Source organism: Gobio gobio (genome assembly GCF_949357685.1).
Source record: "Gobio gobio genome assembly, chromosome: 18".
Taxonomy (NCBI): Eukaryota; Metazoa; Chordata; class Actinopteri; order Cypriniformes; family Gobionidae; genus Gobio; species Gobio gobio.
In genome coordinates, this window is record NC_137111.1 from 1,595,963 (window position 1) to 1,668,051 (window position 72,089).

At 44.4% G+C, this 72,089-nt stretch overlaps 4 protein-coding genes across 4 annotated transcripts; all 4 read left to right on the plus strand.

Moving 5' to 3' along the window:
• Positions 1-10,327: 10,327 nt before the first annotated feature.
• On the plus strand, positions 10,328-11,281 carry LOC307142550 (trace amine-associated receptor 6-like; the record flags this gene model as incomplete). Its single annotated transcript, XM_079843519.1, has 1 exon — positions 10,328-11,281. One exon carries the CDS (start codon positions 10,328-10,330, stop codon positions 11,279-11,281), a length of 954 nt encoding a protein of 317 aa, XP_079699645.1.
• A 23,533-nt stretch (positions 11,282-34,814) lies between these two features.
• On the plus strand, positions 34,815-35,807 carry LOC307142551 (trace amine-associated receptor 13c-like; the record flags this gene model as incomplete). Its single annotated transcript, XM_079843520.1, has 1 exon — positions 34,815-35,807. One exon carries the CDS (start codon positions 34,815-34,817, stop codon positions 35,805-35,807), a length of 993 nt encoding a protein of 330 aa, XP_079699646.1.
• Positions 35,808-40,645: 4,838 nt separating this feature from the next.
• Positions 40,646-41,635, plus strand: LOC307142552 (trace amine-associated receptor 13c-like; the record flags this gene model as incomplete). Its single annotated transcript, XM_079843521.1, has 1 exon — positions 40,646-41,635. One exon carries the CDS (start codon positions 40,646-40,648, stop codon positions 41,633-41,635), a length of 990 nt encoding a protein of 329 aa, XP_079699647.1.
• A 13,091-nt stretch (positions 41,636-54,726) lies between these two features.
• Positions 54,727-59,202, plus strand: LOC307142553 (trace amine-associated receptor 13c-like; the record flags this gene model as incomplete). Its single annotated transcript, XM_079843522.1, has 3 exons — positions 54,727-54,937; positions 55,004-55,070; positions 58,212-59,202. 3 exons carry the CDS (start codon positions 54,727-54,729, stop codon positions 59,200-59,202), a joined length of 1,269 nt encoding a protein of 422 aa, XP_079699648.1.
• Between the last annotated feature and the right edge of the window lie 12,887 nt (positions 59,203-72,089).

The window sequence follows — 72,089 nt, forward strand, 5'->3', positions numbered from 1 at the left end:
AACATGTCATGTCAAACAATCCCAAATGTGTTTAGGCTAACAGCTCTCAGTGATGTGTCGGGTCTTTGCAATAGAAGCTCGACTGATACATTGTGCAGGAATGAGTGGGAACCCAGTGTGCCTGTAGCTTTCTTTATTTCTGTTTTGGTGAGTGACAGAAAAACTCTGGCCTATTTAGCATGTATGGCATATCTAATCTGCTCCATATTAGACAGCAAACCAAGCTGTGATATGAGGTCAAACATATATTTTAAATGTGGAGCGCCTCACGCAGAGAAAAACAACACAAGAAACCCACCAAAATGGCTAAACAAAAACAGGGCCCACTAAGACAGGAGTGCCGAATACTGCTCCTGGAGGATCACTGTCCTTGGAATCTGCTCTTCAGGATTGCTAGAAACTTCCAGGCAGTTTTGTTAGAGCAGGTTGGAGCTGAATTCTGTGGGATGTATTACTGCATGAGGGACCTTTTACCTCACTCTTGGCAAAAGGCATCAACTATTGAAACAAATACTTTAGCTAAAGTAATGAGTTTTGTATAATAAAATCTACATTAATGCAAAACAACCATTCCAGAATAAATAAATAAAATATATATATATATGAAATATGCATAATATTATGACCACTTTCCTAATATTGTGTTGGTCCCCCTTTTGCTGACCCGTCGAGGCACGGACTCCACTAGACCCCTGAAGGTGTGCTGTGGTATCTGGCACCAAGTTGTTAGCAGCAGATCTTTTAAGTCCTGTAAGTTGTGAGGTGGAGCCTACATGGATCAGACTTGTTTGTTCAGCACATCCCACAGATGCTCGATTAAATTGAGATCTGGGGAATTTGGACGCCAAGTCAATGCCTCAAACTCGTTTTTTGTGCTCCTCAAACCATTCCTGAACCATTTGTGCTTTGTGGCGGCGCATTATCTGCTGAAAGAGTCACAGTCACCAGGGAATACCGTTTCCATGAAAGGCTGTACATGGTCTCAACAATGCTTAGGTAGGTGTCCAAGTAACATCCACACTGATGGCAGGACAAAAGGATTCCCAGCAAAACATTGCCCATGGCCTCCACCGGCTTGCCTTCTTCCCATAGTGCACCTGGTGCCATGTGTTCCCCAGGTAAGCCACACACCCGGCCATCCACGTGATGTAAAAGAAAACATGATTCATCAGACCAGGCCACCTTCTTTCATTGCTCCGTGGTCCAGTTCTGATGCTCACGTGCCACTGTTGGTGCTTTGGGTGGGGGTCAGGGGTCAGAATGGGCACCCTGACTGGTCAGCGACTGTGCCGCCCCATACGCAACAAACTGAGATGCTCTGTGTATTCTGACACCTTTCTATCAGAACCAGCATTAACTTCTTGAACAATTTGAGCTCCAGTAGCTCGTCTGTTTGATCGGAACACACGGGCCAGCCTTCGCTCCCCACGGGCATCAATGAGCCTTGGCCGCCCATGACCCTGTGGCCGGGTCAACACTGTTCTTTCCTTGGAGCACTTTTGATAGAGACTGACCACTGCAGACCGGGAACACCCCACAAGAGCTGCAGATTTGGAGATGCTCTGACCCAGTCATCGTGCCATCACAATTTGGCCCTTGTGAAATTCGCTAAAATCCTTACGCTTGCCCATTTTTCCTGCTTCTAACACATCAACTCTGAGGACAAAATGTTCACCTGCTGCCTAATATATACCACCCACTAACAGGAGATGAAGAGATCATCAGTTTTATTCACTTCACCTTTCACTGCTCATAATGTTATGCCTGATTGGTGTATATATATATATATATATATATATATATATATATATATATATATATATATATATATATATATATATATATATATATACACACCAAGGGGTGTGGGTTGAAAGTTTATACACATATATACAGGTATATATATATATATATCCCCCAGACACATGAGGCAGAGCTAGTGGCTGTCAGACCGGGACAGGAAACGACTGCATCCAGAAACACATGGGTGTAGTGACATCTTTAAAAAGACGGTCACTCCTGTGTTTACTCTTTCAGGGAAATTTTGCTCTTTAATGTTGAAGCTATCAGGGGAGCAGCCGCTGCACTTGACCATGCACACACTCAGCAATGCGACCTCCGCTGAAACACTAACACACAAACAGCTTTTCATCTTGTTTTATAGACAGTAAATGATGGTTAAGACAACCGTGATGAAAACAAATGTCCGCTCGCCTCCGAAGCAAAAGCTTAATGCGAGCATGCTGCCTTGTATACCCAGAAGCAGGGGAGAGGCTTGTGATGCAATTCTTGCTTTCCAAAATGCATTGGCTTGTTCTGTTACCACTTGAAGGTGATTGGGCTATCAGGGGAGATCCCAATTCATCAATCACTGACGTTAATGTCGAACGTGACTGACTGATAGGAAACAAATAATTTCTGTTTCCTGTACAGAACCTATAGGATGTTGCACATGCGCAGTCAACACAAAATGAACAAATCACTCCCTGAGACAAAATTCATATGAACAAATCACTCATGCTAGACCTATCACTATCACATATTTGGCGAAGCTCCCTCTAGGAGCATCCATGGGCAGGCATGCCTTCAAACGTTCATTGAGGCTGGTATTGTAGAAAACACATAGCGAGCAGTCAGGGTAGTTGGTGAGGCAAGATAGATAAAGAAAATCCCTTGTGTGATCCTCGAAGGAGCGATCCCCCTGCAAGATTCTTGCAATCTTGTGTTCTGAGGTTACTTGTATTAAAATCCAATGAATGATTGACGCAGAATAAAATGAGAATTACACTTTAATTAACAGAGAACTCAAGAACTATTTACAAACCAAAATAATGTTAACACAAGGCCATGAACTGAGGAAGACTGAATGCTTAAATACACAGAGGGATGATCATTAACAGACCAAGGAACAGGTGAGACACTCATCAGGACCATGGCAACTAATGAAAAAAATAGAATTCAGTCAAATATAGACAAAGAAAACTAAGACCGAACACTAAACAAAAACATATCTGTGACAGTAATAACCTGTGATGTTAGGAGAAATTTTGTATGGCATACATCACACTAGGGGTCAGGAAATATTCTAAGCACTCTGAATATAATAATATTCTAAATGTGTTTTAAAAAGGAAATTAAGGTTTGTGGTAAGGTAAGGCATTTACAGAGGGATCCATCTCCATAGTATTGACCATGGCCATGCAAACTACATTTCCCATAATGCTGCTCTCCTGGACTGATCACACACCTGCTCTTCATTGATTACACTCACACCTGCACTTAATTTCCACATGTATAAGAATCACTCTCTCACACCCATTCAGTGCAAAGTCTTGTCCTGCCCTGGCATACATACTGAGCAATTGTCTACTCATTTTGTTTATTCTGGTTTAGATCTTGGACTGTTTTTGGAACTCTTCGACCACTCTCTGGCTACCTCGACCTTGGACTGTTTCCTGGCTAACTGAACATACTCTGGCTCCCACGACCCTGTACATACTCTGGCTCCCACGACCCTGTACTGTTACCCATGTTTGAAACCTCGCTGCCTGCCCCAATCATCAGCGCTAGCTTACCTGAGTATTCTTTGCCTTGCCCATACCATTCCTGTCTACCGATCTATACCCTGTCTGTCTGACTTTGTCACCACTTAAAGCTGCAAATGGATCTCTATGACTCTGTGGATTCATTACAGAAGACTTCGCCACCTCAAGGTCCAGCAGCCGTCTCACAGCTCACCACTGACATCTCTGCACATGCTGCCCAGCTAGCTCAACACCAGCTACAGTTGAATCGCCTCATGTCACTCACAGAGGAGCTCGTAACAGCCCTGCAAGGGCTTCAAGCCTCAGCGATCAGTGCCCCCGTCGATCAGGCCTCAGGGGTTTCACCGCCCTCGGCGAGCACCTCAGTCAATCCTCGTCTCGCTCTTCCATAGAAGTATGGCGGCGCTTCGGCTAAATGCAAGGGCTTTCTGCTCCAATGCCACCTCTACTTTGATCAACAGCCAGCACTCCATCCCACAGATTCAGGGAAAATTGCTTTCGTGTGTTCGCTCCTCACCGGAAAGGCGCTGGAATGGGTAACTGCCATCTGGAGGCCGGATGGATCTCCTTTCTCCACATTTGCATCATTTACCCAGCAGTTGCGCAGCGTCTTTGAGCACTCCACTGAGCTCGGTGATGCCGGTGAACGCCTTCTCAGTCATACTCAGGGGAGAAGAACCGCCGCCGATTATGCCCTCACGTTTCGCACCCTTGCTGCACAGGCCAATTGGGTTGAGGACACCTTGAAAACCCTGTTCAGAAAAGGTCTCACTAATGAACTTCAGTCTGAGTTAACTTGCCGCGATGAGGGGAGAACGCTGAACGAATACATCAACCTGGCCATTCAGATCGACAACCTTATTCGTTCTCGGCGCACACCTCAAGCTTCCTATCGTGCTCGTCCCGACGACACTGATGCACCAGAGCCCATGCAGCTGGGTTTTACTCCTCTCACTCCTGAGGAACGCGAGCATCGCCTGCAGCAGCACTTCTGTCTCTACTGCGCACAGTCTGGTCATCGCAGACTCTCCAGCCCAGTTCGTCCATCTCTTCAGGCTCAACCGGTGAGTACCCTGGCGGACTCCAACAATCGGTGGTCTGGGTTCACGCTACCTGTTCGTCTCTCTCTACCCGGCAGAATGATTGACACTTCCGCTTTGCTAGACTCAGGAGCCGCGGGAAATTTTATGTCTCATGAATTCACTGTACAGCATAAACTCCAAACTAATCCCTGTGACTTCTCTCTGACAGTCGAGATGCTAGATGGTCGGCCCTTGGGAGAGGGAAGGATTCATCACCTCACCGAATAGGTAATTCTGCACGTCGGAACACTTCATTCTGAATCAATCAGGTTTTATGTTATTCATGCCCCCAAACACTCCATAATCCTGGGTCTGCCATGGCTGTGCACTCACAACCCACAAATCTCCTGGCGGGAGAACCAAATCGTCCAGTGGGATTCTTCGTGCCATAGAAGATGCCTGGCTAAAATCAATCGTACTCCCCGCAACATTCTCCAGATATCCATGTCTGAGTTCAGTGATTCAAGACTGCCTGCTGAGTACTCTGACCTCGCTGACGTCTTCAGCAAAGTCAAGGCTGCCCAACTCCCAGAGCACCGTTCCAGGGATTGTGCCATCGAACTATTACCCGGCACCACACCGCCCAAGGGCAGAATTTTTCCCCTGTCTCAACCAGAGTCCGAAGCTATGAAGAAGTACATGGAGGAAGAACTAGCCAAGGGGTTCATCCGGCCCTCTACCTCACCCGCCGCTGCGGGCTTCTTCTTCGTTAAGAAAAAGGATGGCACACTGCGCCCCTGCATCGACTATCGTGGCCTAAACGAAAATACAGTCAAGTTCAGGTACCCACTGCCCCTGGTGCCAGCCGCTCTCGAACAGCTTCGTCAAGCCAAATATTATACCAAGTTGGATCTCCGTAATGCCTACAACTTGATTCGTATACGCAAAGGAGACGAGTGGAAGACGGCCTTCTCTACCACTAATGGGCACTATGAGTATCTCATTATGCCATTCGGGTTGTCCAATAGTCCTTCTGTCTTCCAGGCGTTCATGAATGACGTCTTTCAGGACATGCTGGAGAGGTGGGTAATCGTCTACATCGACGATATACTGATTTACTGTTCAACCATGGAGGAACACGTCAAGCATGTCAGATCTGTTCTCAGACGACTCATTCAATATCAGCTCTATGCCAAATTCGAGAAATGTGAATTCCATCGCACAAGAACGTCTTTCCTGGGATACGTCATCAGTCCAGAGGGTGTGGCGATGGATGAGAAAAAGGTTCAGGAGGTCCTAAAGTGGCCAGTTCCCCACCCTGTCAAACAGTTTCAACGGTTCCTGGGGTTTGCGAATTTCTATCGTCGGTTCATCAGAAACTACAGTACAGTGGCTGCCCCGCTGACCACCATGACCAAACGTCACCACCATCGCTTGAGCTGGACACCCGAGTCCACAAAAGCCTTTGATGAGCTCCGAACACGCTTCACCTCTGCTCCCATCCTACGGCACCCAGACCCCACACGTCAGTTCATCATCGAGGTGGACGCTTCAAACACTGGAGTAGGTGCAGTTCTGTCCCAGCGTCAAGGCATGCCTGAAAAAATGTATCCTTGTGCCTTCTTTTCTCATAAATTAACCTCCGCTGAGCGCAACTATGACGTGGGCAACCGTGAATTACTGGCCATGAAACTGGCTTTAGAGGAGTGGCGGCACTGGCTAGAAGGAGCACAGGAACCCTTCATCATCCTCACCGACCACAAGAATCTCGAGTTCCTCTGGGCGGCCAAATGCTTGAATCCCCGTCAGGCACGATGGGCTCTATTCTTTACAAGATTCCAGTTCACTATCACGTATCGTCCTGGTTCCAAGAATATTAAGGCTGACGCTCTCTCCCGCCAGACCGATGAGACACTCCAACCCCCGATCACCGAGAATGTTCTTCCTGAGAACCTACTCGTCGCTCCTGTGCAATGGGACATCATCACTGAGATTGAACATTTCAATCGCCAGGAGCCACCTACCTTGAATGGTCCACCTAATCGCATGTATGTACCTGCTCCTTTACGCATCCGCCTCATTGATCAGGTACACGCAACGCCCAGTTCCGGTCATCCCGGTATCATCGCCACTGTTCACCTTCTCCGCAACCGGTTCTGGTGGCCCTCTCTACTCGCCGACACAACCCACCACACCCAAAATTGCGCCAGTTGCAATTACCTCGTCAATTACCTGCCGGACTCCTAACTCTGTTGCCCATTCCGCAGTGTCCATGGTCCCACATCGCTATAGATTTCATTACAGATCTCCCAGAATCCCAGGGAAATACCACCATATTGACAATAGTTGATCGCTTCTCCAAGGCATGTAGACTGGTGGCTTTACCCAAACTGCCCACAGCACTCGCCACGGCTGAAATCCTCTGCAATTAGGTGTTCCGATTCTACGGCCTGCCTGATGACATTGTGTCAGACCGAGGGCCACAGTTCACCTCCAGAGTCTGGAGGGCGTTCTTCAAACACCTCAATCTGAACATCAGTCTGACCTCCGGATATCACCCCCAATCCAACGGGCAGACAGAACGTCTAAACCAAGACATCATTCGGTTCCTGCGCACATACTGTCAGCAGCAGCAAACGGAGTGGAGCCGTTACCTGTTCTGGGCTGAATACGCCTAGTACTCTCTGGTCAAACCCGCTACTGGTCTAACTCCGTTCCGGTGCATACTAGGTTTCCAACCTCCACTATTCCCTTGGTCCGGGGAACCCACAGAACTTCTCTCTGTCACCGAATGGCTCCAAAGGAGGGAAGAAGTCTGGAATCAAGCGCACACCCACCTGTTACATGCAGTCCGGCGCCAGGAACACCACGCCAACCAGCATCGTCGTCCTGCTCCACAGTACCGTCCAGGTCAATTGGTATGGTTGTCCACAAAGGATCTCAAGCTTCGACTCCCCTGCCGTAAGCTCAGTCCCAGATATGTCGGTCCATTCGAAGTCCTAAAACAAATCACTCCAGTGTCATTTCGTCTCAAACTTCCTACTAACTACCGTATTGCCTCCACGTTCCATGTGTCCCTGCCGAAACACGCTAACAGTCCCGAGAGTGTCAGAGGAGAGAGCCACACCGCAGACCCCTCCACCTGTCCTGGTAGACGGCGAGGAGGCATATCGGGTAAAAGAACTAGTAGACTCCAGATGTAGGGGTAACATTCTGCAGTACCTAGTCGATTGGGAGGGGTTCGGCCCGGAGGAACGGTGCTGGATCAGGGCCAAGGATATCCTGGACCCCACACTCACAGAGGAATTCCACCGATCACACCCAAATAAACCTGCTCCTCGACAACGTGGAAGACCCCGTCGCCGTTTGCCTCCTCGCGCCAGGAGTCGCTTGCAGGGAGGGGGCTCTGTTACGCAGTAGTTTCCTGCGTCACCTCCGCATTCACAGAGGGATCCATCTCCAGAGTATTGACCATGGCCATGCAAACTACATTTCCCATAATGCTGCTCTCCTGGACTGATCACACACCTGCTCTTCATTGATTACACTCACACCTGCACTTCATTTCCACATGTATAAGAATCACTCTCTCATACCCATTCAGTGCTAAGTCTTGTCTTGCCCTGGCAAACATACTGAGCAATTGTCTACTCATTCTGTTTATTCTGGTTTTAGATCTTGGACTGTTTTTGGAACTCTTCGACCACTCTCTGGCTACCTCGACCTTGGACTGTTTCCTGGCTAACCGAACATACTCTGGCTCCCACGACCCTGTACTGTTACCCGTGTTTGAAGCCTTGCTGCCTGCCCCTATCATCAGCGCTAGCTTACCTGAGTACTCTTTGCCTTGCCCATACCATTCCGGTCTACCGATCTATACCCTGTCTGTCTGACTTTGTCACCAATTAAAGCTGCAAATGGATCTCTATGACTCTGTGGATTCATTACAGCCACTCTGGAGAAAACCATGATGTTATCAGCTCATTTCAATTATCATATAGTGACAATGCGGGCAGATCAGTAATTTAGTTAAAAATATATTTGAATATTTAGTTGAAAATTTAGTGTCCTCAACTGAGCAAGCCAAGGAACCAAAATCATGTCGGAGATGGGTTTATGAGGCAATTATTAGATAGGAATATTCAAAAGATCGGAGTCATCACACCGGAGACGGGTTTATTGAGGATGCCGTGTTGTTGAGGAAATTATTAGATAGGAATATTCGAAAGATTGGAGTCATAATAACGCCGGAGGCAGGTTTACTGAGTATGCTGTGTCGATGAGGCAATTATTAGATAGGAATATTCGAAAGATTGGAGTCATCACGCTGGAGACGGGTTTATTGAGGATGCTGTGTTGATGAGACAATTATTAGATTGGAATATTCAAAAGATCGGAGTCATCACACCGGAGACAGGTTTATTGAGGATGCTGTGTCGATTAGGCAATTATTAGATAGGAATATTCAAAAGATCAGAGTCATCATACCACAGACAGGTTTATTGAGGATGCCGTGTCGATGAGGCAATTATTAGATTGGAATATTCGAAATATCGGTGTGAGGATGCCATGTCGATGAGGCAATTATTAGATAGGAATATTCGAAAGATCAGAGTCATCACACCAGAGACGGGTTTATTGGGGATGCCGTGTCGATGAGGCAATTATTAGATAGGAATATTCGAAAGATCGGAGTCATCACACCGGAGACGGGTTTAATGAGGATGCCGTGTCGATGAGGCAATTATTAAATAGGAATATTCGAAAGATCGGAGTCATCACACCGGAGACGGGTTTAATGAGGATGCCGTGTCGATGAGGCAATTATTAGATAGGAATATTCGAAAGATCGGAGTTATCACGCCGGAGACGGGTTTATTGAGGATGTCGTGACGATGAGGCAATTATTAGATAGGAATATTCGAAAGATCGGAGTTATCACGCCAGAGATGGGTTTACTGAGGATGCCTTGTCGATGAGGCAATTATTAGATAGGAATATTCGAAAGATCGGAGTTATCACGCCAGAGATGGGTTTACTGAGGATGCCTTGTCGATGAGGCAATTATTAGATGGGAATATTCAAAAGATTGGAGTCATCACACCGGAGATGGGTTTATTGAGAATGCTGAGTCGGTGAGGCACTTTCAGGGGGCCTACTTAATCACTAAGTAATGTAATTAATTACTTTTTAGGGCGAAACACAACATTACTTTTAAGAGTAACCCTCCCCAAAACTGGTTATATTTACCTTCCTGTCTCTTCAACAACAAAAAACGACCGTCAGCTCAGATTCTAGATTTACAAAGATAGAATTGTCATTGATAGAGCTGACAGTAAATCATCTGTTGCACAATGTTTCTCAGAGTTACATCACTCTACATCATACCGGCTGTGACTTTGTGGATTAGATACAGTGCTTCCAATGTGTCAGTATACTAATATAGTCTTATACTGGGATAATATTTTTAAAAAAATCCTACATAATAAATAATTAAAAAAAATCTATATAACCATATAAAAGCTTTTATAAAATATAATTTAAAATGAAATTTTATGCTATGAAAGGTTTATTAGAATGTAGATCAGATCAGATCTGATAGGTCTATGAATATTGAACTAGTGGGTAGGCTGATAGCTGAATATTCAAACATCATGGGAAAATGAGGTGGGCGCTGAGCTTCTGTAAGTATAAAACTCATATTAGTAGCATAAGCATTCTCACAGAGAGTCTACTCTCCAAGATAGATCTATCATGGAAATGTCTAACTGGGGAGTGACAAACATGGACAATCAAACAATCCAGTACTGCTTTCCAAACAACAATTTGTCTTGTAGCAGAAGTTTCCATCCTGAAGTGGAGTACATCATTGTGTACATTTTTGTTGGTGTCACATCAGTGTTCACCGTGTTTCTGAACCTGTTGGTGATCATCTCCATCTCACACTTCAAGCAGCTCCACACTCCCACCAATGTGCTGATTCTCATGCCCGTGCAGGGAATGAAACTGATTGAGTCATGCTGGTACTTTGGAGAAATATTTTGCTCAATATTTCTTCTTATTCTTTATGTGGTTGTCACAGCATCTCTTGGTAATATGATTATTATATCTGTGGATCGATACATTGCTGTGAATGACCCTTTGCGATATCCAATGAAAGTCAATAATAACAGAGCTATTTTTTCTATTTTTGTAAACTGGGTATTATCCTTCATTTATATTGTTTATCTGTTGTATGATATCATACTGTATCCAGAGAGGAACCACACATGTGTTGGAGAATGCATACTTTTAAATTTTTATTTGGAAAATATGATACTAGATTCCATAATTTGTTTAGTTGCACCTTGTTGTATAATTATTCCTTTAAATGTGAAAATCTGCTTTGTAGCAAACTATCAAGCTAAGCGTTTAAATTCAGTCACAGACAAAAAGGCCAAATCAGAAAGAAAGGCTGCAAGAACCTTAGGGATTGTAGTACTGGTTTATCTTCTTTGCTGGATGCCATACTATTTAATTTCTCTTTCTGTTTGGGATATTGAAATGGATTATCTTATAGTTAATGTAATGGATTGGATTGTATGCATGAACTCCTGTATGAATCCACTTATATATGTAATGTTTTATCGATGGTTCAGACTGTCAGCAAAATACATTTTGACACTGAAAATATTTGAACCTTCATCAGCAAACATAAATCTAATGCAAATGTAAACTGTAAATAGTAAAAACGTTCTTGTTTAAGCACCACCAGAACATTAGATGGCATATAACAGCTGTTTTGTTTTTTGTTTTTAAATATGGTGTCTAACATGTATACTGTGAGCATATTTGTGAGTGACACTATCTGCTCTATTTGCTGAATGAAGGCACAACAACACTGTAGTGATGCTGCTTGGAAGACAAATGTTAAAAGAAAATGTAACATTTGCAATACTTAAGTAGTTTTTACAAAGATAATATTTAATTTAAATGAAAGAAATCTACTTTATTAGAAGCAAACAAGGTACAAAATATTTTAATACATGACCATGGTAACTGCAGTAAAACAACTGAGACAAATTTCACAACATGAGCTTAAATGACTGATGATGGGTAAGAGTGAAGTTTAATCATTATAATGACAATTATTAAGCTCTTCATATCTCCTGTTTTCTGACTGTTTTTGCCCTATAAAAAGAATTAACCAATTAACCAGTATGACATCTAATTAGTTATGCTCTCATTTTGTATTTCTACATTGTGTTAAGCCTGAACATTTTAAAAATGCATTTAATTCACCAAAGTTTACAATATGCATGGCATTAACATGAAGTATATTTAATTTTGATTTTTAAATTTGAACTTGCAGAAATGTTTCATAAATAGTTTCCTTTGAAATGTAGTGCATTCAGTTCCTGAATAATACAAAAATATAAATTTATGAGGGGAAAGATGTTATGATTCATTAACATGTCCTGTCAAACAATCCCAAATGTGTTTAGGCTCACAGCTCTCAGTTATTTGTGTCAGGTCCTCGCAATAGAAGCTCGACTGATACATTTTGCAGGAATGAGTGGCAACCCAGTCTGCCTGTAGCTTTCTTTATTTCTGTTTTGGCGAGTGACAGAAAAACTCAGGCCTATTTAGCATGTATGGCCTATCTAATCTGCTCCATATTAGACACCAAACCAAGCTGTAATATGAAGTCAAACATATATATTGTAAATGTGGAGGGCACTTTCACAGGTCGCAACAGCACTCAAACTCCTACTTACCTCATTCCATATTCCCCTTTATTGTGTTATAGATTCAGTGTGAGTAGTTTTCTTGTCTGGAGCAGTGCTTCTCAAACCTGTCCTGGAGACTGTGAAACATTGAACACACCAAAAAAAAAAAAAAAGACAGGGCCCACTAAGACAGGAGTGTCCAATACTGCTCCTGGAGGGCCACTGTCCTGTAGACCGTCAAACACACATGAACCTGCTCTTTAGGGGGATGTATAACTGCATGAGGGGCCTTTTACTTCACTCTTGGCAAAGGGCATCTACTATTGAAACAAATACTTTAGCTAAAGTAATGAGTTTTGTATAATACAATCTACATTAATGCAAAACCATTAGAAAAAATAAATTAATAATAATAATAATAATATTAATAATATATATATATATATATATATATATATATATATATATATATATATATATATATATATATATATATATATATATATATATATATACCTCTGATGGGAGCAGCTCACAGCATCGGGCGGACGGGGCCCTACTGGCCAATGGACTGGGAGCAACCTTGATTTGGAACGACCGATCGGGAAGGTTTTTTTTTGTTGCAATGTCTGAGGGGGGCCAGGCTCACTGCAACAGATGGAAAAAACCCTACCTGCCGATAAAGAGGAGCAGTTTTAATTTACGACTGACTGAGGGGGCCCACCCGGCCTCCACCAGGAGCAGTATCCTGGCATCAGGTGAGTGGGTCCTATCGGCCAACGGTACGGTAAAAGATGTGAAACACCCGTCAGGAGAGCTCTCACCGCATCCAACGGGAGATCAAGACTCAGACAATCGGACGGGTAAGCCTCGCTGCAGATGGGTGGAAGGTAAAGCATGGATGTTTGTCCAGGAGAGCTCTAGCAGCATCCAAAAGGAGAACAAACTCACAGTATCAGACAAGTAAGCCTCGCTGGACAGAAAAAAGAAAAAGATGGATAATGATCAGGAGGGCCCTCGCGGCATCCGACGGGATATCAATGCTCACTGCAATCGGAAAGGGAAACCTCCACGGACAGAGAAAGAAAAAGATGGATAGTGACCAGGATGGGTAAGCCTCACCAGATGGAAGAAAGGGGGAAAGATAGCTGTTGAAAGGGAGGGCTGGTGCAGCATCTGACAGAAGATGAAGGCTCACTGCATCGGATGAGTAAGCCTCGCCAGATGGGAAGAGAGAAAGGAAGGATGTTTTTTTTTTTTAAATATAAAATAAGGGTTTGATGAGCTTTCCTGATGTGGAACTTCCAAGAGCTTGGATCTGCTGCTGGGAGAGGCCTTTTTTCGCTGCTGCTGTTGTTGCTGCCCCTATGCGAAAGGAGTGACTTGAAAAATTTAGCGCTGGGGTGCCTGATTGCTGAAGAACAGATTTGAGATGTTTTTGGAACCGTGTAAGCGTGTAATGGGTTTGTTAGAGGCGTTAATGAAAAGGGGTTCAGAAGAAGATTTAGCCTGAGATTTCCTAATTTGGAGGTACGCAAAAACAGTTTGGTTATAGATCAAATTCTTATTCTTATTCTTATTCTTATTCTTTATTTAATGACCACACAGCCAGGCTGGTAGAATTTGTTTTCAGTACAGCTCTATGTACAGGTTCCAACATTACATTAAACAGTAACAAATAGGGTGGTCATGCCTACTCCACAGTACTCAGTGTTCAGAGTTCAGTATGCTTATTGCTCTGGGGATGAAACTGTTTTTAAAGCGAGTTGTTCTGGCGGCGATTGTCCTGTAACGCCTTCTAGAGGGCAGTAACTGGAAGGCGTAGTGTGCTGGGTGGTTGATGTCTGAAATTATCTTGTGGGCTCTGCGTAGTGTCCGTTTGTGGTAGAGTGATTCAAGTGATGGTAGAGGTGAACCAATAACTTTGGATGCTCTGTTGATGATGCGCTGTAATTTTTTCTGGGAAAGTGTGTCTAGACTGCCAAACCAAACTGTGATGGATGTGGTGAGGATGCTCTCAACGATGGCCGTGTAGAAGCGGAGCAGGAGATGAAACCTTACTCTAAACCTCTTAAGCTGTCGGAGATGGAAAAGTCTTTGCTGGGCTTTTTTGTAGATATGATCTGAATTGATTTTCCATTTGAGGTTATTGCTGATATGGATTCCAAGGAATTTGAATGTGTCAGTGATGGAGATAGGTTCACCGTCAATGAGCACAGGAGTTTTGGGGGATGGCCGATGTCTTAGGTCGATGATGAGTTCTTTTGTTTTTGATGTGTTGAGTAAGAGATCGTGGTCTAAGCACCAGGTCACTAATTGATTGATCTGTGCGCGGTATTCGGTTTCTTGGTTGTTGGTAATGAATCCTACGATAGTTGTATCGTCCGCATATTTGTATAGGCTGACAGAATTGTGGTGTGATGTAAGGTGGTTTGTGTAGAGAGAAAATAGCCAGGGTGAGAGAACACAGCCTTGTGGTGCGCCTGTGCTGAGGAACAGAGGGGAGGATGTATTATTTTTAATCTTTACCTTCTGTTGCCTATTACAGAGAAAACTGTGAATCCAGTGACAGATGCATGGGTCGATATTCATGTCCAGTAATATATTAAACAGTTTGGCAGGGTTTATTGTATTGAATGCAGAACCGAAATCCATAAACAGGATGCGGGCATATGTGTTTGCGGACTCAAGGTGGTTCAGTATGTGATGTATTGCCAAGTTGACGGTATCCTCAGCTGACCTGTTGGCTCTGTATGCAAATTGGAAGGGGTCCATTAGGGGGGTGGTGACGCTTTTTAGGTGTTTGAGTATGATGCGCTCAAATGATTTCATGACTGCTGATGTCAAGGCAATAGGTCTGTAATCATTGAGGCAAGAGATGGTCTTGGTCTTGGGAACCGGGATGATAATGGATTCTTTAAAGCACTTGGGTACTGAGTTTTCACAGAGGGAGTTATTGAAAATGCTGGTGAAGACTCCAGCCAGTTCTGCAGCACAGTGGTAAAGAACGGTGGGGCTGATGTTGTCGGGGCCGGGGGCTTTATTCCTCTTAAGTCCCCTAAAGGTGCTCCTCACCTCCTCCTCATAAATGATATAAGGGGGGTGGTGGAGGGGGTCGGTGGTTGATGGTGGTGTAGCCGGTGCCTGCTCAAACCTCCCATAAAAGGAATTAAGTGTTTCAGAAAGCTGATTATCGTCATCAGGTATGGGAGCTGGTTTTTTTTTGTAATTAGTCATATTTTGGAGTTTTTTCCAGATGAGATGTCTATCATTAGTGGCGATTTGTTCTTCTAGTTTAGTTGCATCGTTGGATTTGGCTCTTCTTATTGCAGATCTCAGTTTGTATTTGGCAGCCATATATTGTTCTTTGTTTCCTGATAGATGAGCTGCATTTTTCTCCTTTCTTAGCTGTTTAATGTCCTTGTTGAACCACGGTTTGTTGTTTTTGTAGTGTTTGATTTTCTTGAGTGGTATGCACAGGTCCACGCAGTAGTTGACGTATGACGTTGTTACTTCGGTGACGTCATGGAGATCACCTGCAGCATGGAAAACTTCCCAGTCTGTGCACGCGAAGCAGCCACGAAGTTTCTCAATGGCCTCAGGGGACCAGCACCGGACAAATTTCGTTGGTGACTTGGAGGATTTAACTTTTTTTCTGTATTGTGGAATTAGCAGCAGCATTGCGTGATCGGACCTGCCCAGCGGAGCCCTCGGGAAAGCACGGTAAGCGTCTTTGATGGTAATGTAGCAGTGGTCCAGCGTGTTGGTCCCTCTGCTAGGGCAAGTTACCTGCTGATGGTAGTCGGGGAGCTCAGATGACAGATTAGTCTGGTTAAAGTCCCCGAGGACAATGACTGCCGCGTCCGAGTGTACATTTTCCACTGAGGAGACGTAGTTGGCTAAGGTGCTAATAGCGTTAGCCTCAGGTGGAATATACACACAGATCATGATTACTGACGTGAACTCCCGTGGGAGAAATGATGGTCTGCATTTGACAGTGAGGTATTCTAGGTGAGGTGAGCATACATGGGTGAGTTCTGTAGAATTTGTACACCAGCGTTCATTGATCATAATGCAAATACCACCACCTTTAGACTTGCGCGATAATTTGGGTGATCTATCGGCACGGAATAATGTGAAACCTGGAAGTGTTACCGCTTGGTCCGGTACAGATTGATCCAGCCAGGTCTCTGTCAGGCAGATGGCAGAGCAGTCACTGTAGTCTTTGTTGTTTTGTAACATAAGTTGGAGTTCGTCCATTTTATGCCGTAAGGATCTGACGTTTGACAGCAAAAGGGCTGGGAGTGGTGGCCGATAAGGGCGTCTCCTGAACCTGGCAAAGGTTCCTGAGCGGCGTCTTTTTTTGATCGGCAGCCATGATGTTGAAAGGCTTGATATGTTTAATTCCCGTAATTTCTCCAGCAAGGACGTAGATAAACCCAGATCACTGTGAGAAGTGTATCTGAGGTTTAAGAGCTCTGATCGAGTATACTGTATTAAGCACGACACTTCGCAAACAAATAACGCAGATATTAAAAAGACAGACAGGAACACTGCATGTACTGTGGCAAGCCTCACGGCCGCCATCTTGGAAATATAGATCAAATTACCTTTTTTAGCTTGGTCTGTCTTGCTACGTTTGATTAAGTAAGATAGGGTTTCGCCGTCGAGTACTGATAGGTCTTAGATGGTGGGGAGGATTTTTGGGTCGAATTTGGAAGTGATCGGGATTTCTGAGCATCTGAGGAAACAGAAAAAGGCTAAAATAAACATGGTGTAGAGTGTGCGGGCTGTATCGAGGGGCTGGTAACTAGTACGAAGTGTATGGATACATTTTGTGAGAATTTCTAGTGTTATGGGTTGTCTGCTGTTGGGGCGGGTGGGCTGTGATCGCTGAATCCCTTTGATCAGGAGGGAGGTTTGTGTCACAGACACGTCAGGTTCCACCCTCCACCAATCACAGCGCACTCCTTCCCCAGAGTACTGATCACCATCACCTGCACCTCATCACGACACTCATCACCAGCACTATAAGACTCACAACCACACAGCACTCCACGTCCGGTCTCGTTCGCATATACGAAAGGCTATGCTTACCTCAAGGGCTCCTCTACACTTACTTACCTGTCTCCAGCGTGTCTCCTTCCTTCCGTGTTCCTTGTCTGCTGTGTGGGTGTGTTCCAGTCCGTCCCTCAGTTCTCCAGCGATCTCCAGGCTCCATCGTTCATCCATCTGCAAAACAAAGAACAGTAACTCTCTCTCTCGTATCACCTCCAAATCTACCAACAACCTGTTAACTCACCTGTGTCACAACACCTGCTCTACTGTGGTCTAATAAACTACCCTTACCTGTTAACATCTGTGTCTGCCTCCTGTGTACTTGTAACAGAAGACCGGACCATACCGAAGACCCAGTATGAGCCAACCGGATCCGTTCCAGGAATTGGTAGATGCGCTTCGGCGCACATTTCCTCCACCACCCACTCCAGTTACTGTTCATTCACCTGCACCAGCGAACACCAGCCATTCTGTCAACAACCCTCCTTCACTACCTCCGTATGCAAGTCCCATGGCCAAACCGGCGCCCTACTCAGGATCGGCGGAGAATTGCAGCGCCTTCCTGCTGCAATGCACACTGGTCCTGGAGATGCAGCCGCACCTGTACCCGAGCGACACTTCAAAGATTGCCTTCATCATCTCTGAGCTCAGCGACAAAGCATTAATGTGGGCCGATTCCATCTGGTCACAACAGGGTGCGGTAACACAATCATACGCAGCGTTTATTTCCCACTTCCGGGAGGTGTTTGGAAAACTGATCACAGATTCTTCAGCTGGTGAGAAACTTTTTAATTTAAAACAGGGATCCATGTCTATTTACGATTATGCTTTGCAATTCAGAACGCTTGCAGCAGTCAGCGGATGGAATGAACAGGCGCTGATAACAACATATCGGCAAGGATTAGAACCTCGGGTACGGCTGCATCTCGCTGCATGCGAGGACTCCATCGGCCTTGAGAAGTTCATCCAGCATTCCATTCGCTGTGCCACTCGCATGCATGCGTGCATCCAAGAGCACCAGGACCAGTATCCCTTCAGCGTGCCCTTCCGCCGATCCGAACCCGTCAGCACTCCAGAACCAGCCCACGAACCCATGGAATTAGAAAATTCCCGCCTAACCTCTGAAGAACGCCGCCGTCGGCTGACCCTTCGTCTCTGTCTGTATTGTGGTGAACCTGGGCATGTCATTGCTGCATGCCCCACATGACCCCCACGACCCATGGTGAGTGCCATTATTCCTGCTGATCACAAAATTAAACCACTCACCACTGTCGTCATCCTTACTGCCGCTAATGTCTCCCTTTCAGTGGTCGCGCTCCTCGACTCGGGGTCAGCCGGCAACTTCCTCTCCAGTGCCATCTGCCGTCAGTTACGCCTCAAGACCACTCCGTCTCCGACCACTTACAGGATCAGCTCCATAACCAACAGACCCCTCAGTCGCAAGCACGTCCGCACCGTGGCTGGACCAGTCACTCTCCAAGTAGGTCTATTACACCGGGAAGAGGCTCACATGCTGGTTCTGGAGGATTCGACTGCTGACGTGGTTCTGGGGCGCCCCTGGTTGGAGCAGCACAACCCTACCATCTCGTGGAAGACGGACGAGATCCTGAAGTGGGGCGACACTTGCTTCTCTCGATGTTTGTCCGAACTTCCTCTTCCATCATCGTCTCCGCCTGATTTGACTCTCTGTGCCACATCCATCGAAAGTCCAGTTGAACAACGCTCTGTTGATGTCCCCAAGTGTTACGTCTCCTTCAGCGATGTCTTCTGCCCGCAAAGGGCTTCCAAGCTGCCTCCACACCGGCCATGGGACTGTGCCATCGACCTGCTTCCGGGTGAACCCGTACCAAGGGGTAAGATATACCCACTATCCATCCCGGAGGAGAAGGCCATGGAGGATTACATCAAGGAAGCCCTCGCCCAAGGTTACATCAGGCCGTCTACTTCCCCTGCTGCATCCAGCTTTTTCTTCGTGGCGAAAAAGGACGGAGGCTTGCGGCCATGCATCGATTATCGTTCACTCAACAAGATCACTGTTAAAGGTCCCATGGCATGAAATTTTCATTTTATGAGGTTTTTCAACATTAATATGAGTTCCCCTAGCCTGAATATTGTCCCCAAGTGGATAGAAATGTTGATCGGTGTAAACCCGAGTTCTGGCTGTCTCTCTCTGCCTTTGAGAAAATGACAGGCCAGACGAGCCAATCCTGAAGTCTCCTGGTTTGACGTCCAAGCAGGAACGGTTACCTCCCTTTCCTCCGCCCAGAGAATCTGGCACGCCCATGCAAACGCTCGAGAGATCATGGGTTGTGAACGAGTGAATGCTGGCAGTTTCTCAGTGTTTGGATGTACAAATGAAAACAGAAGTCTTTTTTCAGTTCCTTCTGATCTGTGATCAGTAATTTCTGATGTGTAGCTAATTATTTATTATTCGTGCACACAATGCGGCTTCTCTCTCTCCAGACAGAACGGTGTTTTCGTGTTTTCTATCTTGTGAGTCAGTGTTTTTGTACGTCCTCGTCGCGTCTATCGGTTCTAAAATGTGCATACAGTCATGAGTTTCTGCTCAACATCGGCCTCACACACGCCGAAGCTCGGGCTGCACTGGCCGTTGGCCTTCAACATCCCCGACCCCCAGTACTGCATCTGGCCCACAGCGGAGGCACCAAACGCGGCGTGAGATTAAGCAGAAGGGAGGTAAGCGTGAGCATATTCGGGCTAGCCAGCCTAGCCCCACAATAAACTGGATTACATTCGATTACTGCTGTTGTGTCTTTGTTTGCGCTGTGTACTCAACGCGCGTCACTGACGCTTTTATTTTATTTTAAAAATAATGCTATTATCAACACTTACTTTTAACTCGTTCATCTCGACAGCTGTAATGGTACTTTGCATGTGTTACAAAGTTGGTAATAATGATGAAGACGGACTCGGTGTGACTGGGACTCGTGTTTATTCAGAACTCTCAGATACAAACACAATAAACTCGCGCTGACTGACAGCGCTCTCACAACTCAGTAGTTACTTTAAATAACTTTGTTAGCAATCGCTGATCTCCGTCTCTGGTACGTTAGTGATGTCCGGTTCGCGAACGATCTTTCGTTTGAACCGGTTCTTTTTAGTGAACCGAATCAGTTCACCAAGTCGGACTGAATCGTTCTAAACGGTTCGCGTCTCCAGTCAGCGCTGATCCATAATTTACTAAAGTTACTAACTTTCTGACATGAGTGACAGTCCCTCCGACTAGAAATAGACTAATAACCTGAAGTATATGCTGTAACTACAACAGTTCAGACATGCTGAGAACTGATGTGAAGTGAACTCAGGTCCATCCATCTCTCTGGCAGCAGCTCGTGCCTGCTCGTGCCTCATAGACCAAGTTAAACCACGCCCCCTCCGCTCATTTAAAATACAAAGATGTCAGCCAATCACAACAGTGGGCGTTGTTTTCTGAAGTCTCACAGCAGACACGCCTCTTGAAGCAGGGCATTCAGCCACAGGGCAAACAGTAATATTGAAAAAATGCCTTTTATTTCTAAATTATGACATTTTATGATGTAAAAGTCATACTAACAACATAAGTACACCTCAGGAAACATTATAAAATAATAGAAAAATGCCATGCCATGGGACCTTTAAGTTCCGATATCCCCTTCCTCTCGTCCCAGCAGCCCTAGAACATCTCCGTGGTGCCACTGTGTTCACCAAGCTGGACCTCCGCAGCGCCTACAATCTCATCCGGATACGTGAGGGGGACGAGTGGAAGACTGCCTTTATTACCCCTACTGGACACTATGAATATCTTGTCATGCCGTATGGATTAGTAAACGCCCCCTCCGTATTCCAGGATTTCATCCATGAGGTGCTCCGGGAGTTCCTCCATCGATTCATCCTAGTCTACATCGACGACATCCTCATATACTCCCAGAGCCAGGCCGAACATCGCCAACACGTTGCGGAGGTCCTCAACCGTCTACGTCAATTCCACCTGTTCCTCAAGGCCGAAAAGTGTTCTTTCCACCAAGCATCAGTTTCCTTCCTGGGATATCACATAGATCACAGTGGCAACCGGATGGACGAGAGGAAGGTGGAATCCATCACTAACTGGCCAGAACCCACTACCATAAAAGAACTCCAACGTTTCCTCGGTTTCTCCAATTTCTACAGACGTTTCATCAAAGGTTACAGTTCTATCACTCATCCACTCACCAGTATGTTACGCAATAAGCCCAAGTCTCTGTCCTGGAGCCCGGCAGCCACCAACGCCTTCAGCCAACTCAAGAAAGCCTTCACCACCGCTCCCTTACTAGTCCATCCAGACCCGGAAAGGTCCTTCATCGTGGAGGTGGATGCTTCCACAACCGGAGTGGGAGCGGTGTTGTCACAGCAGCAAGGGACGCCCAGTAGACTCCATCCATGCGCCTTCTTCTCCCGCAAGCTCAGCCCGGCGGAAGTCAACTACTCCATCGGTGACAGGGAACTTCTTGCAGTCAAGCTTGCCTTGGAAGAGTGGAGGCATTGGTTGGAGGGAGCCAAACATGTGTTCCTGGTGCTAACGGATCACAAGAACCTAGAATATCTTCGATCAGCCAAAAGACTAAACCCCAGACAAGCCCGTTGGGCTATGTTCTTCTCCCGTTTCAATTACACCATCTCCTATCGTCCAGGTACCAAGAATATTAAAGCTGATGCTCTATCCCGTCTTCATGCTCCTGAAGAACAAACCGAAGAACCAGAACCTATTATTCCTAGTTCCCTCATCGTAAGTCCTATTACCTGGTCCGAAGAAACTATCCCCTCCTCCAATGCCTCCACGAACCCTCCGCCGGGCCGTCCACCTGGCTTGCTGTATCTACCTCGGACACGACGCACTCCCACCATTCACTCGGCTCACACGTCACTTGGTACTGGTCACCCGGGGGTCAATGAAACCCTCTCGTTGCTGAAGGAACGCTTCTGGTGGCCAGGGATGGCTAAGGATATCAGAAGGTACGTGCAGGGCTGTAGGGAGTGTGCCATTTCCAAATCTACGCGTCATCTTCCAGCTGGAAAACTCCTTCCTCTGCCCGTTCCAGAACGCCCATGGTCACACCTAGGAGTAGATTTCATCACTGACCTGCCGGTCTCAGACGGTAAGACCACCATTCTAGTAGTGGTAGATCGTTTTTCTAAATCCTGTCATCTGATCCCACTTCCAGGTCTGCCTACTGCCATGGAAACAGCCGAAACACTCTTCAACCAAGTTTTTAGATACTTCGGAGTACCGGAAGACATTGTATCAGACCGAGGTCCCCAGTTCATATCCAGAGTATGGAGATCGTTCTTCTCACTCCTAGGTGTGGCCGTTAGCCTGATGTCGGGGTATCATCCACAGTCGAATGGGCAGACGGAAAGGAAGGTACAGGAAATTGGCCGCTTCCTACGTACCTTCTGTCATGACCACCAGGACTCTTGGAACCAGTTCCTGGGTTGGGCCGAGTACGCCCAAAACTCACTCAAACTGTCAACCACAGGACTCACCCCGTTCCAGTGCGTACTCGGCTTTCAACCTCCACTATTCCCCTGGGATGGGGAACCCTCCGACGTTCCTGCAGTGGACTACTGGTTCCGAGAGAGCGAGAGGGTCTGGGACTCAGCCCACCATCAGTTGCAACGGGCCCTGCGCAGACGCAGGATGGTAGCAAATCTCCGACGGTCTGACACCCCTGTCTTCCAGCCTGGTCAGCTGGTGTGGCTATCAACCAGAGACATCAGAATGCGTCTGCCTTGCAAAAAGCTGAGTCCCAGGTTCATTGGCCCATTCCCCATCATCAAGCAGGTCAACCCAGTCACCTATCAACTCCGTCTGCCACAAGGGTATCGTATACATCCCACTTTCCATGTTTCACTGCTGAAAGCTCACCATCCCTCTGTTTCTCCCACAGGACCTGACGTAGTTCCCGCCGAACCCCCCCTTCCACTCATCCTGGAGGACGGTACTGCCTACAAGGTTCATGAAATCTTGAACTCCCGACGTCGTGGTGGGCAGCTGGAATATTTAGTGGATTGGGAAGGATATGGTCCCGAGGAACGCTCCTGGTTCCCAAGGAACGACATTTTAGATCCCAGTTTACTCCAGACCTTTCACGACAGTCATCCTGAGAAACCAGCTCCGCGGGGTAGAGGACGTCCACCACGCCGTCGGGGTTCTCGGCCCTCTGGAGCGGGCCGTGGAAGGGGGGGGTACTGTCACAGACACGTCAGGTTCCACCCTCCACCAATCACAGCGCACTCCATCCCCAGAGTACTGATCACCATCACCTGCACCTCATCACGACACTCATCACCAGCACTATAAGACTCACAACCACACAGCACTCCACGTCCGGTCTCGTTTGCATATACGAAAGGCTATGCTTACCTCAAGGACTCCTCTACACTTACTTACCTGTCTCCAGCGTGTCTCCTTCCTTCCGTGTTCCCTGTCTGCTGTGTGGGTGTGTTCCAGTCCGTCCCTCAGTTCTCCAGCGATCTCCAGGCTCCATCGTTCATCCATCTGCAAAACAAAGAACAGTAACTCTCTCTCTCGTATCACCTCCAAATCTACCAACAACCCGTTAACTCACCTGTGTCACAACACCTGCTCTACTGTGGTCTAATAAACTACCCTTACCTGTTAACATCTGTGTCTGCCTCCTGTGTACTTGTAACAGTTTGAGAATTGTTTATCTCTGGGGTGGGGAGGGAGCGCCGTAAATCTATTTGTGGAAAAATTGGATGCCGCTCAGGTAGCCTTTAATGGACCCGACTTGGAAGCCCTTAATGTTGTTGAGATAGGAGATAAAAGAGGTAATTGAAAGAAGATAAAAATCAGGGAACTGCAATCTATATGAAAGGTGAAAAGACTTGAAACATCTCCACGCTGTCACGTAGGATTGTACGGTTCTGGGTGAAACTGCTTGGAGGATGCTGTATAGCGATGCGTCAAGGAGGGGTTTTAACGGGTGGTTTATGGGAATATCAGTTCTGAATAATGAGTTACTGGAATTGGGAAATGATCCGCCTGTGGAGCCAATGTCCTGAATTTCTGAAACAGAAAACGAGACAGAGAGTCAGCAATTAGATTTTCGGACCCTGGGATGTGTTTTGCAATAATAATAAATTGATCACAAGCTGAGATTAGGATGAGACGTCTTAGAAGGGGCATCAGGGCGATTGAATGAGAGCGGCCTTTATTAATGCATTGGATTGTCGCTTCGTTGTCGCAGTGCACTAATATGCTGCTAGCTGTCCATTCTTTCCCCCACAGAAAAGCCGCAACTACGAGAGGGTAAAGCTCGAATAGCGCTGAGGACTGTGGCATGTCCTGAAGCTGTGGTGGCCATGGAGATGTGAACCAGCATCCTTGATAAAGGATCAAGAAATCCCCCGAAGCCAATTGAAGGGGCTGCATCTGTAAAAAGTTGGATGTCGACGGGGGAAGAAACAAGATTGCTATAGACAAAAAGACAGGTCGTTCCACTGATTTAGGAAAATTATCCATAACCTAAGTTCGTTGCGGCATGACTTAGTTAACGAAATGAGGTCCTCTAGCGCGTGAACCGAAGATGCGAGTGAGAGGAGATGCGAGATGAAAGGGCGGCCTTGCGGAATGATGCGCATTGCGAAGTTTAAACGACCTAGCATTGATAGAAGTTTGCGTTTGGAACAGTGGGAGTTGTCTAGAAAGGTAGATGAGACGAGAATTATCCTATCAATTTTCTATTTTGGCAATGAAGCTTGAAAATTTACTGAATCCAAATGAATGCCGAGAAACTCAATGGATGTGGCAGGACCCATGGTTTTTTCCTGGGCGATGGGGATTCCGAGTTCGGAAAACACGTTTTGAACGGTGAGGATATGTGCAGCTGGAATGGCGTCAGGAGGCGAGATAATTAAATAATGGTCTAGCAGATGAATGAGGTGAGGAATGGCATAATTGTTCTACAAGATCCAACAAACGGCTTCTGATAGCATGTCGAAAATCTTGGGGCTGCTTTTACATCCAAACGTTAGGCGTACAGTGAAATAGAATTTCTCGGCCAGCGAATCCCAAATAAGTGCCATGAATCTGGATGGATGGGCATCACTTTGAAAGCAGAAATGATGTAGAGTTTTGCAAGCCAAGCGCCTCGACCTGCGATTTTAATCATATTGATTGCCTGATCTATGTCATGGTATTTGAGAGAGAATTCGTCGAGAGGAATCAAGCTGTTTATGCTAGGAAACTGGGAATTGTGCGGAGCTGAGAGATCGATTATGAGGCGTTTTTTTCCCGAGAATTTTCTTGTTGCCACTCCGATGGGGCTAATGTGAAAAATGTTGAAGGGAGAATCATAAAAAGGGCCGATCATGAAGCCTGACTCGACTTCGGGTTCAGCAAGAGCCGATTGGAGATTATTGCAGATGGTGTTTTGGGAAAGCGGGCATTCGACGCCGAGTACGAAGCCGTGTTCGAGCCCGGACAGTAAGTAATCCGTAAAATTGGCGTCCGGGTGGTGAGCTAATTCGACGGAAAGACGAGAAATGTTTACAGGAGTCGATAAGTAATTTTTAGTTTTTTTATTGAGTGATTTAAACACAGGGCATACATAGCATGCATGGGAACCGCCGCAGAAGTTGCAGATATGCAGGAATTTGCAATGCTGTCTGGTGCAGTTCCCTGTATTTAAATTGTTGCAGGGCTGCCTGTCTGCAAAGCGAGGGGGATCTCTTCTAAAATCGTTGTTTGCTGTGTTGTTTGCAGATCGTGGCACATAACTGGTAGATTTAGCCTGGGTTGTATCCGGGCCGGGAGGGCGGGGGTTAATCTGAGGGCATGACGTCGTAGCATGTGCCACTGACCTGCAAACTGCGCACAAAATGTTCCTGCAGCCTAAGAACCTCCTGCTGTGGAGATCAGAGTCGAGAGCACCCCAGTAAGCACACTGATTCCACTGGGCGAGCCACTTTTAAAGTGACTGAAAAATCCCCGCAGTCTATTTGACGGTTTGTGTCTGACACAGGGAACATAGAGAGGAGAGATGACAAGTCAATGTCCACACCTGCCAGGAGCCCGGACGTTTTGAGCCCCTGGAGGCGGCTCAAAGGAAACGGCGTTAGACGGGACAGGCATCGGTGTTGCTGTGAGGAGAGAAAATGAAGATTTAGTTTGCAGAAGGGGGTTGGAAGAGAGAGGAGCCGGGGCTGCTTCTGGAGCTTGGAGGGGAAAGTTGATGGGAGCATGAGAGAAAGGAGGATACATTTGAGACATATAGGCTTGTGCTGTAGGTAGGGGCGGCCTTGCGTTTGCTGGAGCTGCAGGCCATTGAAAAGAAGAAGTGTTAGCGAATGTTGGAAGGGACTGTTGGTAATTTTGAGCTTGGAGTGCTAGCAAGCTCGCGTTAGCATTTGCGATGGGACTGGAGGCCACTGAAAATGATAAGGATTAGAAACAGTGGGAGGAACAAGCTGAGAGGCTGAGGGGAGGCTGGCGGGCCAAGCCACAAATGTTGTTGCAGCGGGAGAAGCCGCGGTCGAGGTTGGCCCTCGGCTGAAAGCAGGTGAGGTCTTGACACGGTGGAGTTGGGAGCACGTCCCAGGCTCGCCGAAGGCCTGTTGCTGCGGCTTGTCACTCGAATCAAGCCGGATCTTGTACGAGCGAGGAGAATTCTGAGCCCTGCGTTCTCTATTCTGCTTGTTGGCCACTTTGGGAGCTGGAGTGGATTTGGGGGAGCGGTAGTGTGTCTGCAAGCTGACATAAAGGTTGTACAGTTCCGCTTTGTTTAACTTCCGCGAGAACTGTACTTCGGAATTGGTCAGCGCTTGCCTCAAACCTACTACCATCCACTTTCCGATAGCTGTAATCGTCGGGACGGCCAAGCTGTAGGAGGACGCTGGGGAGAAAGTTGGCCGTCTCGCCGGTGGAGGCGAGGGTTGGCCTTGACAGTTGGCGAGCATGAGGCTGATCGGACAGGCTGGCGGCCTCGCAGAGAAGCCTGGAGCTCAGGAGTGATGTCAGGCGGCGGAGAAGTGTACCCGGGGCCGGAAGGTTGCGGCAGAGGGTCCCGAGGAGAGTTGGTTTCGACTTCATCGTAGGATGACTGGGGTTGTGACATGGTAGCAAAAAGGGAAGACCAAGATACTAAAAAACTGTCAACGAAAGGAAAGTAAATCTGCACTATATATACACCTCTTGTCGTTGATTAAATTGATTAACTTAACGTGCTCGTCTCGTGTTTAATTAAGTTTAATTATCTGACATGCTCCACTTGTTTAATTAGGTTTAATTATATGCACATGCTCCTCCCGAAATGTGTTAATAAAACATCACATATGACCACCTTCCTAATATTGTGTTGGTCCCCCTTTTGCTACCAAAACAGCCTTGACCCGTCGAGGCATGGACTCCTCTAGACCCCTGAAGGTGTGCTATGGTATCTGGCACCAAGTTGTTAGCAGCAGATCCTTTAAGTCCTGTAAGTTGTGAGGTGGGGCTTCCATGGATCGGACTTGTTTGTTCAGCACATCCCACAGATGCTCGATTGGATTGAGATCCGGGGAATTTGGAGGCCAAGTCAACGCCTCAAACTCGTTGTGCTCCTCAAACCAGTCCTGAAGCATTTGTGCTTTGTGGTGGCACATTATCTGCTGAAAGAGCTACACCCGGCAGGGAATACCGTTTCCATGAAAGGCTGTACATGGTCTCAACAATGCTTAGGTAGGTGTCAAAGTAACATCCACACTGATGGCAGGACAGAAGGATTCCCAGCTAAACATTGCCCATGGCCTCCGAAAGCTTGCCTTCTTCCCATAGTGCACCTGGTGCCATGTGTTCTCTCGGTAAGCGACCCACCCGGCCATCCACGTGATGTAGAAGAACACGTGATCATCAGACCAGGCCACCTTCTTCCATTGCTCCGTGGTCCAGTTCTGATGCTCACGGGCCACTGTTGGTGCTTTGGGCGGTGGACAGGTGTCAGCATGGGCACCTGACTGGTCAGTGGCTGTGCCGCCCCATACACAACTAACTGAGATGCTCTGTGAATTTTGACACCTTTCTATCAGAACCAGCATTAACTTCTTGAACAATTTGAGCTCCAGTAGCTCGTCTGTTTGATCGGACCACACGGGCCAGCCTTCGCTCCCCACGTGCATCAATGAGCCTTGGCCGCCCATGACCCTGTGGACGGTTCTCCACTGGTCCTTCATGACCCTGTGGCCGGTTCTCCACTGGTCCTTCCTTGGAGCACTTTTGATAGAGACTGACCACTGCAGACCGGGAACACCCCACAAGAGCTGCAGTTTTGGAGATGCTCTGACCCAGTCGTCTAGCCATCACAATCTGGCCCTTTTCAAACTCGCTCAATATATATATAACATTTTGAGGACAAAATGTTTTATATATATATATATATATATATATATATATATATATATATATATATATATATATATATATATATATATATATATATATATATATATATATATACCCCTTGTAACCCAGAGACTGAGAAAACTCTTCTTTGAAACAACAAAAGATTTTCCATCATCATTCCATCATCCAGCCATTATCATCTCGAAGAGCAGCTCCCCCCATCTCTGGGTTGCCCGCTTCACTGACTGCTTAGCAGACTTGGTGTGCACTGAGACGGGCAGCGTCACCTTCCTGAAGGGAGCTCGACATTCCTGCCTAGGTGAAGGCTGCTGCTGTGGCTACGACTGAGTAGATGTAGGCCTGCAGGGGGAAACCCCTCAACAACGAGCAGGCAGGAGGCTGCCCCAAAAGGATGGGTGTTGGCAGCAGCATCATGTTGGGGCAGGTTGTGTCTGATTGGGGGAATAGCAGAGGGGAATAGAAGAGGAGACTCCTCCTCTTCCGAGGTATCTTAGTCTCAATCTCAACATCTTAATGGTCATCTTCCTGCAGTAGGTACATGGCTCATCAACGAATGCTACCTCAGTGTGTTTACGGCCCAGACACATGAGGCAGAGATCGTGGCTGTCAGACCAGGCCAGGAAACGACTGCATCCAGAAACACATGGGTGTAGTGACATCTTTAAAAAGACGGTCACTCCTGTGTTTACTCTTTCAGGGAAATTTTGCTCTTTAATGTTGAAGCACTCAGGGGAGCAGCCGCTGCACTTGACTATGCACAGACTCAGCAATGCGACCTCCGCTGGAACACTCTGTCACACCAACACACAAACAGCTTTTCATCTTGTTTTATAGACACTAAATGATGATTAAGACAACCGTGATGAAAACAAATGTCCGCTCGGCTCCGAAGCGAAAGCTTAATGTGAGTATGCTGCCTTGTATACCCAGAAGCAGGGGAGAGGCTTGCGGTGCAATTCTTGCTTGCCAATATGCGTTGGCTTGTTCTGTTACCACTTGAAGGTGATTGGGCTATCAGGCGAGATCCCAATTCATCAGTCACTGGCGTTAATGTCGAACATGACTGACTGATAGGAAACATATAATTTCTGTTTCCTGTACAGAACCTATACAATGTTGCACATGCGCGGTCAACACAAAATGAACAAATCACTCCCTGAGACAACTCATTGTTCCAGAGTCATATTAAAGTTCATATAAACAAATCACTCATGCTAGACCAATCACTACCACATATTCAGCGAAGCTCCCTCTAGGACTATCCATGGGCAGGCATGCCTTCAAACGTTCATTGAGGCTGGTATTGTTGAAAACACATAGGGAGCAGTCAGGGTAGTTGGTGAGGCAAGCTAGATAAAGAAAATCCCTTGTGTGATCCTTGAAGGAGTGATCCCCCTGCAAGATTCTTGCAATCTTGTGTTCTGAGGTTGCTTGTATCAAAATCCAATGAATGAGTCTCGCAGAATGAAATGAGAATTACACTTTAATTAACAGAGAACTCAAGAACTATTTACAAACCAAAATAACGTTAACACCTGGCCATGAACTGAGGAAGACTGAATGCTTAAATACACAGAGGGATGATCATTAACAGACCAAGGAACAGGTGAGACACTCATCAGGACCATGGCAACTAATGAGAAAAATAGAATTCAGTCAAATATAGACAAAGAAAACTAAGACTGAACACTAAATAAGAACATATCTGTGACAGTAATAACCTGTAATGTTAAGAGAACTTTTGTGTGGCGTACATCTATGGAGTCAGAATAGACTCATTAATAATTCACGCAAAAAACAAGATGCACACATGTGTAACCAATTTCACATGCATGAAACCAAATTCACGTGCACAAAAAACAATTCACGTGCGCAAAATAAAATTATATATTCATAAAATACATTTCACAAATGCAAAACACAATTCGTAGATTTACAACTGTGCACAAAAACTTTTGAATGTTTAAAATGTACACATTCATCCTGTAATGCGAATGTGCAAATCGTCATTCACGTGTGTGAATTGCCTTGGATGTGTGTGTGTGTTTTTGAGACTTTCCTGGCAGCGCAATCCTCCCTACACAGAGGAGTCGTACTCTTTAGCCAATCAGATTTAAGCTCATCAATCGGCCAATCATAACCGCGTGAGGGCGGGCCCACCTGAATGTTACGTCATCAGCGTTCGACAGCAGAGGTATGTATGTGAAGTTTGATCGGTTCATTTCTGTGTTTAATGAAACTAAGAACTTAGAGATCAGTTGAAGTGAGTTTATTCAATATTAACAGATGTAAGCAACTGCTGTGGTAATCAGATGTCCCATATGAAGAGGAAATGATGCTTGTTTTGTATTTTAGCTGCAGGTACAGAGACAGACATCTCTCTCAGTTACAATCACACAAATGATTGTAAAACAATAATCTGGGTGGACAATAGCTCCCATTTAGCACTGGCCTCATCAAGATATTTTTTCACTATGTACAATTTTTTTTATGAGCACTCATTGTTTAGTGATGAAGATATTTTGCCATTTGTGCAACAGTATACAGTGTTAAATTGTTATTACACGTATTGTTCCTGTACACCTTTGGCGTGACCCAGTCACAAACATCTAAATTCATGTTTCCTTATTCTCTTTTATAATTTGTATTAATGTCTTAATCTATTCAGTACACATGTACTTACATGTTCTGTGCTGTATTGTCATCTCAAGATTTTTAATGTCACAGGACAATGTTGTGAAGCATTCATTTTACTTTGCCTGGCAAAAAAGCGTTTTTATGCTGATCAGACAAAGATGCAATTAACATCATACTACTAAGATTACTCCGTACACTATATTCAATTATATATTATTCAATTATGATGACTTCATGTCCTGCTTCCTGCTCTTCCTCTGTCTGCAGCTCTTGTACTGCGTGCTGACTGCTTTAAATATCAAACCAAAATCTGATGTGTTCTGACAGAGAAAGGGCTAGTGGCGGCTAGATTGAACACATTTCATTTGTTAACTTTCACCTGATGTATTGCACTTAAATGTATCATTTGGCGATAAACATTTATCTACTTTAAAAGAAAAGAAGAAACTTACTGGAACACTACCAACATCCCTGACCAGCCATGCAATGACATTGTGCTTCCAGTGCCCCGTGACTGAAGAACTAACCCAGCTTCAAACTGTTAATCAGCCAATCTCACAACTACAGAATATATTTATATACAATGTTTTATATATATATATATATATATTATATTGCTCTGTACTACATGTTGTGCTTCTTCATCATTTACTCACCCTCAAGTTGTTCCAAACCTGTACTGAGTTTTGTTTGTTCTGCTGAACACAAAGGAAGTTATTTAGAAGAATGTAACAAAGCAAATCTCTGCAGCCATTGACTAACATAGTATTTTTCTCCCTGCTATGTTAGTCAATGGCTGCAGAGATGTGCTTTGTTACAAACATTCTTACAAATATCTTCCTTTGTGTTCAGCAGAACAGAAATTCATATAGGTTTGGAACAACTTGAGGGTGAGTAAATGAATAAAAAAAAAATGTTTTGGGTGAACTCTCTTTAATCATGGCCAAGTCATTTCATATAGGTTTTATTCCCAAAGGATTCAGACACTTTCAAATTAATAAACCGTATACATCAACTGTAGCAAATCTCTTTGAATCTTTTAATTCTGACATAAAACAAGAACATTTAATAATGCATAGCAGGGCTTAATTCCTTGAGTGTGAACATTAATACAGTAACAATGCATGACTTTCAGCCTCTTGTTGAAACAACAGTCAAAATGAAGGGATGCAACATGAGTGTTTTGAAAGAATTACAGTAGGAATGGTAAGGTAACGGTACTGGTCTCTGCAACTTCATACATCATCTGTCTGGGAAATCTGAAACAATAAAACTGCATATATGTGCAGCTTAAAGTTCAAACAAAGCATATATTAAATATAAATGGTCTCCAATGTATGCACTTCATTACATAAATTATTATCAGTTGAATGTGTGGTGGACATGACATGCAGGTACAAACACACTGTTGTGACTGCTCTTTCCTAATTAAATAATAGTTAAATAAAAGACCACGTGAAAAATATCTATTTATCTAATTCGTCTATTTATATACACTTTCTCTCATCATTCAAACCATTGTTATGCTTTCTATGGAGTTTATGATTCTAAAATCCTACATTTGTATGGTGTGCATATGCAGAATTCTTTATGAAGTAAACATAAGAATCCATCAATACTACTAAATGTTTATTTTCACACAGAGATCAGTTGAAGTGATAGTTTCTTAACTGCTAAGTTCTTAGTTTCATTAAACACAGAAATGAACCGATCAAACTTCACATACATACCTCTGCTGCTTAGCCATGATCTCTAACTGCGGTCGAACGCTGATGACGTAACATTCAGGTGGGCCCGCCCTCACGCGGTTATGATTGGCCGATTGATGAGCTTAAATCTGATTGGCTAAAGAGTACGACTCCTCTGTGTAGGGAGGATTGCGCTGCCAGGAAAGTCTCAAAAACACACACACACATCCAAGGCAATTCACACACGTGAATGACGATTTGCACATTCGCATTACAGGATGAATGTGTACATTTTAAACATTCAAAAGTTTTTGTGCACAGTTGTAAATCTACGAATTGTGTTTTGCATTTGTGAAATGTATTTTATGAATATATAATTTTATTTTGCGCATTGTTTGAATTGTTTTTTGTGCACGTGAATTTGGTTTCATGCATGTGAAATTGGTTACACATGTGTGCATCTTGTTTTTTGCGTGAATTATTAATGAGTCTATTCTGACTCCATATACATCACACTAGGAGTCAGGAAATATTCTAATTCTAATTCTATATTATTATTAAGTATAAAAATATTCTAAATGTGTTTTAAAAAGAAAATTAAGGTGTGTTATAAAGGCTATGTTGTTGAATGCATTACAGCATTAAACACTTGCAAGGCCTGGAAGAGAGCAAGCTTCAGTCATGTGGGAAAAAAACTAATTACATTATATAAAATGTCACTAAGTAATATAATTAATTCATTTTTAGGGCGAAACACATTACTTTTAAGAGTAACCCTTCCCAAAATATGTTATATTTACCTTCCTGTCTCTTCAAAAACAAAAAAACACCGTTAGCTCAGATTCTAGATTTACAAAGATAGAAGTGCAATTGATAGAGCTGACAGTAAATCATCTGTTACACAATGTTTCTCATCCATCCATCTTCTTCCGCTTTATCCAGGGCCGGGTCGCAAGGGCAGCAGTCTAAGCAGAGATGCCCAGACTTCCCTCTCCCTAGACACTTCCTCTAGCTCTTCCGGGGGTACACCGAGGCGTTCCCAGGCCAGCCGGGAGACATAATCCCTCCAGCGTGTCCTAGGTCTTCCCCGGGGCCTCCTCCCGGTTGGACATGCCCGAAACACCTTCCCGGGAAGGCGTTCAGGAGGCATCCGGAACAGATGCCCGAGCCACCTCAGCTGTCCCCTCTCGATGTGGAGGAGCAGCGGCTCTACTCTGAGTTCCTCCTGAGTGACTGAGCTTCTCACCCTATCTCTAAGGGAGCGCCCAGCCACCCTGCGGAGAAAGCTCCTTTCGGCCGCCTGTATCCGGGATCTTGTCCTTTCGGTCATGACCCAAAGCTCATGACCATAGGTGAGAGTAGGAACGTAGATTGACCGGTAAATCGAGAGCGTCGCCTTACGGCTTAGCTCTTTCTTCACCACGACAGACCGGTACATCGACCGCATTACTGCAGAGCTGCACCAATCCGTCTGTCAATCTCCCGTTCCATCCTCCCCTCACTCGTGAACATATAAAAGCTTTTAATAAAATATAATTTAAAATAAAATGTTATTTTATGAAAGGTTTATTAGAATGTAGATCAGATCAGATTTGATAGGTCTATGAATATTGAACTAGTGGGTAGGCTAATAGCTGAATATTCAAACATCATGGGAAAATGAGGTGGGAGCTGAGCTTCTGTAAGTATAAAACTCATATTAGTAGCATAAGCATTCTCACACAGAGTCTACTCTCCAAGATAGATCTATCATGGAAATGTCTAACTGGGGACTGACAAACATGGACAATCAAACAATCCAATACTGCTTTCCAAACAACAATTTGTCTTGTAGCAGAAGTATCCGACCGGAAGCGGAGTACATCATTGTGTACATTTTCATCGCTGTATCATCAGTGTTCACCGTGTTTCTGAACCTGTTGGTGATCATCTCCATCTCACACTTCAAGCAGCTCCACACTCCCACCAATGTGCTGATCCTCTCTCTGGCAGTGGCTGATCTGATCGCAGGACTGATTCTCATGCCCGTGCAGGGAATGAAACTGATTGAGCCATGCTGGTACTTTGGAGAAATATTTTGCTCAATATTTCTTCTTATTCTTTACGTGGTTGTCACAGCAGCTCTTGGTAATATGATTATTATATCTGTGGATCGATACATTGCTGTGAATGACCCTTTGCAATATCCAATGAAAGTCAATAATAACAGAGCTATTGTTTCCATAGTTGTGAACTGGGTATTATCCTTAATATATAATGTTTATCTGTTGAATGAGTTTATACTGTATCCAGAGAGGAACCACACATGTATTGGAGAATGCATACTTTTCAATGTATATTTGGAAAAAGTAATACTAGATTCTATAGTTTGTTTAGTTGCACCTTGTTGTGTTATTATTCCTTTAAATGTGAAAATCTGTTTTGCAGCAAACTATCAAGCTAAGCGTTTAAATTCAGTCACAGACAAAAAGGCCAAATCAGAAAGAAAGGCTGCAAGAACCTTAGGGATTGTAGTACTGGTTTATCTTCTTTGCTGGATGCCATACTATTTCATTTCTCTTTTTGTTTGGGATATTGAAAGTGATTCTCTTATAATTAATGTAATGGATTGGATTGTGTGCATGAATTCCTGTATGAATCCACTTATATATGCAATGTTTTATCGATGGTTCAGACTGTCAGCAAAAAACATTTTGACACTGAAAATATTTGAACCTTCATCAGCAAACATAAATCTCAAGCAAATGTAAGAGATAATGTGTCTTGAAGTTCTTGTTTAAGCAGCACCAGAACATTAGATGTCATATAACAGCTGTTTTTTTTTTTTTTTAAATATGGTGTCTAACATGTATACTATGAGCATATTTGTAAGTGACACTATCTGCTCTGTTTACTGAATGAAAGCATCGCAAAACTGTAGTGATGCTGCTTGGAAGATAGATGTTAAAAGAAAATGTAACATTTGCCACACTAAAGTAGTTATTACAAAGATAATCTTTAGTTTAAATGAAAGAAATCTACTTTATTAGAAGCAAACAAGGTACTATATATTTTAATGTATGACCATGGTAACTGCAGTAAAACAACTGAGACAAATTTCACAAAATGAGCTTAAATGATTGATGATGGGTAAGAGTGAAGTTTAATCTTTATAATGACAATTATTATTAAGCTTTGAAATGTAGTGCATTCAGTCCCATCATTCCTGAATAATAAAAAATATATTTTGGAATAATATTTTCAGTTTAATTTTTATAAATGTATGAGGGGAAAGATGTTATCATTCATTAACATGTCCTGTCAAACAATCCCAAATGTGTTTAGGCTCACAGCTCTCAGTTATTTGTGTCAGGTCCTCGCAATAGAAGCTGTACTGATACATTGTGCAGGAATGAGTGGGAACCCAGTGTGCCTGCAGGCCTTTTCACGAAGCCTGCCTTGTCGAGTGGTTCTTCACCCCGTGACAATATATATATATAGCGTCACCTTCCTGAAGGGAGCTCGACATTGCTGCCTAGGTGAAGGCTGCTGCTGTGGCTACGACTGAGTAGATGTAGGCCTGCAGGGGGAAACCCTCAACAACGAGCAGGGAGGAGGCAGCCCCAAAAGGATGGGTGTTGGCAGCAGCATCATGTCAGGGCAGGTTGTGTCTGATTGGGGGAATAGCAGAGGGGACACCTCCTCTTTCAAGGTATCTTAGTCTCAATCTCAACATCGCTATGGTCATCTTTCCGCAGTAGGTACATGGCTCATCAACGAACACTACCCCAGTGTATTTACGGCCCAGACACATGAGGCAGAGCTAGTGGCTGTCAGACCGGGCCAGGAAATGACTGCATCCAGAAACACATGGGTGTAGTGACATCTTTAAAAAGACGGTCACTCCTGTGTTTACTCTTTCAGGGAAATTTTGCTCTTTAATGTTGAATCACTCAGGGGAGCAGCCGCTGCACTTGACCATGCACACACTCAGCAATGCGACCTCCACTGAAACACCAACACACAAACAGCTTTTCATCTTGTTTTATAGACACTAAATGATGATTAAGACAACCGTGATGAAAACAAATGTCTGCTCGGCTCCGAAGCGAAAGCTTAATGTGAGTATGCTGCCTTGTATACCCAGAAGCAGGGGAGAGGCTTGTGATGCAATTTTTGCTTGCCAATATGCGTTGGCTTGTTCTGTTACCACTTGAAGGTGATTGGGCTATCAGGCGAGATCCCAATTCATCAGTCACTGACGTTAATGTTGAACATGACTGACTGATAGAAAACAAATCATTTCTGTTTCCTGTACAGAACCTATAGGATGTTGCGCATGTGCGGTCGACACAAAATGAAGAAATCACTCCCTGAGACAACTCGTTGTTCCAGAGTCATATTAAAGTTCATATGAACAAATCACTCATGCTCGACCTATCACTACCACATATTCGGCGAAGCTCCCTCTAGGACCATCCATGGACAGGCATGCCTTCAAACGTTCATTGAGGCTGGTATTGTAGAAAACACATAGGGAGCAGTCAGGGTAGTTGTTGAGGCAAGCTAGATAAAAAAAAATCCCTTGTGTGATCCTTGTAGGAGTGATCCCCCTGCAAGATTCTTGCAATCTTGTGTTCTGAGGTTGCTTGTATTAAAATCCAATGAATGAGTCTAGCAGAATGAAATGAGAATTAAACTTTAATTAACAGAGAATCAAGAACTATTTACAAACCAAAATAACGTTAACACCTGGCCATGAACTGAGGAAGACTGAATGCTTAAATACACAGAGGGATGATCATTAACAGACCAAGGAACAGGTGAGACACTCATCAGGACCATGGCAACTAATGAAAAAAAATAGAATTCAGTCAAATATAGACAAAGAAAACTAAGACCGAATACTAAACAAGAACATATCTGTGAGAGTAATAACCTGTGATGTTAGGAGAAATTTTGTATGGCATACATCACACTAGGGGTCAGGAAAAATTCTAAGCGCTCTGAATATAATAATATTCTAAATGTGTTTTAAAAAGGAAATGAAGGTGTGTGTTATAAAGGTGTCACAATCACCTGCGAGAGTGCCCCTGATTACCACCTGAGGGCACTCCACCCCGGACTGTCACTCCATCACAAACTACATTAACCATAATCCTTTGCCCGGACTTATCATCACTCATTGTTTGCACCTGTGTCTCATCACCTCATTACCCCATTACCCCAGCCTATATAAACCATGTTCACTCTGTCATTCACTGCGAAGTCTTGTTTGTTGTATTACTGCATTTCTGAGCGTTTTCCCTGGTTTCATGTCTCTGGTTTTGGATTTCTTGCCTGTTCCGTGGATTACCCGTTTGCCTGTCTCTCCTGCCTTGTTTGCCTAATTGGACTGATTACTTGTTATGACCTCTTGCCTGTTTGTTGACTACGAGTGTGGATTACCCTTTAATAAAGCTGCGTTTGGATCCTCAACCTCTGTCTCAGAGCAGTACGTTACAGAAGACTTCGCCAACAATGGATCCAGCAGCAGTCACCCTTGTTCGACTACGCCAAGGAACTCGCTCACTCAAGGACCACATCAGAGACTTTCTGAACATCTCAAACACCACCAACCTACCGGACTTTATGTTGATTGACTTTTTTTGCTATGGACTCAACCAACACTTACAAACCAAACTGATCCGTGATGGTCCTCGAGAGTTCCTTGAGTGAGTTCCTTGACTATGCCCTTCAGGTGAGCAGCTCTACATTTACTGTGGGTGTCATGGAGGAAGGTGACATCTATGCACTACCTGCCAGTCTAGCGATGTCTCCAGCCACTGACCAGCGTCCAGCGACGTCTCCAGCCACAGACCAGCGTCCAGCGACGTCTCCAGCCACTGACCACCGTCCAGCGACGTCTCCAGCCACTGACCAGCATCCAGCGACGTCTCCAGCCACAGACCAACCACGGCTCCAGCCACTGACCAGCGTCCAGAGACGCTCCAGCCACTGACCAGCGTCCAGCGACGTCTCCAGCCACTGACCAGCATCCAGCGACGTCTCCAGCCACAGACCAGCATCCAGCGACGTCTCCAGCCACAGACCAGCATCCACCCCATGGTCAGAGCCCAGAGAGGGCTCCGCCTCCTGTCACGAGCCCAGTGAGGACTCCACCTCCTGTCACAAGTCCTAAGAGGACCCCGTCTCCTGTCACGAGTCTAGAGAGGACTCCAAACGGGCCATCTGCTCCGTCGTGGGGGTCTCCGAGACTCCAGCCACTGACCAGCGTCCAGCGACGTCTCCAGCCACTGACCAGCGTCCAGCGATGGCTCCAGCCACTGACCAGCGTCCAGCGACGTCTCCAGCCACAGACCAGCGTCCAGCGATGGCTCCAGCCACTGACCGGCATACAGAGATGGCTCCAGCCCAACCCCATGGTCAGAGCCCAGAGAGGGCTCCGCCTCCTGTCACGAGCCCAGTGAGGACTCCACCTCCTGTCACAAGTCCTAAGAGGACCCCGTCTCCTGTCACGAGTCTAGAGAGGACTCCAAACGGGCCATCTGCTCCGTCGTGGGGGTCTCCGAGACTCCAGCCACTGACCAGCGTCCAGCGACGTCTCCAGCCACTGACCAGCGTCCAGCGATGGCTCCAGCCACTGACCAGCGTCCAGCGACGGCTCCAGCCACTGACCAGCGTCCAGAGACGGCTCCATTAGATTGTTGTGACGCCACTTATTAGATAGGAATATTCAAAGATCGGAGTCATCACGCCGGAGACCGGTTTATTGAGGATGCCGTGTCGATGAGGCAAGAATTAGATAGGAATATTCGAAAGATTGGAGTCATCACGCTGGAGAAGGGTTTATTGAGGATGCTGTGTCAATGAGGCAAGTATTAGATAGTAACGTTCGAAAGATCTGAGTCACCACGCCGGAGACGGGTTTATTAAGGATGCCGTGTCGATAAGGCAATTATTAGATAGGAATATTCGAAAGAACGGAGTCATCACACCGGAGACGGGTTTATTAAGGATGCCGTGTCGATGACGCAATTATGAGTAATGAATTACTTTTTAGGGCGAAACACAAAATTACCTTTAAGAGTAACCCTCCCCAAAACTGGTTATATTTACCTTCCTGTCTCTTCAACAACAAAAAACAACCGTCTGCTCAGATTTTAGATTTACAAAGATAGAATTATCATTGATAGAGCTGACAGTAAATCATCTGTTGCACAACGTTTCTCAGAGTTACATCACTCAATGAACCGGCAGTGACTTTGTGGATTAGATACAGTGCTTCCAATGTGTCAGTATACTAATATAGTAGTCTTATACTGGGACAATACTTGAATTGGTATTATCTATATAACCATATAAAAGCTTTTATAAAATATAATTTAAAATAAAATGTTCTTTTATGAAAGGTTTATTAGAATGTAGATCAGATTAGATCTGATAGGTCAATGAATATTGAACTAGTGGGTAGGCTGAAAGCTGAATATTCAAACATCATGGTAAAATGAGGTGGGAGCTGAGCTTCTGTAAGTATAAAACTGAGTCATATTAGTGGCATAAGCATTCTCACACAGAGTCTACTCTCCAAGATAGATCTATCATGGAAATGTCTAACTGGGGAGTGACAAACATGGACAATCAAACAATCCAATACTGCTTTCCAAACAACAATTTGTCTTGTAGCAGAAGTATCCGACCTGAAGCGGAGTACATCATTGTGTACATTTTCATCGCTGTATCATCAGTGTTCACCGTGTTTCTGAACCTGTTGGTGATCATCTCCATCTCGCACTTCAAGCAGCTCCACACTCCCACCAATGTGCTGATCCTCTCTCTGGCAGTGGCTGATCTGATCGCAGGACTGATTCTCATGCCCGTGCAGGGAATGAAACTGATTGAGCCATGCTGGTACCTTGGAGAAATATTTTGCTCAATATTTACTTTTATTCTTTATGTGGTTGTAACAGCAGCTCTTGGTAATATGATTATTATATCTGTGGATCGATACATTGCTGTGAATGACCCTTTGCGGTATCCAATGAAAGTCACTAATATCAGAATTGTTGTTTCTATTGCTGTAAACTGGGTATTATCCTTCATATATAATTTTTATCTGTTGTATGAGATTATACTGTATCCAGAGAGGAACCACACATGTATTGGAGAATGCATATTTTCTATTAATTTGGAAAATGTAATACTAGATTCTATAGTTTGTTTATTTGCACCTTGTTGTATAATTATTCCTTTAAATATGAAAATCTGTTTTGTAGCAAACTATCAAGCTAAGCATTTAAATTCAGTCACAGACAAAAAGGCCAAATCAGAAAGAAAGGCTGCAAGAACCTTAGGGATTGTAGTACTGGTTTATCTTCTTTGCTGGATGCCATACTATTTAACTTCTCTTTCTGTTGGGCATGATGAAAATGATGCTCTTATAATTACTGTAATGGATTGGATTGTATGCATGAATTCCTGTATGAATCCACTTATATATGCAATGTTTTATCGATGGTTCAGACTGTCAGCAAAATACATTTTGACCCTGAAAATATTTGAACCTTCATCTGCATCCATAAATCTCATGCAAATGTGAGAGCTAATGTGTCTTAAGTTCTTGTTTCAGCACCACCAGAATATAACAGCTGTTTTGTTTTTTGTTTTTAAATATGGTGTCTAACATGTATACTGTGAGTTATATTTGTGAGTGACACTATCTGCTCTATTTGCACTGTTTGAACATGAAAGCACAAAAAAAAACTGTAGTGATGCTGCTTGGAAGATAGGTGTTAAAAGAAAATGTAACATTTGCCACACTAAAGTAGTTATTACAAAGATAATCTTTAGTTTAAATTAAAGAAATCTAATTTATTAGAGAAAAACATAAAATATATATTGATGCATGACCATGGGTTAGGGTGCACAGTAAAACAATAGAAACAAATTTCACAACATGAGCTTAAATGATTGATGATGGGTAAGAGTGATGTTTATTCATTATAATGACAATTATTATTAAGCTCTTCATATCTCCTGTTTTCCCAGTATTGCCTGTTTTTTGCCTAATGAAAAAAGAATGAACCAATTAACCAGTATGACATCTAATTAGTTATGCGCTCATTTTGTATTTCTAAATTGTGTTAAGACTGTACTTTCTTTTTAAATGCATTTAATTCACCAAAGTTTACAATATGCATGGCATAATGTGAAGAGTACTTGATTGCAAACTTGCAGACATTTTCCATAAGTAGTTTCCTTTGAAATACAGTGCCTGAACATAAAAAATATATATATATATTTTGGAATAACATTTTCAGTTTCATATAAATTTATTAGGGGAAAGATGTTATTGATGATTCATTAACAGTGTCAATCAATCCCAACTATGTTTGGGCTCTCATAGCTCTCGTTGATGTGTTGGGTCCTCGCAATAGAAGCAGCACCTTTTACCCCAGTCTCAAGGTAAAAGACTCATCAGCATGGGGCAAAAGGCACCCACAGTATAAACAAGTTTTTTATAATACAATCTACATTAATACTTGTACAAAACAACCACTTCAGAAAAGTTATAAATAATATATTAGATCAAATTAGTCCCGAATCAACTTTATGTTGCTGCCCATGATCGCATCAAGGATCAGCTAAATTTCCATATGCATAGTGAAGCTCTTTGAGTTTTTGCACTCTCACAAAATAAAGTACAAAGAAGCTGTTACTGGGACGAAGATGTACCTTTTTAAAGGGTATCTCCCTAGCTTTTGTACCTTTTTTTATGAGCGTTTAACAAAAAAACAGTAACTGGAGGTCCCAATGACCAGCCCCCATCACCTGACCTTGACACAGATTCCAAATCTTACAATGAGGACTCTGGCTCTAAAAAAAAAAAGGTCAGTGCTTTCTGGGCTTCAGGCAGTGGAGATAAACCCTTCATGTGAGGCCTAAGAAGTGAACTCAATCCTTCCACCAAGAACCCATTCCCATCACCTGAGAAAAAAGTCTGAATAATAAAGGCAAGCCAATAAACTGCGAAAGCTGTGGCAAGATCTTCAGTATGTATAGTCAGTTGGCCCTCCACTAGAATCCACAAGAAGAGAGCAGAAAGCCCCACCATGTCTCTACATTTGAGGGCCCAAAGTGTGGGCTCATGTTGCAGAATATCTCTTGACCAAGATAAAAGTGAGGATGTATTGGATAAAATGAAGTTCAAAAATATTACTCAAAGAACATGCAATCACTGTGGTAAGTCTTTCAGCACGACCTACAACCTCAGAATCCATCTCAGGATACATACTGGTGTAATTGTCTCGGGTTATGACCTGTAACCCTGCTTCCCTGAGATTGGAATGAGACACTGCATTATTGTCATTGACACTTTGGGAATGCCTCTGTATGATTGCTTCTGAAGAAAGTACCAGGTTCACTAAGACAAAAGCATCTGTGAACCTGCTATAGTACCCAGGTCCAGGTTGTAGAATCTCTCAAATGTGAGCGAAGAGGACCACCCTGCCGCATCACAAACATCTTGAACTGAAGCTCCTAACCATAAGGCCTTAGAGCCCACCAGAAATACAGGGAGTAGTGCAATAGGGGGGAAATCAGGGCTGGATGTGTGAGGGAGAACCAAAGCGGGCAGTGTGTCGTTTCTTGAGATGCAAACAAGTCCACCTCGGCTTGGCCAACTCCTTCCATATCTGCTCCACCTTCTTGGAGTGGAATCTCCATTGCCAGGGCCTAAGCCCCTGCCTTGACAGGATGTCTGCTCTGTTTTTGGTGCCCATGGACGTAGACTGCTCTCACGGAGAGCAGCTTTTCCTGGGCCCACAGGAGGATCTGGTGCACCAGTTTGTAAAGGGGGCGCAGACCCCCCTGATGATTTATGTAAGCGACAACCAATGTGTTGTCTGTCAAAGGCTTCTTCCACATCACCAAGGTACGAAGGCATTCTGCATATAACCTTGATCATGCTGAGTGGGTTGCCCCTCGGGTAAAACCCCTTGTTCTTCAGCCACCACTGCAAGGGTCTCAGCTGCCATCCGACCCAACAGACTCTGAAAATGTTTGACAGTGAGTGACTGGCCTATGACACTGATCTCAGTGACAATTTTTCACAATATTTCACACAGAGCGCTTGCTGAGGCACAGAAGCTAACAGTATTTGGTCTGGGTGAGCTTTATAGCTCCCTGGTCCTGACATCACCCGCTTGTGACATTACGTCATGCCATTGGACTGATTTGCTTCAGACACAATAACAAAAAGGCATTCCCAGAGTGTCAATGCCGATGACGCAGTGTGAGTTCCCTCGAAAGGGAACCTTATACACTCACCTAAAGGATTATTAGGAACATCTGTTCAATTTCTCATTAATGCAATTATTTAATCAACCAATCACATGGCAGTTGCTTCAATGCATTTAGGGGTGTGGTCCTGGTCAAGACAATCTCCTGAACTCCACACTGAATGTCAGAATGGGAAAGAAAGGTGATTTAAGCAATTTTGAGCGTGGCATGGTTGTTGGTGTCAGACGGGCCGGTCTGAGTATTTCACAATTTGCTCAGTTACTGGGATTTTCACGCACAACCTTTTCTAGGGTTTACAAAGAATGGTGTGAAAAGGGAAAAACATCCAGTATGCGGCAGTCCTGTGGCCGAAAATGCCTTGTTGATGCTAGAGGTCAGAGAAGAATGGGCCGACTGATTCAAGCTGATAGAAGAGCAACTTTGACTGAAAAAAACACTCATTACAACCGAGGTATGCAGCAAAGCATTTGTCAAGCCACAACACACACAACCTTGAGGCGGATGGGCTACAACAGCAGAAGACCCCACCGGGTACCACTCATCTCCACTACAAAGAGGAAAAAGAGGCTACAATTTGCACAAGCTCACCAAAATTGGACAGTTGAAGACTGGAAAAATGTTGCCTGGTCTGATGAGTCTCGATTTCTGTTGAGACATTCAGATGGTAGAGTCAGAATTTGGCATAAACAGAATGAGAACATGGATCCATCATGCCTTGTTACCACTGTGCAGGCTGGTGGTGGTGGTGTAATGGTGTGGGGGATGTTTTCTGGCCACACTTTAGGCCCCTTAGTGCCAATTGGGCATTGTTTAAATGCCACGGCCTACCTGAGCATTGTTTCTGACCATGTCTATCCCTTTATGACCACCATGTCCCCATCCTCTGATGGCTACTTCCAGCAGGATAATGCCACATGTCACAAAGCTCCAATCATTTCAAATTGGTTTTTTTGAACATGACAATGAGTTCACTGGACTAAAATGGCCCCCACAGTCACCAGATCTCAACCCAATAGCGCATCTTTGGGATGTGGTGGAACGGGAGCTTCGTGCCCTGGATGTGCATCCCACAAATCTCCATCAACTGCAAGATGCTATCCTATCAATATGGGCCAACATTTCTAAAGAACGCTTTCAGCACCTTGTTGAATCAATGCCACGTAGAATTAAGGCAGTTCTGAAGGCCAAAGGGGGTCAAACACAGTATTAGTATGGTGTTCCTAATAATCCTTTAGGTGAGTGTAAATGGGAACACTGCAACTATGCATACACACATTCTTTGAAGAACCATCTAAACAGACATCACAAGAACAAACATTTTACAGAAATCCCAAAAGAAGCTTCTGAAGCACCAATGAATCTGTCCCTCAACAGACCTTTTTCTACCTCAGTACCCTACCTCAGACCTCTTACTGTACAACACGTGTACATCTTGCTCTTTTGAAACCCTTTACACTGAGGTTCTCCTGATACTTTACATAAAAAATCTGATCCACACAGAGAATTCTGACATCAAGCAGAATGCACACAGGGAACCCAAGCTGGAAATATCTCAGGAGAAGTTTCCAAAACATATTCCGTGAAAGAGTGCCAGAGAGATGAGCACCAGCTTTGAAATCTCATGTGTCGACAGGATGTACTGTGGGGATATCAGAACTGTGATATTGCACCTCCACTGGCGAGCAGTTGTACTGAATGTATTCACCAAGGATCCAGCTGATTACTGGCAATTGTTCTTTAGCTGCTACATTGCATTGTCACTTCTGGATCGTACAGAGAGCAGACAAGAAGTGAAGTGGGAGAGAGAGGAGGCGATGTCTTTTCTGATATTGTCTAATATTGCTTATCACATTAATCTGACATCGCTAGCTTTTAACCAAAATCATTATCGCTAGCACGACACATTAGCATTTTGCCTAGCCTGTTTACTTGTCATCCATGCTTACTGTCTTTTTTCTCTTACGTTCTCCTTTTTTACGAGTACATCAAACAACTGTGTAAGTCAGAATCAGTCAACGAACACGGTGAGTCATGTCATCTCCCTTTATTGTCACTTGCACTGCCTCAAGGACAAACGTTTCGATCACATGTGACCTTTGTCAAGGCCTCTGTCAGTTTAAATCTAGACTAAAAACACATCTCTTTAACCTGGCATACACATAGAACATTATCAACTTGTATTATTCAAATCAGTTAAATGATTGTTAGGCTGCATAAATTAGGTCAACCAGAACCGGGAAAGACTTCCTATAACAACCAATATACTTGTTACATCGTAAGAAGAATGGTTTCTAATGTTAGTCTGTCTGTCTCATCCTAATCCAGAGGTTACCATAGTCAGCCGGATACAGTCCAAATGGCAAAACTTTTTTGATTTCCCACTCAGATCCTGTAAAGTGTGAAATCTTGACCCCTTTAATGCGTTTTTGCCGTGACTTTCGTTCGGCTCACTGTCAGTTTAGTGAAAAGACATGTTCAGTTTTTAATTGTAGAGTCTATTCTCTAACTGAACAAAATTATTTTATTACTATTAATATCAAAACGACGGTGGGGCGGTGCCGCGGTGGGCAAGTGATAATCAGTAGCCATGGCTTTGGGAGTGGCCTCGTAGGGCAGCGAAGCAAGTGCATTCTGGGAGTTGTTGTCTTTCATCCGCATGAGACAAAAATACATGTTCTGTCTTTTCTGAGTCTAGAAATTCAAAAATAATTTCACATTTCTACTACATAAATGACACAGTTTAAACACACATTCACCTTCCCAGCGCTGAAGTGCCCCTTTAAATAAAAAAGTATGTATTGATAATTTAGTGCATTTACGGTATTTAACAAGATGTTTAAATTTTTTGTAATGTGCTCTTAGTACTTATGATATTTCAGGTCTTGGAGTCTACTAATGAGCTGTTTGCTCAAATCAGGTCATCTGAATCAGGTTACCTGAATAAGATGTGTTTCATTAGGGAGACATACAAAATGTGCGCCGTTACGAACAAGCTGTTAATAACTTTCCTGCTGTAAATGTAACCTGACATGCTGTTTTATTGACATATTTCTATGGCTGAAACACTGAAACACATTTTCCTTAAATTCTCAGTAAAACCTATTCTGGATGCCAGCCGAACTTAGCCCCGCCCACAACAATTGTGCTCGGGCAGTTCGGTCTGGACTTTCTCCATAGAGAAGTAGTTATGCCCGAACAGAAACTGTTCGGACCAATGAAATTGTCAGGGCGGGCTTTAGACGATGATGGACAGATGATAAACAGTAACGTAATCATCCATGTCATCAAAGGCGCTTGGGTTGAATTTGTTCTAATCCTAAACGGAGAACTTGTTCGTATATGCATTCACCTTTACTATTTCTCTCAGAAATGATGATCGTGTTGGTAAGTACTCTGTGTATCCTTAAATTCTTTTTTTACAACACCGGCAAAGATCGTTTACACTCATCTTTTTCTTCTTACGTAACTTATTCCAGCGTGCGTGCAGACAGGGTTGCCAAGTTTTTACAACAAAACCCGCCCAATTGCAACTCAAAACTAGCCAAAAACAAGCCCAATAGCTTTCCGGGGGTGAGTTCTCCGGGAAAAAAATGGCATTTAGGGGGTAAAATATGTGTTATTTTGGCAGGGCTGCCTGCTAAAATTCGCATTCCTGGGTCTGTATATCACATAATTGGGGCCGCTTCAACCCGCGGACATGATAAACAACTCGCGGACTTGGCAACACAGTGCAGTTGAGTTCTGTTGACATTTGACAACTAACGTTATGCGTCGCTCCGTTGCTCTGATTGGTTGTAGGTCTATCTAATTGAGGTCTTTCCTGGCTCGGTTGAAACACGCCCCATAATCACAGCCCAACAGAGCAGTATCAGACTCATATTCTGACTAGAATTGAGTATGACGACGTCAGGCTACGTAAAACCTGATCTTATAGCAGTTTTGTGAATAGGTTTAAAACTGCTCGGGTTATGTATATAACCCATGTTCCCTGAGAAGGGAACGAGCACTGCGTCGGAACGACACTTTGGGGATGCTCCCTAAGCATCAGCGAATCTGAAGTCAGAATGACAACCAGGCCAATCCGATTGGTGTGCGTGATGACGTAACTGTGACGGCATACCCGGAAGTATAAAAGGGGAGCCGGCGCAAAATGTCGGCAGTAATTGCTCTGAAGCATTCGCTCCAGGCGTGCCGAGGTGTGGCGACGCGACGCAGTGCTCATTCCCTTCTCAGGGAACATGGGTTATATACATAACCCGAGCAGTTCCCTTTCGAGGGAACTCTCACTGCGTCGGAACGACACTTTGGGGAAAGAGTACCCACTAGGCCACACCGAGGGTAGCGCCTGCCCTAATGTGAAGCCGGAGACCGGGCACAACTAGGAGCCCCACGGAGGAACTGTACAACCAGCTGGTGCCTACCCAAAGGCCCATCATAGGAGTGTGGAAAGCCGCAATGGCAGCCACGTACACCTTGAGTGTGGACGGGGTTAGACCCGCAGAGAAGCGATCTTGGAGGAACTCCAGCACTGAAGCCACTGGGCAGTTAACTGGGTCCACCTCATGCTCCCTGCACCAAGTAGAAAATACATTCCACTTGAGGCTGTACAGTCTCCTCGTAGATGGAGCCCTGGAACTGAGTAAGGTCTCTATCACCTCTGCCGATAGGCAAGCCTCTAGGTACCTGGTCCCCTCAGGGGCCAGACCCACAGGTTCCAAATCTCCGGGCGGGGGTAAAATATCGTACCCGCCGCCTGAGATAGGAGATCCCTCCTCAGAGGAATCTCCCACGGCTGACCTGCTAGCAGAGCTATGATATCCGGGAACCAAACTCGAGTCGGCCAACGGGGTGCTACCAGAAGTAGGCTGACCCCCTGTCGCTGGACCCTCTCCAGGACTCCCGGGAGCAGAGCAATCGGGGGAAATGCGTATAGAAGCAGCCTCGGCCACGCGTCTGAACCAACCCCAGCGGGGCCAGATGCGTGAGGGAAAACCACAGTGGACAGTGGGACGTCCCTCGAGACGCAAACAGGTCCACTTCCACTGGGCCGAACTTCTCGCACATGGCCTTCACCACCTCTGGGTGGAGTCGCCACTCCCCGGGCCTCAGCCCCTGCCTCGACAGGATGTCTGCTCCCTGATTTTGGACCTCCGGGACATACATTGCCCTGATGGACAACAGTTTCCCTTGGGACCACAGGAGGATGTGATGCGCCAGTCTGCATAGAGGGCGTGACCTCAAACCCCCCTGCCGTGCCCCAGCCAGTGAGGGTGGCGTCTGTTGAAACGGATTTCCGGCAACAGGACGCTCCCAACACTGGCACCTGGGACAGAAACCAAGGTTTCTTCCATATGACTAGGGAAAGAAGGCCACTGCGCATTACCCTGATCATACAGAATGGATTTCCGCTCAAGGAAAGCCACCTGGTTTACTTCCGTATCAGGACATGGTGGCTGCGGAGGTCCGGGAAAAAGCTCCTCAGAGCTTTGTAGACCGCCAGCATTTCCAGGCAGTAGATGTGCCAGGAGAAATGCCGGGTCTCCCACAGACCTCTCGCAAAGCGGCCGTCCTTGACCGCGCCCCAACCAGTGTGGGAGGCGTCTGTTGAAACGGATTTCCGGCAACAGGACGCTCCCAACACTGGCCCTTGGGACAGAAACCAAGGTTTCTTCCATATGACTAGGGAACGAAGGCATCTGCGCGTTACCCTGATCATACAGAATGGTTTTCCCCTCGAGGAAAACCCCTTGATTCCCAGCCACCACTGTAAGGGTTTCATGCAGCAGATGTCCTCGGCGGATGCGGGACCGATCCACGGGGCTCACGAGGCTGGCCGGCCTCATTGAACACGGCCAGCCGAGAGCGGAGCAGCCTGAGTGTCAGCTTCTCATAATGCTCGCAAGGGGCTCCCTCGAGAGCCGCCACGAGCATGCTGAACACCCAGACACTGCACACACAGCAGGTGTGCCTCCGAGCCCGACATGTAACGGGGACACGGATGCACACACTGCTTAAACTCTATTATCTTTCTTTTCCATCATTCACACACTTTTGCTTTCACTCTGACAGAAAAACAGTAAATAGACAGACAATTGTTTTCAACAGAGAGCGCTATGCTGAAGAGCAATAACTGCCGACATTATGCGCCCGGCTCCCCTTTTATACTTCCGGGTATGCCGTCACAGTTACGTCATCACGCACGCCAATCGGAATGACCTAGTTGTCATTCTGACTTCAGATTCGCTGATGCTTAGGGAGCATCCCCAAAGTGTCGTTCCGACGCAGTGAGAGTTCCCTCGAAAGGGAACTCTTAAAAACGTACTTGCTAGGAACTATTTAGAGAATTTGTCTTGAATTCAGCCCCTGATCGCCAGTGTCCTCTTGGCTTTCTTATGATGTAATGATTCAGAATCCAATCCTTTTGAGACTAATCAGCACTTTTAACTGAACCAAGCTGTTTATATGACAAAAATAACTCTTCAGGGAGTCTATTAGCACATGAAAACATTTATCATCAGTAATGATGTCCCACTAAACATGATGTTGAAGCCTAGCAATTAAAGGTGTTAGATGCATGAACATGTGCTGATGCAACATCCATTCCCCTTGGATGAAGGTTACTCTGTTTGTGTACTTTGTTGTGTGCAGAAAACAAATAGAAATTAACTATAAACATAAACTGTTTGTTTTAAGTTACAAGAACCATTCATTGGAATGTCACTCACTGAATATTTACACTGATTGCTGAGATACTGGCATGCAATAAAGCACCAGTTACATCTGTCTAATTAATAACGTTATCAAGCTGCACAGCAGGTTTACTTGGTTACAAAAAGTAATTACACGTGTTGAAGACAGTTCTCCGGCATATAGTGCATCAATATCCTTTTCCAATCCTGTTCCCCTCTCTGCTCCAATTGCTTCCTGTCTCCTCTACGCTGTTCTGTCCAGTAAAGGCCAAATTATTTCTTACAAAATACACATGAAGGTGGTAGTTAATAAATAATAAATTGTGAACAATTATAGGTTATGCTGTTGTATAACTTTTTTCATTTTTGATTGTTCTATTTGTATTTTGCATTGCAGAGAGACATATTTCCATTATATTTTTCCATTATATGGTTTCATTAAACCAGCCTACGTTTTTAGGATGTTTTAACACCTATAAGTATAAATGTTTTGGTTTGTCATCCCATACGGATATGTAATATATGTGTATATATGAAATATCAATATATGCGATATATGCAATATAAAAAAGTAAAAACATATATGAAACCTATTAGAAATTGGAACAATGTCATATATTGACATATAAATGTATCCCATATAGTATATCTGTTTATGTATGTATAATACATATTTTGACATATATGACTCATATATGAAATATCCTAATATGAATCCATATAAAATCCTATAAAAGCATACAGAATGTTTGCATATATGTTGTTTAAATAAACTTACATATATAAATTAGACATATCTTCTTTACAAATATGGCATTAACATACGGTACCATATAAAAAGTCATCATATACATAATTTAAAAATATGTATATATAATAATTCTTCTATAGGTATAAACCTATATCTTCATATATTGTGAGTATGTATATATGTGCTAATAATGTATTGCCTTATATGAAACCTACACTCACCTAAAGGATTATTAGGAACACCATACTAATACTGTGTTTGACCCCCTTTGGCCTTTCTTTCTTTCTTTCTTTTTATTTCGAACAACAACCAAAAAAAAAAAAATATATATATATATATAATAAAAACAAAGTAAAACATACGACATTTGTGTTACCAAATAGACGCAATATCAAAAATAAAATTGCATGTGTTCGAAAAGGAGCGGGATGAAGCAAAAGCTTATTTTCCCACCCCTTATATAATCATACAAAATTTCATCAAAATTGTATTCTCACCACATACATCATATACTTATTGCACAACAACCATTGCACAAATACATTAAATAAAAAAATAAGAAAAAATATCTTATACTCAATCTTTTAACCCACCCTCATTATTCTTGTTCCACCTCATAACCTTTTATTAACTTGATTTTATACAGCTTTTTAAACTGTTTAAAGTTTGTACAGTATTTTAACACCTGTTCCAACTTATTCCACAACCTCACCCCACATATAGTGATGCACATACTTTTCAGAGTAGTTCTTATATTGAGCTTTTTAAAGTTTAATTCATCTCTCAAATTATACCCACCCTGCCTCTCCATAAAAATTTTTTGTATATTCTCCGGAAGTAAATTATTTCTTGCTTTAAACATGACTTGTGCCGTCTTAAATTTAACCAAATCCAAAAACTTTAATATATATGATTTCAAGAATAATGAATTTGTGTGTTCAAGATATCCAACATTATCTTTTGTAATGTGCATAACGACTGTAGGTTGGTTTTGTAGGTATTTCCCCAGATTTACACACAATAACTTAAGTACGGCACTATGAGTGTATTATACAGCATATAGAGTGATTTATTATTCAAAATATATCTTGTTTTATTTAGTATTGCTATAGTCTTTACCAATTTTGCTTCAATGTGTTTTATATGTGGTTTCCAGCTAATATTGTGGCCTTCAGAACTGCCTTAATTCTACGTGGCATTGATTCAACAAGGTGCTGAAAGCATTCTTTAGAAATGTTGGCCCATATTGATAGGATAGCATCTTGCAGTTGATGGAGATTTGTGGGATGCACATCCAGGGCACGAAGCTCCCGTTCCACCACATCCCAAAGATGCTCTATTGGGTTGAGATCTGGTGACTGTGGGGGCCATTTTAGTTCAGTGAATTAATTGTCATGTTCAAGAAACCAATTTGAAATGATTGGAGCTTTGTGACATGGTGCATTATCCTGCTGGAAGTAGCCATCAGAGGATGGGGACATGGTGCTCATAAAGGGATGGACATGGGTTAGAAACAATGCTCAGGTAGGCCGTGGCATTTAAACCATGCCCAATTGGCACTAAGGGGCCTAAAGTGTGCCAAGAAAACATCCCCCACACCATAACACCACCACCATCAGCCTGCACAGTGGTAACAAGGCATAATGGATCCATGTTCTCATTCTGTTTACGCCAAATTCTGACTCTACCATCTGAATGTCTCAACAGAAATCGAGACTCATCAGACCAGGCAACATTTTTCCAGTCTTCAACTGTCCAATTTTGGTGAGCTTGTGCAAATTGTAGCCTCTTTTTCCTATTTGTAGTGGAGATGAGTAGTACCCGGTGGGGTCTTCTGCTGTTGTAGCCCATCTGCCTCAAGGTTGTGCGTGTTGTGGCTTGAAAAATGCTTTGCTGCATACCTCGGTTGTAACGAGTGGTTATTTCAGTCAAAGTTGCTCTTCTATCAGCTTGAATCAGTCGGCCCATTCTCCTCTGACCTCTAGCATCAACAAGGCATTTTCGCCCACAAGACTGCCGCATGCTGGATGTTTTTCCCTTTTCACACCATTCTTTGTAAACCCTAGAAATGGTTGTGCATAAAAATCCCAGTAACTGAGCAGATTGTGAAATACTCAGACTGGCCCGTCTGGCACCAACAACCATGCCACGCTCAAAATTGCTTAAATCTCCTTTCTTTCCCATTCTGACATTCAGTTTGGAGTTCAGGAGATTGTCTTGACTAGGACCACACCCCTAAATGCATTGAAGCAACTGCCATGTGATTGGTTGATTAAATAATTGCATTAATGAGAAATTGAACAGGTGTTCCTAATAATCCTTTAGGTGAGTGTATATGGCATCACTACTTGGATATAGGGACATATATTACATTTCCGTATGGGATACAAAGGGTAAAAATGTGAGTCTGAATTATTACCCCATTCAAAATATTTCACAAAATAATTCACAGTAAAGAGATAAAATGGGGAAATATGTCACGTTTACATTGGTAAAATAGTTCAATGAAGGAGATATATTCAAATACCTTTAATGCAAAATCACTCATAACACAGGAATACGTAGGTGATTTATCCAGAATTTATCCAGGACGCAGAGCGGGCGAAGGGCAGGAAACCAGGGGAAATAACAGAAAAAGCGTCCAGGGCAGTGATGATGGTAGCAGGAGCAAGGTGGGGACCCAAAACACAGCCAGGATGATGGCCCATGGCAAAGTCATGATGAGTCATGACTTGGCTGATGACTCCAGGGTTACAACTGACAGAGATGAGGGTGATGGAAGTAGAGCCCTGGGGGAAGACAAAGAGCAAGCGAGACTTGGCGACGTTAATGGTCCTGGAGGCAGAGGTGTAGCCAGGTTGCCAGAGGACTGAGATGAAGTCGGTGGGACTGAGGGCTAAGATGGAGCCAGGGGACAGAGCTGGAAACCGGAAGACCTGAGGCGCATCCATGCATTATAGTGGAGTAAACAAGGGTGGAGCAGAGGAGCTAAAGGGAATCAGCGGAGGTGAGGCAAACAGGCTGGCTGGCTTTGGAAGAGGAGGCAGGAGAGGGCAGCTGGGTGGGATCTCTGGAGGCAAAGGAGACTTGGAGCTGGATGGGAACAGCAGCAATGGGAGAATCTACAAGCAGTCCCACGTGTTGCCGGCTCACGCACCTGGTGAGACATTTTTTGAGGCTTGAGCTCCGGAGCTCTGGCTCGCTCAGCTCGACTCTTTATCGGCAGGCTCTGGCTCTCTGTCTACGGTGGGCTCTGGCATTCGGTCCATGCGAGGTGGCTGGCTGGGCTCTGGGTAGGTTGGAGCCCAATGGAGTCTGTCAATGGAGTACCAATGTCCCACCCACACTACCTGTCTTCACTGTTGGGGATGAACAGCTGTCAGTAGTGCCACCTTTAAAATATCTGGGGAATATTCTCTCTGAGGATAGCGGCATTGACAATGAAATCCAGAGCCGCATTAAACAGGCATCAGCTGCCTTTTGGAGACTTCTGTGCAGAGTCTTTCAAAACAAGAACTTTCATCCCTCCACAAAAGTTGCTGTATACCAAGCGGACTGTGTCACCACCCTCCTCTATAGTTGTGAAGCTTGGGTAACCTACAGCCATCACATCAATTCCTTAGAGCGCTTCCACATAAGCTGCCTCCAGTGCATCCTGGGAATTACCTGGTGTAATCATGTGCCTCTCACTAAAAATATTTAAAAAGACCAGGGGCCTCATTTATAAACGTTGCGTACGCACAAAATAAGGCTTACGCCGCTCTCTACGCAATAATTGATATTTATTAAAAAACAAACTTGACTGTAAAATGTGCGGTCCTTCACACAAGCTCTGACCAAGGCGTACGCACAAAAACGGGTGAAATGAGAAAGGGCGACACTGTCGGCAGATGGAAACACGTGAAAGTGTGTGAAACTGAAGACCGGTGTGTAAAAGAAATGGCAATACTGCCTCTCATAAATAACATGAAGACTTCACAAAGCAAGTCTTACAATTAACAGCCTATTCGAACACCCGTTTGATCGATCTGCAGTGTAAAACAAACAAAATCAAATGAAAATTACAACAGAAATGCAAATTAACACATATTTGTGAAATATGTTCTGCAATAATATTGGCATGTTATGCAATTCATCCTCATAAATAATATGGTAAACTGATATTCTCATCAATGTGTTCATCTGGCGGAGCAGATATAGATGCAATTAGATAGACAGACAGATAGATAATTAGGGATATATATATTTAAATAGATAGATAGATGTATTAATTGTCCACTGGGGAAAGTTGTTTTCATTGTAAAAATGTATTCATCAGCTACGGAATCATGGTATTCATGCATATGCCTTTAGTTTGTTTTATTTTAGATTTAATAACGTATGACGTATGTCTCAACCATTCAGAAAGCTGCAAGACAATACATTTGCACTGAACTTTTTCCCATTTCCACGTAGATTATAACCAACATCTGTAGCTTGTCAGTTGCAATTAAATGGATGGAAATAAAATGCCCCATCACAATGCGTAATGACGCACAATGGCTGATCTTGCGCTCTTAGAAGATGTGGAAAATGGAAGGATTCGGAGTGAACGCATCTTCAGACAGCAAGAAGACTTGCTGGCAAATGAGGACACACTCTGGCGATGGAGCGCTAGACTTTCATCATTTTTTTGACCATTTCTTTTTTATTTCGGCCATGGTCCAAGGTTGCGAGGCTACATCATATACGGCGTCTGCAACCTTTTGCCACTAAAGTGCCTTTTTGGCATTAGTAATGCCCACACTGTGCCCTCCAAAACAAAATTTTTCTCCTCTTTTCCTCCTCGCAACGATAACTTCTACTTCACATTGAGTGAAGTTACGTTTTTTTTTATTTCATCTCTGTATTTGCCATGATTTCGCAATCGATGAATATTAACTTGTGGGCGTTTCACAGACCATTTATGGGCAACTATGGGCGTGACATGAAGCCGCAAAAGCTGCGCTACATTTAGAATTGATTGTGATTTATTAAGGGAAAACTGCGTAGGATGTGCGTGCGCACGGTTTTATAAATCCGAATATTTCTGTGCGTACGCACGTCCTATGTTTCATCCGTACGCCACTTCTGACGCAAGTCCTACACAAAGTTTTATAAATGAGGCCTCAGGACTGCAGATGTATTGAGGCCATGATCATCCAGCGCCAGCTGCAGTGGTTGCGGCATGTGATAAGGATGCCCCCATGTCGGTTATATGGCAAGCTACATCATGGTTGATGCTCAGCTGGAGGGCCGAAGAAGCGCTATAAGGATCAGATGAAGAACTCCGTGTAAGATCAGACCTGAAGAACTAGAGAATGTTGCTGCTGACCGTACCATCTGGCGACAGCTGTGTAGAGACGAGGCTCGTACACTGGAGATGGAGAGGACAACCAGAAGACAGCAGAAGCGAGCCAGGAGAAATACAGCCATGGTTGCCACCGCTACCACCACCATCACATATACTGTATATGCCCCACCTGCAATAGAGCTTGTGGGTCCAGGATAGGACTGTTCAGCCATCAAAGATCTCACCGTTAAAGGCGTGGACGTCGTCATCGAATTTCAATGGACAACCGAAGATGATGTTCACCTGTTATCACCTGTGTATTTAAGTCTTGAGGGTTTTTTTTGGTTGATTGTCCGGTGTTGTTTTTGATTAGCACCACTGTTACTTGTATTCCCAACAGTGGATTATCTTCTTTTGTTTCATTTATTAAAGTATATTGCTGAAAATTTGTCTTATCTTATACTGTCGGCAAGGTGGAGGACAATGGAACACTCCGCAGCAGCCCTCCTAGTCCACTCCCTCCATCATGAGGTCCTCAATCATTTGCACTAAGTCCATCCCCACAACAGATCCAGAGCCCATGCCCACTGCGGAGTCAATGCCTGGAGCCAATTCAGTCTGACCAGGTGTGTGAGCCGATTCCTGTAGCCTTTCCAGTGGGAATATTAATAGAATATGAAGGCATGGAGTAGAGCCCCAGCCATACTCCCAACGCTGATGTGCATGTTGTGAACTCGAACCCTTGTGGGATTGAGGAATATGAAGAGATTATTTCCAAACCTGTTTCATTGCCCAGCACCATGTCTGTGTTGTTGATGGTGCCCCCACCCAGCCTCCCACTCCCACCTCCTCTGCCTATGCCATGCTGGCTCCCTTCAGCACTTCGGTTCCTCCCTCGTTGGCATCACCTAGCACCTCGGATCCACTATACTGTATAGATCAGATTGATCAGGTCTATGAATATTTAACTAGGGGTGGGTGGATTTTAGAGATGAATAATCAAACCTCATGGGGAATGGGGTGGTTACTGTGCTTTCTGTGAGTATAAAATGTAGTCATTTCAGTGACAAGGACCAGGGGGCTAAACTGACAAGCATCCTCAAGCAGAGTCTGCTCTTCAAAGTCGATCCAGCAGTGGAGTGACAGACATGGACAATCAAACAATCCAATACTGCTTTCCAAACAACAATTTGTCTTGTAGCAGAAGTATCCGACCTGAAGCGGAGTACATCATTGTGTACATTTTTGTTGGTGTCACATCAGTGTTCACCGTGTTTCTGAACCTGTTGGTGATCATCTCCATCTCACACTTCAAGCAGCTCCACACTCCCACCAATGTGCTGATCCTCTCTCTGGCAGTGGCTGATCTGATCGCAGGACTGATTCTCATGCCCGTGCAGGGAATGAAACTAATTGAGCCATGCTGGTACTTTGGAGAAATATTTTGCTCAATATTTCTTCTTATTCTTTATGTAGTTGTCACAGCAGCTCTTGGTAATATGATTATTATATCTGTGGATCGATACATTGCTGTGAATGACCCTTTGCAATATCCAATGAAGGTCACTAATAGAAGAGTTGTTGTTTCTATTGCTGTAAACTGGGTATTATCCTTCATTTATATTGTTTATCTGATGTATGAGATTATACTGTATCCAGAGAGAAACCACACATGTATTGGAGAATGCATACTTTCTATTAATTTGGAAAATGTAATACTAGATTCTATAGTTTGTTTAGTTGCACCTTGTTGTATAATTATTCCTTTAAATGTGAAAATCTGCTTTGTAGCAAACTATCAAGCTAAGCGTTTAAATTCAGTCACAGACAAAAAGGCCAAATCAGAAAGAAAGGCTGCAAGAACCTTAGGGATTGTAGTACTGGTTTATCTTCTTTGCTGGATGCCATACTATTTAATTCCTCTTTCTGTTGGGCACATTGAAAGTGATTCTCTTATAATTAATGTAATGGATTGGATGTTATGCATGAATTCCTGTATGAATCCACTTATATATGCTAAGTTTTATCGATGGTTCAGACTGTCAGCAAAATACATTTTGACCCTGAAAATATTTGAACCTTCATCGGCATCCATAAATCTCATGCAAATGTAAATTGTAAAAAGTTCTTGTTTAAGCACCACCAGAACATTAGATGGCATATAACAGCTGTTTTGTTTTTTGTTTTTAAATATGGTGTCTAACATGTATACTGTGAGCATATTTGTGAGTGACACTATCTGCTCTATTTGCTGAATGAAAGCACAACTAAACTGTAGTGATGCTGCTTGGAAGATAGATGTTAAAAGAAAATGTAACGTGCCAAACTAAAGTAGTTATTACAAAGATAATATTTAATTTAAATGAAAGAAATCTACTTTATTAGAAGCAAACAAGGTACAATATATTTTAATGCATGACCATGGTAACTGCAGTAAAACAACTGAGACAAATTTCACAACATGAGCTTAAATGATTGATGATGGGTAAGAGTGAAGTTTAATCATTATAATGACTATTATTAAGCTCTTCATATCTCCTTATTTCTGACTGTTTTTGCCTTATAAAAAAGAATGAAACAATTAACCAGTATGACATCTAATTAGTTAAGCACTCATTTTTGTATTTCTACAGTGTGTTAGGACTGTACTTTTTTAAAATGCATTTAATTCACCAAAGTTTACAATGTGCATGGCATTAACATGAAGTATATTTAATAAATATAGTATTGAAGTATATTCGAACTTGCAGAAATGTTTCATAAATAGTTTCCTTTGAAATGTAGTGCATTAAGTTCCTGAATAATACAAATATATTTTGGAATAATATTACCAGTTTCATTTTTATAAATCTATGAGGGGAAAGATGTTATGATTCATTAGCATGTCCTGTCAAACCATCCCAAATGTGTTTAGGCTAACAGCTCTCAGTTATTTGTGTCAGGTCCTCGCATTAGAACCTGTACATTTTGCAGGAATGAGTGGGAAACCAGTGTGCCTGTAGCTTTCTTTATTTCTGTTTTGATGAGTGACAGAAAAACTCAGGCCTATTTAGCATGTATGGTCTATCTAATCTGCTCCATATTAGACCCCAAACCAAGCTGTAATATGGAGTCAAACATATATTGTAAATGTGGAGGGCACTTTCACAGGTCGCAACAGCACTCAAACTCCTACTTACCTCATTCCATATTCCTCTTAATTGTGTTATAGATTCAGTGTGAGTGTACAGTACACAGTTTTGTTGTCTAGAGCAGTGCTTCTCAATCCTGTCCTGGAGACTGTGAAACACTGAACCCACCAAAATGGCTAAAAGAAAACAGGGCCAACAAAAAATACAGGAGTGTCCAATACTGCTCTTGTAGGGTCAATGTGCTGGAGGGTCACTGTCCTGCAGAGCATCAAACACACATGAATCTGCTCTTCAGGATTACTAAAACTTCCAGGCAGTTTTGTTGGAGCAGGTTGGAGCTGAATTCTGTGGGATGTATTACTGCATGAGGGGCCTTTTACCCCACTCTTGGCAAAAGGCATCTCCTATTGAAACAAATACTTTAGCTAAAGTAATGAGCTTTGTATAATAAAATATATATAAAATATATATAAAATAAAATACCATTTCCGAATAGTAAAAATAAATATATATATATATATATATATATATATCAAACTTGTTGTGCTCCTCAAACCATTCCTGAAGCATTTGTGGCGGCGCATTATCTGCTGAAAGAGCCACAGCCACCAGGGAATACCGTTTCCATGAAAGGCTGGACATGGTCTCAACAATGCTTAGGTAGGTGGGACGTGTCAAAGTCACATCCACATGGATGGAGGACCCAATGTTTCCCAGCAGAACATTGCCCAAAGCATCACTGCCTCCGCCGCCACGCCTTCTTCCCATAGTGCACCTGGTGCCATGTGTTCCCCAGGTAAGCCACGCCTTCTTCCCATAGTGCACCTGGTGCCATGTGTTCCCCAGGTAAGCCACGCCTTCTTCCCATAGTGCACCTGGTGCCATGTGTTCCCCAGGTAAGCCACGCACACACACACGGCCATCCACGTGATGTAGAAGAACACGTGATCATCAGACCAGGCCACCTTCTTCAGTGGTCCAGTTTTGATGCTCACTTGCCACTGTTGGTGCTTTGGGCGGGGTCAGGGGTCAGCATGGGCACCCTGACTGGTCAGCGACTGTGCCGCCCCATATGCAACAAACTGAGATGCACTGTGTATTCTGACACCTTTCTATCAGAACCAGCATTAACTTCATGGGCAATTTGAGCTCCAGTAGCTCGTCTGTTTGATCGGACCACACGGGCCAGCCTTCGCTCCCTACGTGCATCAATGAGCCTTGGCCGCCCATCACCCTGTGGCTGGGTCTCCACTGGTCCTTTTTCAAGAGTTTTATTTGTCACATACACAGTTATATACACAATATACAACTGGCAGTGAAATGTAAACAGGTCCGCTCCATGGACAGTGCAAATAACAGTTACAAGAAATTAAAATAGAAATAGAATAAAATTAGAATAAAAAGTATTAACATAAGTAGAATTATAAATAAATCAAGTAAAAGATAAAAATAGGAAATAAGATAAATAAAAATATTAAAAATATGTGGATATGATAGTGAGATAAACTGTAGACTTAAAAATAAGTGGTTAACATAAAATATATATATATGTATATATAAAGAAGTATAATGTGCTAGGTTTATTACAGGTTGTTACGCAGTAACAATAGGAAAGTAAAGTGCAGTGCAATTGCAGTATGTGGATGTTAATGTTAAAAAACCGTATGTTTATGCGTGTGCGGGGTGAAGTGAAGTCACGTGACTGAGTTCAGGAGTCTGATGGCCTGGGGGAAGAAACTCCTCCTGAGTCTTTCAGTCTTTGCCATCAGGCTACGGAAGCGCTTACCAGATGGCAGCAGGGTGAAGTGAGAGTTTGCAGGGTGATTAATGTCTCTGATGATTTTAGTAGCTCTACCTCTGCAGCGTTTGGTGTAGATGTCCTGCAGAGACGGGAGAGCTGAGCCTGAGATGCGCTCGGATAAGCGCACCACTCTTTGCAGGGCTTTGCAGTCGTGACTGGTGCTGTTCCCGTACCACGCTGTGATGCACTGAGTCAGGACACTTTCTATCGCCCCTCGATAGAAAGTTTTCAGGATGGCTGGTGAAACCCTGAATTTCCTCAGCTGGCGCAGGTGGTACAGTCTTTGCCTGGCTTTTTTCACCTGTGTCTGGATGTGTGTAGTCCAGGTCAGATCCTCGGAGATGTTCACTCCCAGGTATTTGAAGCTGCTCACTCTCTCTACCGGTGTCCCGCTGATCATGAGAGGGGAGTATGACCGATGCTGTCTCTTCCTGAAGTCCACAATCAGTTCTTTGGTCTTGTTAACATTCAGAGAGAGACAGTTGTCCTGGCACCATGATGTCAGTTGCTCCACTTCGTCCAAGTATGCCGTCTCATTGTTGTTGGAGATGAGACCCAGGACAACAGTATCATCAGCAAACTTGATGATCGAGGTGGAGCTGTGTGTGGACAAACAGTCATGGGTGTAGAGAGAGTAGAGCAGGGGACTCAGCACACAGCCCTGTGGAGCTCCAACACTCAGGGTGATGGAGGTGGAGGTGAACTGGCCTACTCTCACCGCCTGGGGTCTGCCAGTGAGGAAATCTTCAATCCAGAGGCAGAGAGAAGAATTCAGGCCTAGATCCAGGAGTTTGTGTGTTAGCTTAATGGGAACTATGGTGTTAAAGGCTGAGCTATAGTCAATAAATAGCAACCTGACATAGTTCCCACTTTTGCTGTCGATGTGAGTGAGGCAGGAGTGAAGGACGTGAGAATGGCATCTTCAGTCGATCTATTGGGACGATAGGCAAACTGAAGAGGGTCCAAAGTGTCAGGAATGGAGGAGCAAATGTTGTTTTTAATGAGTCTCTCAAAGACCTTCATGACTAAAGATGTGAGAGCCACTGGACGATAGTCATTTAAGCAAGAGGGTTTACTGATCTTAGGTACAGGGATGATGGAGGATCGTTTGAAGGAGGTGGGGACAACAGATGTAGCAAGGGACTCGTTGAATATGGATGTAAAGAGCCCTGCGAGCTGATCAGCACAGGACCGCAGAACACGACCTGAAATACCATCCGGCCCAGCAGCTTTCCTGACATCCACACGTTTGAGTGCCCTCCGAACCTCGTCCTCCGAGACAGAGATCACGTGACCGTTGCTGCTCTGAGGGACTCTCTCTGACGCGTCACTCGCCGGAGTCGCGCTGCCGCGATTACCATCAAAGCGAGCGTAGAAAGAGTTTAACTCGTTCACCAGTAACGGATCAGCTCTCACCTCTGCAGAGGATTTAGTTCCAAAAGCACAGATGGTTCTCAGTCCCTGCCACATCCGCCGGGAGTCGTTGAGTTGGAAATGAGATTCCACTCGGTCTTTATAGCGGAGTTTTGCGGCTTTAACGGCGCGCCGGAGGGCGTAACATGAAGCTTTGTACTCCCTCATATCCCCCGTTAGGAGACCGGCATTGTAAGCGGTGGTGCGCGAGTTTACTGCAGTGCGAATTGAACTGTCCACCCACGGTTTCTGATTAGGGAAGGACGTTATAGTTATTGTTTGTGTGGCTTGCTCTGTCAGTGTGTTAATAAAGCAGAGCGCCACTTCTGTGAACTCGCTGACGTCTTCAGAACTCGCGCGGAACATGTCCCAGTCGACGTCATCAAGAGCTGCCTGTAGCGTGATCTCTGAATGGGATGACCAGCGTTTGACTTCCCTCCTCACCGGGGGCTCTTGAACGAGCCTTTGTTTATATTCCGGTGTGAGGAAAATGGCGGCATGGTCCGATTTGCCAAAAGCTGGCTGTGAACGAGCTTTGTAGGCGTTCTTAAACGGAGAGTAGCAATGATCCAGTGTGTTTGCTCCTCGTGTGGGACAGGAGACATGCTGGTGAAAGTTTGGCAATACTTTCTTTAGGTTTGCTTTGTTAAAATCACCCGCGACGATGAAAGCAGCGTCGGGGTGTTTGTTTATGAAGCCGCTGGTCACATCATGGAGGGCAGATAAAGCCAGCCCCGTGTCTGCTTGTGGTGGAATATAAACGGCAGTGGTGATGACCGAGGAAAACTCCCTCGGTAGGTAGAAAGGCCGGCAAATGATAGTTAAATGTTCCAAGTGAGGCGAGCAGGATCGCGAAAGAATGGAGATGTTCCTAGGATCGCACCATTTCTTGTTTATCATGAAACACACTCCACCGCCTTTAGATTTCCCGGCCTCGGCTGTTCTGTCCATCCGAAAAACAGAGAAGTTCTCGGACGGCGTCACGGCTGTATCCGGGACCGCTGGCGTGAGCCATGTTTCGGACAGACAATAGATGTTGCAGTCTCTCATGTCCCGTTGAAAACTTATCCTGGCTCTAAGATCGTCCATCTTATTCTCCAAGGATTGGACATTTGCGAGCAAAATGCTCGGGAGAGGAGGACTGAATGCTCTTTTTCTCAGCCTGTTGCGGATCCCAGCGCGTTTCCCGCGGTGTTTTTTGAATCTTCGCCGTCGACTCGAGTGGCCATTGTTCAACTCGGCGTCCCGGCGAATCTCAGATGGAAGATTGGAGAAAGTGTCCTGAAACAGGTCAGTGTAGCGGTAACCAATTTCCAGAAGTGTTTTGCTGTCGTAACAGATCAAAGCAGATGATCCGTTGGAAAAAATAGAGAGTAAAAGAGAGTAGAATAATAAATAAAAGCAAAGTCTTAGCGGAGCGACCTGAACGGCGACCGAGCACGGCGGCGCCATCTTGCACGAAGATGCCTTCATGACCCTGTGGCCGGTTCTCCACTGGTCCTTCATGACCCTGTGGCCGGTTCTCCACTGGTCCTTCATAACCCTGTGGCCGGTTCTCCACTGGTCCATCATGACCCTGTGGCCGGTTCTCCACTGGTCCTTCCTTGAAGCACTTTTGATAGAGACTGACCACTGCAGACCGGGAACACCCCACAAGAGCTGCAGTTTTGGAGATGCTCTGACTCAATTGTCTAGCCGTCACAATTTGTCACTTGTCAAACTCGTTCAAATCCTTATGCTTTCCCATTTTTCCTGCTTCTAACACATCAACTTTAGCCGCGTTTCCACCACAGGAACTTTCCCCAGGAACGAGGAACTTTGGGCTGGTACCTGGTGTGTTTCGACTGCAGGGTCTAAATGAAGTTCCGGGGAAATATTTCCCCCTCCAAACGGCCCTGCTCGCATGGTAGTACTTTTTCAAAGTTCAGGAACTTTCGGGGGTGGGACTTGGGCGCTGAACATGCTGATTGGTTGCGCTCGCGCAGCATTTTTTTTAAACTGCCATTTTTAAAAGTCTTTTGCAAGGTGTTTTCTGCGTTCAGTAAATATTTTGTTTGCAACAATGGAGTTAAAAAAAAAATACGACCGCTGGACCGACCACGAGGTTCAGGCTTTATTGAGCATACTGTATATGCGGAGGAGGGCATCCAGCGTGAACTGGAAACGGCGACCGGCAATGAAAAGGTATAGCTGAAGATATCGAGTCGGTTATGCGAGCTGGGCATTGTTCACACTGGAAAACAGTGCAGAGAGAAGTAAAAAAAAATTAAAACAAGATTACAAGAAATTAAAGGAACAATCGGAGCAGTTCCGATCGGCAAGTGGTTTGACAGCCTGGACGCGTTGTTGGGACACAGGCCGGCCTTTTCTGGTGCAGCGGTAACGAAAGACTCAACTACTGCGTTGTTGGAAAGCATCCAGGAATCTGAGGACCAGCGGGTTGAAGGTAAATATCACATCTTGGTATCATCTATTAAACTCGTTGCAGTGTTTAAACACGTTGCAGTAACTTTTTTCGACGTGTTTTTCAGACCTAACGAGTGGCCCCAATTTGAGTCGTTGTGTTTTTAATTGTTTTAAATTGCCCATGATAAAAAAATTATAATTGCAAGCTGGGCATTGTTTAAATGAAGATTTGGTGGTGAAAACACTTCAAATAATGAATTGATGGTTTATATTGTTTCATGGTTGCCATGTGTTCCTGTAAATTTGTTCTACTTAGGGAAAAGGAAAAGGGACTGTGACTTTCTTGATGCACTGAGGGACATGGAGGATGCTAACCGGGCCGTCCTGCAGCGTGGACAAGAACAGCGTGACCAATATATGCAGCTGTTACTTGAGAGCCAGGCCGAGGAGAGAGAGATGAGGAGGCAAGAGTTGGCATTCCTGCAGTCGGAAGCTGAAGAAAGCAGACGGCAGCAGATGGACTTTCAGGCTGGGTTTCTGTCTGTTCTTGGACAGTTTGCCCTTTCGTTCAAGAAGTAGCCACAACAACCAGCCGCTTGAATGTACACCGTCTCTATTTGCACTAACAAATTTGTATTTTATATATTGTATGTGTTGGCACAGTTCTTGGACAGTTTGTCCAGTCACTGAAATGTTTTATTTTATTTTATATTGTTCTTTTCACATTTGTATTTTTTTGTTCTAGTAATCCTCTCCTTGAACTGTCACCTTATCGTGGTGGAGGGGTTTGAGTACCCGAATGATCCTGGGAGCTATGTTGTCTGGGGCTATATGCCCCTGGTAGGGTCTCCCAAGGCAAGCAGGACTTTGGTGACGGGCCAGACTAAGAACAGTTCATAAACCCTCTATGGCCAGGCCCGGGGTTGGGGCTCGTATGCGAGCACCTGGTGGCCAAGGGGTTGGGGTCCGGGCGGGTTCAGCCCGAAGGAGTGACATGGTGCCGCCCTCCTGGGGGCTCACCACCTGCACGAGGGATCGTAAGGGGTCGGTGCCCGGCCCTCTTGGAGTCTCTGGGAGGGGTGCTGGAAAGCGCTCCGACTGGAGACTCCATTGTTCTACTGGGGGACTTCAACGCCCACGTGGGCAGTGACAGTGACACCTTGAGGGGCTTTCTGTGCTAGCCACAGTTTGTCCATAACGAACACCATGTTCAAGCATAAGGGTTGTCCATCAGTGCATGTGGCACCAGGACACCCTAGACCGGAGGTCGATGATCGACTTTGTGGTCGTCTCATCTGACCTTCGGCCATATGTCTTGGACACTCGGGTGAAGAGAGGGGCGGAGCTGTCAACTGATCACCACCTGGTGGTGAGTTGAATCCGATGGTGGGGGAGGAACTCAAACGTACTGTAAGGGTCTGTTGGGAACGTTTGGCTGAGCCCCCTGTCAGAGAGATCTTCAACTCCCACCTCCGGCAGAGCTTTGACCGGATCCCGAGGGAGTCTGGAGATATTGAGACCGAGTGGACCATGTTCTCCACCTCAATTGTTGCTGCGGCTGTTCGGAGCTGTGGCCGTAAGGTCTCCGGTGCCTGTCGAGGCGACAATCCGCGAACCCGGTGGTGGACACCAGAAGTAAGGGATGCCGTCAAGCTGAAGAAGGAGTCCTATCGGGCCTGGCTGGCTTGTGGGACTCCGGAGGCAGCTGACTGGTACCGGCAGGCCAAGTGGACTGCAGCCCGGGTGAGGCCATGTAGAAAGACTATTGGTTGGCCTCGAAGAGATTCTGGCAAACCGTTCGACGCCTCAGGAGGGGGAAGCAGTGCCCTACCAACAATGTTTACAGTGGAGATGGGCAGCTGTTGACCTCAACTGGGGATATCGTTGGGCGGTGGAAGGACAACTTCAAGGATCTCCTCAATCCCACCGACATGTCTTCCACTGAGGAAGCAGGGGCTGAGGGCTCAGAGGTGGACTCGTCGATCACCCGGGCTTAAGTCATCGAGGTAGTTAAAAAGCTCCTCTGTGGCAAGGCACCGGGGGTGGATGAGATCCGCCCTGAGTACCTCAGGGCTCTGGATGTTCTGGGGCTGTCTTGGCTGACACGCCTCTGCAACATCGTGTGGCGGTCAGGGACAGTACCTCTGGACTGCCAGACCGGGGTGGTAGTCCCTCTTTTTTTTTCAAGAAGGGGGACCGGAGAGTGTGTTCCAACTAAAGGGGGATCACACTTCTCAGCCTCCCCGGGAAAGTCTATGCCAGGGTACTGGAGAGGAGAATTCGGCCGATAGTGGAACCTCGGATTCAGGAGGAACAGTGTGGTTTTCGTCCTTGTCGTGGAACACTGGACCAGCTCTATACCCTCTCCAGGGTGCTGGAGGGTTCATGGGAGTGTGCCCAACCAGTCCACATGTGTTTTGTGGATTTGGAGAAGGCATTTGACCGTGTTCCTCGTGGCATCCTGTGGAGGGTGCTCTGTATGGGGTCCGCGGCCCCCTGCTTAGGGCTGTTCGGTCCCTGTACGACCGGAGCAGGAGCTTGGTCCGCATTGCCGGCAGTAAGTCAGACCTGTTCCCGGTGCATGTTGGACTCCGGCAGGGCTGCCCTTTGTCACTGGTTCTGTTCATAATTTTTATGGACAGAATTTCTAGATGCAGCCAAGGGCCGGAGAGCGTCCGGTTTGTGGACCATGCGATTTCGTCACTGCTTTTTGCGGATGATGTTGTCGTGTTGGCCTCCGCAAACCAGGACCTTCAGCGTGCACTGGGACGGTTTGCAGCCGAGTGTGGCTGGGATGAGAATCAGCTCCTCCAAGTCCGAGGCCATGGTTCCCAGTCGGAAAAGGGTGGATTGCCCACTTCCTGCCACAGGTGGAGGAGTTCAGGTATCTATGGGTCTTGTTCACGAGTGAGGGAAGGATGGAACGGGAGATTGACAGATGGAACGGTGCAGCTTCTGCAGTAATGTACCAGTCTGTCGTGGTAAAGAAGGTGCTGAGTTGTAAGGCGAAGCTCTCGATTTACCGGTCGATCTACGTTCCTACTCTCACCTATGGTCATGAGCTGTGGGTCACCCAGTAGAGCATTACAATAATCTAACCTTGAGGTCATGAACGCATGAACTAACTGTTCAGCATTTTGCATTGATAGCATGTGCCGTAGGGCCCAGGTCAGGAAGCAGACAAACTGGCTAAACCGACCGTCTGCTAGCTGTCTCACGTCACCGGAGTCAGATAAATCCCAGCACATAGAGACTCTTTCACCTAGATATTATCATATAGAGACTGTGTCTGTTCCCCGAATTAGTAAATACAAAAAAACATCAAAACCATTCAACAGTACAAATTTTTTGATGTCCAACAAATAAACAACAGATATAATACAGATGGACAAATGATAAAGCTTGGGTTGCTGAATATTCGATCCCTTTCCCCAAAAGCGCTTATTGTTAATAATATCATAACAGATAATAATTTAGATGTGCTGTGTTTGACAGAAACCTGGCTAAAACCTGACGACTACATTACTTTAAATGAGTCCATCCCTGAAGATTACTGTTATAAACATGAGCCTCGACTGAAAGGTAAAGGTGGAGGGGTTGCTGTAATTTATAAGAATATCTTCAGTTTTACTCAGAAGTGTAGTTTCAAATATAATTCCTTCGAAGTTTTGGTGCTTTATGTGACGTTATGTAGTGTACATGATAAAACCCATTTAACATTTGTGTTAGCTACTCTATACAGGCCACCAGGGCATAATACAGACATTATCAAAGAATTTGCTGATTTTCTATCAGAGTTAGTACTGGCCGTAGATAAAGTACTAATTGTCGGTGATTTTACTATCCATGTAGACAACGAAAAAGACGTATTGGGATTAGCATTTAAAGACATTCTAAACTCTATTGGAGTTACGCAACACGTGTCAGGACCCACTCATCGCCATAATCATACTTTAGACCTAATATTGTCACATGGAATAAATGTTGATACCGTTGAAATTCTGCAGCAGAGCGATGACATCTCAGATCATTACCTAGTATCATGTATACTTAAGTTAGCTAAGGTTGCAAAGCCGCCCCCCTCGCTTCAAAAATGGCAGGACAATCAATGCCGCTTCTAAAGATTGCTTTTTAAATAATCTTCCTCATCAGTTTCCTCTCTTCAGCATCCCAGATAGCTTAGAAGAACTCGATGTTGCAACAGAAACTATTGACTCTCTCTTTTCCAGCACTTTAGACATAGTTGCTCCCCTGCGCTTAAAGAAGATTAAATAAAATAGTCCAACGCCGTGGTACAACGAGCACACTCGGGCCCTTGAAACAGCAGCCAGAAAAATGGAGCGCAGCTGGAAGAAAACAAAACTAGAGGTCTTTCGTAATTCGTGGAAAGAGCACATGATCGCATACAGAAAGGCCGTAAAAACTGCTAGATCTGCTTATTTCTCGACTCTCTTGGAAGAAAACAAACACAACCCTAGGTATTTATTCAATACAGTAGCTAAATTAACCAAAAATAAAGCTTCAACTTCTGATGTTTGTAAACAGCACAGCAGTAATGACTTTATGAACTTCTTTACATGTAAGATTGATAAAATTAGGAAGAAAATTTTAACCATGCAGCCGTCTACTACAGTATCACATCAGACAGAGCATTGTAGTGTCACTGAGGAAAAAATGACACTCATTCACTGCTATAGGAGAAGAAGAATTGGCTAAACTCGTTAAATCATCAAAATCAACAACATGTATGCTTGACCCTGTACCGACTAGGCTATTAAAAGAGATGCTACCAGAGGTCATATATCCTCATCTTAATATCATTAATTCATCTTTGTCATTAGGATATGTACCGAAAACTTTTAAGTTGGCTATTATTAAACCACTTATTAAAAAAACACAACTTGATCCTACAGAATTAGTTAATTATAGGCCAATCTCAAATCTACCCTTTCTGTCAAAAATACTTGAAAAGGCAGTGTCTTCACAATTATGTTCCTTTTTAGAAAGAAATGGTATCTGTGAGGATTTCCAGTCAGGATTTAGACCGTATCATAGCACTGAGACTGCTCTCATCAGAGTTACACATGATTTACTCGTATCATCCGATCGTGGCTGTATCTCTCTATTAGTGTTACTAGATCTTAGCACTGCATTTGATACTATCGACCACAATATTCTTTTGAATAGACTCGAAAATGATGTAGGCATTAGTGGAATTGATTTTTGATGGTTTAAATCACACCTATGTGACCGTTATCAGTTTGTAGCAGTAAATTAAGAGATGTCACACCGATCACATGTTCAGTATGGAGTACCGCAAGGCTCAGTGATAGGACCGCTGCTCTTCACCCTGTACATGCTACCACAAGGAGATATCATTAGAAAGCATGGCGTTAGTTTTCATTGTTATGCTGACGATACTCAGCTCTATATTTCTTCACGCCCTGATGAAACTTACCAATTCACAAGATTAACGGAATGCATAGCTGACATAAAACATTGGATGACTAGGAATTTCCTGCAACTCAATTCAGAAAAAAATGAATTTTTAATTATTGGACAAAAAAGCTCCACAAGTAGTAACCTAGAATACTGTCTAACACTTGATGGCTGCTCTGTCCAGTCCTCGTCGTCAGTGAGGAACCTGGGTGTGCTCTTTGATACCAATCTCTCATTTGAAAACCACGTTTCTAGCATCTGTAAAACTGCATTCTACCATCTTAAAAATATATTTAAATTACGGCCCATGCTCTCAATGCAAAATGCTAAACAGTAAGTTAATGCGTTCATGACCTCAAGGTTAGATTATTGTAATGCTCTACTGGGTGGTTACCCTGCTCGCTTAATAAATAAACTCCAGCTGGTCCAAAACGTAGCAGCTCGAGTTCTTACTAGAACCAGGAAGTGTGACCATATTAGCCGGTTCTGTCAACACTGCACTGGCTGCCTATTAAACATTGCATACATTTTAAAATCTTGCTTATTACTTACAAAGCACTAAATGGTTTAGCTCCCCAATACTTGAGCGAGCTCTTAACATATTATACTCCATCACATCTACTGCGGTCTCAAAATTCTGGCCAGTTGATCATACCGAGAATATCCAAATCAACTGCAGGCGGTCGATCCTTTTCCTATTTAGCTCCTAAATTCTGGAACAGTCTTCCTAACATTGTTCGGGAAGCAGACACACTCTGTCAGTTTAAATCTAGACTAAAAACACATCTCTTTACTATGGCATACACATAAA